Source organism: Misgurnus anguillicaudatus, chromosome 19, assembly GCF_027580225.2.
Source record: "Misgurnus anguillicaudatus chromosome 19, ASM2758022v2, whole genome shotgun sequence".
Lineage (NCBI taxonomy): Eukaryota > Metazoa > Chordata > Actinopteri > Cypriniformes > Cobitidae > Misgurnus > Misgurnus anguillicaudatus.
The window spans coordinates 31,618,176-31,690,264 of record NC_073355.2 but is presented as its reverse complement, the minus strand read 5'-3'; the positions used below and the strand labels follow the sequence as shown (position 1 = coordinate 31,690,264).

Here is a 72,089-nt window from a genome sequence, read left to right as displayed (position 1 = left end):
TATATAATACAGAAAATATTATAATATCAAATATAATCATGTAAATTTTATATATCAACATTATCATACACATTATAATTATAGCCTAGTATTTAATTTTAGTGTACGTGATTATTGCGTATGAGTGGTTTTAGGTTTTCTTGAATTTTTGCGTACATTTATAAAACATTTTGATATAAAAGTTTTTGTTGAATCACGATTTGTTCGTGAAAACATTTGTACGCACATCTTATGCACAAATTTGTGCGTACGCATGCTAGTGAATGAGACTATTATTTTCCACATACTGTACATTACTGTTGCTCCTCAATGCCCAGCCTTCTGAAACGCATAGATTTTTACAAAGCTCATCATTTTGAAATGAGCTCTGATTGGCCAGCTATCCAGTGCATTGTGTTTGGCCAAATACCTCAAGCATGTAACGAAAATGTTACGCCCGTTACCATATTTGGAATATTAGCTCCCAACGTCTCCACGACATGGCGATGGGGGCAACAATACTACAATGAGAAAAAAAACACCTTTTACACAGACGAAGGAAAACATGAAATCGCATCATATGAAGAATCCTCTAGCAAACAGAGCCAGTATACACAAACATGCATAAGAGATTTTTCTTTTTCTGTAATAATTGAATAATGTCCTGATCCTGTTATCATCAGCAAACAGCAGGAAGGGATGGTAAATTATCACAGTCTTTATGGACGGGCTGTAGGTTAATGATTAGTTAGCACAATTCAGTATGAGGATTACAGTTTAGGTGGAAGGCTGTCCAGAGGTGAATAGATGCTTATCCTGCGGATTAGCAGCTTCGCAGACATCTTATTCCACAGTTCCCACCAGCAAATAAATAAACACAAGTTATAACCAAATGATTTTGGCCAGCTTAGTGAAACTGTATAAGCAATAATCTTTTGCTGAAGGGAGAGAACAGTTTTCCTTAAATTAAAATAAGGTTAGTTCAATGTTTTTAGTATGATTTTAATAATGATTACACACTGTACAAATATACACTCAGTCTTATAACTTCTGTGAAACCAAATTGTGTACTTTTAGTTAGCAAAGCAAACATCTGTGTAAGCTGTGTTTCAAAAAGTAGTGAGCTGCCTACATAGGCAACGTTCTAATGCTGCGTTTACACCAACCGCGTTTGAGGCGTCAAAATCGCGTCTACTCCGCCTAGTTTGCCACTTGAACAGTTTGAATGCATTCGCGCGTCTAGAGCGAAGTAGAGGCGAAATCCGCTTCTTGTGGGAGGGGCAAGTGCTATGCGGTTGTCTGTTTGCAAGATGACTGATGTTGATTGTGCATTTATAGAGAGAGTTGCCGGTTTGTATTTGTTCACCTTACTATAGGGGGAAAATAAACGGTGTGGGTCGATAAATATCACATGACTCAAAAGTGAAATGTGTATTACAACTTACCAGGTTGCCCAATGTCCTCATTGACACTCTTCCAAGCGAGGTCCTTTTTATTTCTGTCTCTATAGAAATAAGAACTTGTGTCCTATAGCTCCGGGTGACTGCTCACGGACAATATCAAGCATTCATTCATGTTGAATGAGTGAGTCTGGGCGGGACTACCACTACAGCAGCAAGCAGACTCCTGATTGGTTAATGCGGCGCGAAAATCCGGCAAAGTTAAAATTGTTCAACTCAGGCGTCAGCCACAAATTTGCGTCAAACGCAAAATGCACAAAAAGTACCATCGCGCGTACCGCGCCAGATGCTCAATTCGCACCATTCGCGCTAACTAGATGCGCGAATGAGGTGGAATCACGTCTACAGTGCCGCGAGACCTCCAGACACGCATCAACGTGTCTTCATATTGACTTAACATTGAAATCACTCGCACTTGACGCCTTTACCGCAGCTGGTGTAAACGCAGCATAAGGCATCATGCGTGTTTTATTAAACATACTAGTCAACATATTTCTGCCTTATAAGATGCCTTCATTCCACTAAATCACCTACACCTATATTCCTCACAGATAATGCAATTTCTAAATGCATTGCAATAAACTCAGAAATAAAATCCATTCCTTATGCTAGAGAAATTGGAGAAATGTCAATAATAAATAAAAGTAAATACAGAAAGATCAGCCTGATCTCACAAGAATTTTTACATATTTTGCTAAATAGTTTGAATTCGTACTCAGTAGTTATGCAAAAAAAACACCCCTAACCTCACATGGCTCAAGTAGCCAACTTGTAAAAAACGTACGAATTACCATGAGATAGCGTTGGAAAGATAAAGCCTGTTCTAATGGGAATTCATCTGTATTTTACAAGTTGGCTAATTTGTATAAATTCATATGAAGCGAATAAATAAAAGATTATTATACAAAACACAATAATGAAACCCCAACCCTTAACTTTGCCCCTAACCCCAACATCACAGGGGCGAAAGCAAATGGTACAAAAACGTATGAATGTGGTCTTGCGAATTAATACGAATGAGCCACCTCGTAAAATATGTACAAATTTCCCTGAGATTGCGTTGAAAGATATCATTAACAGCGTATTAAAAATTGACTATTTACCCAGTGTTTTTGTGTTATGTATGTCAATGCTTATTGGACTATGATAAAGCTTAGCAACATTTTAATGCCAGACTCCACTGAAATCATTATGATTAGTGTCACCAGTGTGTATTGTAACATAACACAGGCATTGCCTAAAGTATGAAGGCTCGGTTTTAGAAAGCAGCTGCTTATGTAGGCAGTAGATAACAAGCAGCTCATTAGATGTTGGGTCACTGTTGCAACATGACCGTTGAGATTAGACCGATTTTTACTGCAGTTCCAGGCCCACTTGTAACTGTATATACATCTTGGTGCATCACCTCTTGGCTGCCCTGTCAAACCTTGTTAACATATTAACAGTTCATTCAACGCTTAATGTTGTTCATGAACGTGTGGTTTTGGTCCACAGTTGCATTCAGCACCTTGAAGGGCAGGTCTGATGTTATGTCCAGCTGGGGGTCTTTAGTTTCACAGGATTTTGATGTAAGAGCAGCCCAGAGGGTGAATGGTATGGAAGCGCTAAGCTCCAGTAACAAGTTAGCAAAACAGCAGCTGAAAATAGATGAGATCTGTAACTCTCACAGACAGATGTGAGGACAGCCAGCCAACATCTCACTAGAGACGGAGGGAGAAAGAGAGAGAGCGACTGTAACATTAGATACATGAGATTATAAAGAGTGGGATGTAAGGACATAATCAAAGCAATGCAGTCAGAAAAAGTACAAAGATTACATGTTGGAAAAGCACACTGTGATTTAGATAGCATTTGGGTTTGCTACCTTCTTGCACTTTCCCACACCTTGCCCTTTATTACTAGCTGTCAGACCCCCTTCCAGACTGGCGCTGATTGATGACGACCTGTGGGAATTAACATGACACGCTCTAAGAGAAGTTTTGAATCTGCCCCTGACTTTGAGGCTTTTGACTCTTGGACAGGTCCCACATGCATTGCTTCTACAGTTTGTATAAGCTTTATGAAATGTAATGCATTTGATTAGCATTTTTATTTTATAAGCATGTCAAATGCCATTTTTGGCATTCACACAAACCTGAGAAAACTAATGTAATGAATAATGAAAGGAATAATGAAATGTTGCAAACAAATGTCTCTGTAGGTAATTTATGCATCCCCGCTGGTCGTTGTACTGTAGTACTGGTGCAGTAAATCTACACTTCATCCACAAACGCAATCATACAGTCCGGCATTGTTGCGTTTAGTTGTACACACGCACGCCTAAAGACCGAACATAAAACATACATGAGCATTACGTCACAGTTATTGCAGATTTGTGTTTTTTGCACTTTGAAACCCTTTTTATAAAATGTGCATTTTTAGGACCCCAAAGCGGCATTGTCATGGAAACAAACGGCTAAAATGCGCAAATATTTACTATTTTTGGTTAAAGAAAGTGTATTCTTAGATGCCACTGTTGCGAATAGTGATACACAAGCTGGGTTTCCATCCAAACATAAAGCGAATCTTTTTAAAATTTCCAAATAAAGAAAAACAAACAATTACGAATTAGGTGTGTTTCCGTTAAGTTGTTTGAGCGAATGACGGTGGTATTGGTAGCCTACTAACCAACAGTAAATAAAACAAGGGATGTTATGAAAGAACCGGAAAGACACCATAAGCAAAAACAGACAATCAGTAACTTGAGTTTAATGTTCACTATGTCAGAATTTATGTGGCAAATGGGTGATTCTCGCGAAATAAGACTTATGAGGTGTCATGAAACATTTTGATAAAAAAAGTAAATGCAAAGTAAGAGTATCAAAAATTTCAAATGACATCATACAAACCAATTTTTTTTTCACATTTAAGGGAAAAATTGTCATTACCGCTACGTGTCCATGACTGGATTTGGGTTCTTTGACATGGAAAAATGTATAATTAAAAAAAATCTAAAAAATAAAACGCTTCAGTGCATGTTATACTATAAACATTTACAGTAAAGAAACGTGTGGTATTTGGTGATCATTGGTAAATGTAGAGACAATAATAAGGAATATAAATGTGTCCAAGAAAAATTTTCTCATCCTCCGCAACAATTTTCATCATTGTTTAAGCCCTCAAGGAACTAACATTTTCAAAAATAATTGTTGTAAGGGAAATAATTGACTGTGACACTCAAGATGGCTACCAGGTAAGCAGTTCTTATTTTTTCTCTCCAGATAAAAGTTGAAATTTTATTTATCACAGTACCTTGACAACTTTTTACTTCTCATTACCGAAACATACGTTTGTAAATGCATATATTTAATGTAATATCATGTTGCGGTAATGATAATTTTGAATAATGATAATCTAAAAAATGTAAATAATTCTATAGGAAATATTTTTAAATCCCTTAAAAATAATGGTTATAGTATGTTTCAGACCTTAATCTTAATCTTACATGTGCAAAAAAAATGTGGCTGGATTTCATGAGAATCACCCAAATGCATTTCCATCTCTGATTATTTGCATTTACTTTTTTTGCATAAGTCAAAAAAAAAGTTTGGCAATTTTTTATTCTAAATTTGCATTTCCATCACTTGGTTATGATGCGATACTTAAAAATAGAAAATGCATAAAAAAGGCTGATGGAAACATAGATACTGATAAGAACACACGGATACCTGCATGCCAAGGGCTGAGTTTCTCACTTGACTGAGAATAGATTAGAGAATAGTTTTCATTATGTTATGAATGATAATAATTTAATACAAATAATTTTATAAATAAATGCTTATTTCATACACTTTCCATTACTCACTTTTTAGCAATAGCTTTACAATGTTAATTAAAAACAGGTCTTTGCCAAGAGATTTTTTTTTAATTTGTAGTAGTTTGTATTTGATTTAAATAGCTTTCAATAATTGACAGACAAATTCTTTTGTTTTTGGCCAACTTCTGCATGGGCAAAAAAGCAAATGCCTGAAGGAATACTACACTTCATAAAAAAAGTTTGAGGAAACCATTTCAGGATTTTTCTCCATATAATAGACTGTATTGGACCTCAGCAGTTTACAGTTTCAATGCAGCTTCAAAGGAGTCTTAACGATCCCAACCAAGACTAGGGAAACAATCATCATTTTCACCAGAACAAAGTTATTTTAAACCACAACTTCTTGTCTTGCAATAGCCATGTGACATTATATATGTGAAACAATGTGATTACATAATATGTAAGGTCACGCTGGCGCATCACACGGCTAATGCAAGATGAGAACTTGTGGTTTATTTTTTTTTGACCAAAAATGACGATCGTTTTGCAAAAAAGAAAAACTCATGCCTCAGTTGGGATCATTTAGAGCCCTTTGAAACTGCATTTTTAAACTGCACTGAAACTGTAAACTGTTAAGATTCAATAAAGTCCACTATATGGAAACAAATCCTGGAATGTTTTTCTCAAAAAACTTCATTTCTTCTTGACTGAACAAAGAAAGACAAACATCTTAGATAACATGGGGGTGATTAAATTATTAGATTTTTTTATGAAAGTGGAATATTTCTTTAATATAAACAAAGCATTGTTTTGATAACATGTACCTGTACTGCACTGTATCCGTATGTGTCCTCTTTTGTCAATGGCCCTCATCACAAAGCATTCCCTTTGAACAGCTTTCTCATCAAACAGTCGTTGCTTTTTGATTTAATGGGCCGGTTATGGTTAAGATTGATTGAAGGAATGTTGTTCCAGTAACAACAAAGGATGTTGATTCAGGAACTTGTGTCCTACTTGTGTAAATCACATTAAACCCTTTCATTGACCCTTATCTTCGGTTCCCTCTGCCTGCCTCGACCCCTCCAGTCACATTTTTTTGGAAGTTAACTGATCCTTAATTAACCAATTATAGATTGTTTTACATAGTCGGTAAGAAAGATTACAAGTCACCTCTGTTCTCTTTTTAAACGGTCTACTTGTGTCAAAGATATTCTTTTCCCACCATATTCCATTTCCTACCACCTGTCTTTCTTGATATTTTTACACTCTCTCCCCCACACTCACATGCCTGCAACACATGTGGTGGGCAGATTGTCCGTGCTGTCTCTTGAACATCAAAGTACAGTAGACTCGGTACAGTTGAACTCGGTACAGTTAATGAGAGTGGAATGAGACCTCTAGACCTGCAGTGACATCAAATCAAAGATTCAAACATTTGAGGTTGTTGTAAACAGGATTTGTATGGTCTAGAATAAATGCTTAAATATATTTGAAATAATGAGTTCTTCTGGACAGACATTAATTCTAATCATGATGGTACTGTACACATTTCTGGAAATTTCTTTGTAAAAATGTTGCCCGTAGTTTATTAACATTGGCCACTTCCAAAAACGCCATTTAATGTAGAGTATCAAGGATCTGTGGTTGGTAATGTTACATGTAAGCCATGCAGAAAGGCCATTTCTTAAACAGTAGGTAGGCTACTGAAGGTCTTAGCCAGAAAAGGTTGGATCATGCTACCCAGTCTCCTGAGGTTGCGTATAAATAGCACGAAGTATAAAACTCGTGCAATACATACGCCAAATTCCACTTTGGCGTGCATATGATACGCAAGTCCTTCCCATTCACTTAAACGGGGCATCTTTTTTTGTCGTTTTATTTATTGGTTTCTCAATTTTTTCTGTTTTTTAAACCATTTTCGATTTGCTTAATGAGGTTATTTAATATACAGGTTTCTCAATGTTTTAGTCCATATTTAAGCCATGGTCGCTTGGAGTTGGGGTTAGATCATGTGGCCCAGACTTCATCCCAAAAAGAAAAGAGTAAAACGACTACATTTGAACAGCAGTTGATTGTTGTAGCTGAGGTTATGATCAAACCCACTGCACTCCAAAAGGACAGAGAATTTTCTTTATCCTCTTCAGTTACCTTACCATTAATGTTCATCAAAGTTACACCCATTAGAAACACTAATGGTCCTCAGTCAGATAATGTTTAGGTTGAATGCATTCAGTCATCAAAATGGTTTCATAAGTGGTTTTATATACCCTGACTATTATGTTTTGAACCGAATGAACCGTTTGACTTGTAAACTTCCCTGTTTATAGTTGTCTGTAAAATGTCTGTAGTACTTGAATTGTAGACTAGATAAACTTTAAAGGTCAAAAATGTTAATTTTATCAAACCTCTGTGACTTTCTTTTAAGATAACTTAGACAATTATTCTTTAAAGGGACACTACACTTTTTTTGAAAATATGCTAATTTCCCAGCTCCCCTAGAGTTAAGCATTTGATTTTTACCGTTTTGGAATCCATTCAGCCGATCTCTGGGTCTGGCGGTACCACTATTAGCATAGCTTAGCATAATCCATTGAATCTGATTAGACCATTAGCATCGCGCTCAATGGCTACAGGAAGCGCAATGATATAACGCAGTGCCCAAAAATAGTTCTCTGCTATTGAAAGTTACCAAGGGAATATTTTCAGGCACTGTGTAATATCATTGCGCCTCCTGCAGCCATGGTACGGTGGCAAAGTCCTTGATTATTAAGCCGGAATGAGAGTATTGTTCCTAGCCATATCTGCCTAGAAAATTGCAACTTTTAATTTTCTGTTGGTCTTAGTACACAATGTAACTACAGAAGAGTCAAGTTTTAAATAGGAAAAATATTGAAACTCTTTGGTTATTTTTGAGAGCGATGCTAATGGCTGATTAGACCATTCAATAGATTATGCTAAGCTATGCTAAAAGTGCTACCGCCAGAGATTAGCTGAATGGATTCCAAAATGGTAAAACTTAAATGTTTAACTCTAGGGAAGCTGAGAAAATGAGTATATTTTCAAAAAAGTGGAGTGTCCCTTTAAAGCTTTAACTACAGTAGTTAGAAATGTTTCTTTTGTTTCAAAATGGTATGTTTAGTATCATTCTTATAGTGTAAACAATATAAGAATTTTCATTTGGGATGAACATTTCTGTTAAAACTTAACCTAAATGGCATTTATGTTGCTTTTATAACACAACTTGTTAATGAGCAAACATCTTGCTGCTGTACAGTGTTTCTTTTTCCAAACAATAAAGCTTATTGTGGTTGGCATTCTGAGCTACAGTGTATGCAGAATTAAGCTGTAAACATGTGTGGCTTTAATTATCTACAGACCCTCACTGATGAGGACACAGGGGCAGGACTGTTAGTTAGAGGCGCACTGATGACATTAAGAAGGACTGTGGTCTGTGATGTTTCATTAAAGCTATAACGTGCTAATGGATTCTGATCCATACAAAGCACTCACACACAGAGGATCAGGATTCAGCAGGTAGATGTGTTTTCCTCATTGAAATCCATTCAAAATTAGCCATGTGTTTGAACCAAATAATTTTGTGTCCAAACAAACTGCAAAAATTACTTTTCAAAAGATTTTTCAACAGATGGCAAGGATCAAATGTGATTCAATACTTTTTAGTTGTAACATTGTAACATTGTATCATTGTTCTTATTCTCTGATCACACAGATTTTTATGTCAAAACATCAATGTTGATGGCAAAAATCTTCCATTTTTGGAAGAGCTGTGTTCCTCAACATTATAAGGTGTCTGTGATTTCAGGTCTTGACATTAAAGGGACATTCCGCTTTTTTAAATATTCTCATTTTCCAGCTTCCCTAGAGTTAAATATTTGATTTTTACCGTTTTGGAATCCATTCAGCCGATCTCCGGGTCTGGCGCTACCACTTTTAGCATAGCTTAGCATAATCCATTGAATCTGATTAGACCATTAGCATTGCGCTCCAAAATGACCAAAGAGTTTCAATATTATTCCTATTTAAAACTTGACTCTTCTGTAGTTACATCGTGTATTAAGACCGACAGAAAATTTAAAGTTGTGATTTTCTAGTCAGTTATGTCTAGGATCTATACACTCATTCTGGTGTAATAATCAAGGACTTTGCTGCTGTAATATGGCTGCAGGAGGTGCAATGATATTACGCAGTGCCCGAAAATAGTCCCCTGCTATTGAAAGTTACCAAGGGGGCTATTTTTGGGCAGTGCCTTATAGGAAAAATATTGAAGCTCTGGTAATTTTTTAGGCCAATGCCAAATGGTCTAATCAGATTCAATCTAATTTGGATTGTACTCAGCTATGCTAAAAGTTATAGCGCCAGACCCAGAGATCGGCTAAATGGATTCCAAAATTGTAAGAATCAAATGTTTAACTCTAGGGGAGCTTGAAAATTAGCATATTTTAAAAAAAAGTGGAATGTCCCTTTAAGCAATGGCATGTGATTGTCCTTCGGACAAGTAAATTTGTAATAAAAAAGTTACTGACCTGGGGATAAAAAAGATATTTCTGCCATGTCAGTTTGATTATACCCGATTGGTAAAGAGCAAAGGCTATATTATTATTTTTATTATTTTTTTGCTTTGACATTTCAGTTTTTCCCACAGATACAGTGTATTTGAAATTTTTGTAACTTTCCGCATCTGAAAAGTTAAAGGTACTTGTCCAGTCGGGCAAGTAAAATACTCTCTTACTTGTCATCCAAAACATTCACTTGTCCCGGACAAGCGGACAAGTCTTAATGTCGAGCCCTAGATTTATTAGAGCTGTGGTGCAGTGGTAGCTGATATGCATATATGGCACTTTTGCAAGAATGTCCATGTGCCATATTTTCCAATAATGCCCTGCCTCTCCTTTTGTGTTTTCTGTGAAAGTGGATATACACAATTAATTTAAAATACAAGCATCAAACTGTGAATCAGATTCTGATCTTGGCATTTAATGAATTATCTAATGCACTTCATTCAAAATACCCTATTGATATTCAGCTGTCCCTGTAGCACTTATGAAGTGCCACCAATTTGGTCTCAATATGTTGGCTCATGGAGTTTTAAAATTTGTTTAATGGCACTTGTAAATGTCGCTGCTCTTTTATGGGTCTGTGTCGCAGACAGTACGGGAGATGTTTTTGTCTTCTGTGAGAGCTCAAGGACCCAAGGGAGTGCCTTTTTAACTATTCATAAAACAATACACGCTGAGCCCTCGGCAATCAGAGAGCACTTAATAGACTTCAGTAGCACTTACAGGGTCACGGCTTCACTCTAAAGAGAGCAAATCACATGGCTCCTCTGTGTTTATTGTTCATGTTTCATTTTTTTAAATGTCATCTATAAATAATGCGGACATTTAAATGAAGGCGCATCATCATAAGGGCCCCATTATTTTAATTTCAGCTGTGGTTGTCTTGTCTTCCAAGCTTTCCTGCATGATATAATGTCTAAAACATTAAATTAATTAAAGTTTGTCCTTGTTTGAAAATATTCCACTTTGTATATTTACATAATGGTAATTAAATTAACTTAAAATTCATTGTAATTGAAAAGAGACTTAAAAAGAGATTTTTAAACTTAGGGGGTTTGATATTCAAAATCGTGTCACAGTCGCCTGTCTATTGTGTGTTTATATATTTTATATATAATTTTATATATATTATATACAACCCCAAATCAGAAAAAGTTGGGACACTGTAGAAATTGTGAGTATTAAAGGAATGTAAACATGTACAATTTCATAAACTTATATTTTATTCACAATAAAATATAGATAACATATCAAATGTTGAAAATGTCATTTTGGATTTCACGAGAGCTACACATTCCAAAAAAAGTTGGGACAGGTAGCAATAAGAGGCCGGAAAAGATAAATGTACATGCAGTATAAGGAACAGCTGGAGGAGGACCAATGTTAAGGAATAGGAATGTTGTCCCATTCTTGTCTAAAACAGGCTTCTAGTTGCTCAACTGTCTTCTTTCTTGTCGCATCTTCCTCTTTATGATGCGTCAAATGTTTTCTGTGGGTGACAGATCTGGACTGCAGGCTGGCCATTTCAGTACTCAGATCCTTCTTCTACGAAGTCTTGACGTTGTAATTGATGCAGTATGTGGTCTGGCATTATCATGTTGGAAAATGCAAGGTCTTCCCTGAAAGAGACGTCTGAATGGGAGCATATGTTGCTCTAAAACTTGGATAAACCTTTTAGCATTGATGGTGCCTTTCCAGATGTGTAAGCTGCCCATGCCACATGCACTCATGCAACCCCAAACCATCAGAGATGCAGGTTTCTGAAATGAGCGCTAATAACAACTTGGGATGTCCTTGTTCTCTTTAGTCCAGCATCCCAGTTTTCCAAAAAGAACTTCAAAATTTGATTCGTCTGACCACAGAACAGTTTTCCAGTTTGCCAAAGTCCATTTTAAATGAGCCTTGCCCAGGGAAAACGCCCGTGCTTCTGGATCATGTTTAGATATGGCTTCTTTTTTGACCTATAGAGTTTTAGCCGGCAACGGCAAATGGCACGGTGGATTGTGTTCACCGTCAATGTTTTCTGGAAGTATTCCAGAGCCCATGATGTGATTTCCATTACAGTAGCATTCCTGTATGTGATTCAGTGCCGTCTAAGGGCCCGAAGGTCACGGCAGTATGGTTTTCCAGCCTTGACCCTTACGCACAGAGATTGTTCCAGATTCTCTGAATCTTTGGATGATATTATGCACTGTAGATGATGATAACTTTAAACTCTTTGCAATTTTTCTCTGAGAAACTCAGAAAACTTTTTTCACTGCAGCATTGGGGGAATTGGTGATTCTCTGCCCATCTTGACTTCTGCGAGACACTGCCACTCTGACAGGCTTTTTTTATACCCAATCATGTTGCCAATTGACCTAATAAGTTGCAAATTTGTCCTTAAAATGTTCCTTATATGTAAATTAAAATGTTCTGGCCTCTTATTGCTACCTGTCCCAACTTTTTTGGAATGTGTAGCTCTCATGAAATCCAAAATGAGCCAATATTTGGCATGACATTTCAAAATATCTCACTTTTAACATTTGATATGTTATCTATATTCTATTAAAATACACATTTATGCAATTAGTAAATTATTCCATTCCTTTTTTACTCAAAATTTCTACAGTGTCCCAACTTTTTCTAATTTTGGGCTATATGTTTGCTTTGCTCTTAGTAGATTGCTTTGGTCATTATGGAATCAGCTGATCAGCTGTTGCACCTGCGTTATTTAATTTGTGCTTTTTTATAAATAACCTGCAAATATTACCACACCCATCTGTGCTTTTTTGGAATTGCACAAACCATTATTTTGTCATTAAAATAATGAGTGTATGGATTTACTAAAGGCACGCAGTCGATAAATAACGCTAAATAGGTGTGGTCTAGTTATTTTTGCGACTGACCTTTTTGCATATGCATTTCTAGGAGTTTCCCTTTCAGACGCAAAATTTATGGGAGGAGAGTTTTTTGATGATTTACGCAACGCGATTTACTAATGTTTGCTGGTGTGATATTATTGGTATTTGCGCCAGTATTAACACAGAAAAAGCTTGTCTTAAATCCTTTTGCGCTTTCAATAGCCGCAATTGTTGCTGATAAGAGGAGGCATTGCAGAGATCAGAAAGAGTGTGGTACAAGGCAGAGGATTTTTTTTACATGTAATGCCAGAGGAACATATTATTCAAAAAAAATTTGCGAAGCCATGTTTTTTTATTAGCTTGAGGAAATAAAAGAGGAGTCACTAGGAGAAGTCACACAATACCAAGTGTTTCATTTTTTGTCCTCCAGTTCTGCTTCGTTAGCTGGGATTTTAAACCCCACATTTTCAGCCACGATGTCTGTGGTGCTAAACTCAAGAGCATCAGGTGTGAGTAGATCACTCGCACCTCATCAGCTCTGCTTATTTGTGACCCTGCTCTTGGTAGATTGCGTTGGTCATTATGGAATCAGCTGTTGCGCCTGTGTTATTTAATTTGCACCTTTTAAGTAAATAACCCACAGATATTACCACTCCCATCTGCGTTTTTTGTAATTACACTCTCACGCTAATTTGCCCCATTTAGTAAAAAAAAAGTATTAGAGTAATGACTGATTTTTTGGGCATTTTACCATTATTCAGAAAGGACAGTGAAGAATGACTGGAAACTCTTTTTAAAGTGAAGATTGTTGCATGTATTCACAGGGGTTTGTAGCGAAAGACAGACACATTTGTTAAATACCAATGAAATGACTAGAAGTGACATTTCTGAAAAGTCAAGTAATGCATAACCTTTTCATTGCCATTAAAAGTGAAATTACTAAACCTAACAACAGATTAACCAGGTAGATTGAATTAAGTGGCTCTATAATATGCTAATATATCTATATCCAAATTAATGTCTTGATATCTCTATATTTGTGTCTATAGAGAGTTTAAATGGATTCAAAATCTAGCTGATGATGTCATAATAGTAAATTGCTCATAATTCTCAGAATGCCTAAATGTAGAAAGTAAATAATGGTCTGTCTGCTTCTTTTTCAGCTTGGTTTTTTATTATTACCATTCCTCTGGCTTTCCTCTTTATTTTTCAGATTAAATGCAAATCTAGTTTCAGGTTTGTGTTGTGCACTGCTGTACAAAGACAGATTAAGCAAAGATCATGAAATGAATATAAATGCGTCATGTCTTGTACTGCATGTCTGCATATCTTGTTGCTTGTGTGTGTGTGTGTGTGTGTGTGTGCACGTGTTTGTTTGTGTGCACACATCGACGAATGGGGATGTGATTTCTACATCTGTTGTTCTTTCTCCAGCCACACTATTCATCAAAATGAAGTGAATGGGATTTTTAAACCCTTTAAAAACAAACAAACAAATAAAGCTGAAGAAAAGATGATTTACACTCTTCCATTTTCATTCGCTTCACTTCAATGGGCCTCTCTCTCAAACAGCTGCAGTCAATGATAGGCACAACCAAAAGTATAATGAGATGAATAATAACTTTACAGGAATTTCCATATCTCATATGAATATTGGTTATGTCAGCAGAGACAATGCATAGATTAACTCGAGCTGAATAGAAAGGCACATCATAAACAGCAAATTGCATGTGGTCCATCAATGGGGAGAATCTGATGTTAGTCTCTCTCTCTCTGTCTTTCTCTCTCTCTTTAGAAATGGGGGCAGGCTGGTGACTCATTCGAGCGAATGGTGTTTTGGTATATGTGGCATGTAGCCAAATTAGAAAACTGCAGAAACATCACAGACTCGAACACTGTAGTCAAACACTGCTGCCCAGCACATATAACAGGTTAAAAGGGGTAACTTTAACTTTACAATGTAAAATGTTATTGCATCCGAGAAGAAAATATCAAACCAAGTGCATTTATTTTGAAAATGTAAGATGTTGCTATATCTACATATCTACAGTACAGTATGTTGATCAGACCGTATACAGTACTGTGTGTGTGTATATATACAGTATTTGTGTCTGCTTTCAGGAAGAGAGTCGGGTTGTGCTCATTCATGAACAGATGGTGGAATCATGTTATGGCAGTCAGTGTTTAATTGTGTGCCAGTGAAATGCTCTGACTGAGACAATGATAGAGTAATAGTCTGCTGTGTATACGTGTGGGTGTGCAGAATTGCATGTGTGTGTATGTGACACTGCTGTCTTGAGTGTGTTGATGGGAGAGGAACAGTGGTGCACCTCCTACTGTATTGAGTTGTGGTGTGCTTCCATCTGCCTATCTTTATTCTTCATCTCCTCCCTCTCTCTCTCTCTCTCTCCTAATTTTGTCTCTTATTCCACTCGTTCTTCAGTTGGTGGTCCTGTCCCATTTCTCCTGAGGGGCAGCAGGTGGTATATGGTGTGGGGTCTGTGATTGAATGTATTGATTTGTAGACTTGCGTTAATGGTTGCGGTAAGTAGGATTTCTTCCGTCTGCTCCAAAGAATTTCCAGAATATTCCCACTTCGGTTAAGATAAGAAGCTAACGTGTAATAATTGCACTTAATTTTATTTAATGTTAATTAATCATTTAATATTCCGAGAGCATTATACTCCAAAAATATTTTATCGTCCATAATAATCTATGCATTCATCAGTTTATTATTAATTTAATTTGTAAGTGGATATAAATTATTCTTCCTCTTAGAGTTATTACTTGACCTCAGTGGTGTGTGATTTCACAGCTACATAAAATTGCAAAGCAAATTAATTTATGGAGTCATTATGACGTCACAGAGATGAGATTACAGAGCACTATGACCTCAGAAATGATTTGTTTAATGTGTCCCTAAGATATGACATCTAAGAATAAAGCTGTGACTTCACAGAGCAATGATGTCATAGGGCACAGCTTTGACCTCGTAATTAGTACTTCTTACAGTTATTATCAAATGCCTCCTTTAAGTGTTTCATCCTTACAGTCCAATTAAGTTTAAGGTTAAAAGATTTTAAAAAAACTTGAGGTACATGGCTTTAAACTGCTTTAAACACTGAAAGTGGTACAGGGGAGGTTGTGGTGTGTAGTAACACATCTGTTAAGGAAATATTCTTCAAAGTTGAGACACATACTGTATATATCTAGCTATAAATACATCTACATAAATACATAAATACAAATACATCTTTGAAATCTACACCTAAAACGTTGATATTATTATCAAAGGGTGTATCAAACTATCCACTCTTAATCATTGTGTTATATATGAAAGTATAGATGCCCCATTTTGTGAAGTTTTATAATAGATTATCTAAAAACATACCAAATCAAATGATTATTACCCAGGCAGAGGCGTCATGCCCATTCAAACTGAGGGGGCACGTGCCCCCTTGGTTTTTTTGAACCAAATGGATTTCGCATGCAACCTCCAAATCAAAGAAGAATCCATTAATCTGTTATTTGGCTTTTAATCTGTTTAATATGCACAATATTATCAATTTTGTGCTGCATCCTTGTCACTTTTCGGAGATAGTGTTTTGATCGTGTTACATTACTTTATTCTGGAGCAGGCGCTGCAGACAGTGCAGTTGCGGACGTCATTAGCGTCTGAGCGCGCTCACAAGCTCTTTGCTGTTGCTGGCTTGCTGCTGCATTTTGTGAAATCTGAGTAATTAAAATGTGTAAGAAACACTCACAACACTTCCAAACCCCAGTACGATAATGTGCAGTTAACCTCCACTGTGTAGAAAATGTATGGTTTAAAATGTGACCGTCTCAATGTTTTATTAGTAGTTTTCTAGATTCATCTTGGTACAACGGCAAAGTTCGCCAGAGGTCACGGGGGCGCTGAATCACACATGTTCACATATGAGGTAAAATTTGATGCAATAATGCATTCCTCTTATAATTTTATCTCCTTTTTTATTTTTTGAACATTAAAATCAATCACATGGCTATAGCTTATTTCATTTTCATTGTTTATATACTTTATGGATTTAAAATTACATTAATTTTATAGGATAATGCAGTTGTTGTGCAAAATGCATAAACAAGTCATTTATTAAAACTTAAATAAATAAAACATGCCGTTTCATATGATACCAATATGTCATTATTCCGATTTAAGAGTATTTGATTTGAAAGTTAGTCAACACTTTTATTGTGGAGGTTTTTGCATGAAAGCAGGGGTGTTTAGAATGTTAGAAATGTAAGTGCATGGAAAAGACTGAAAGGTCTATAATATTTCGTTTGATGTCTGTGTATGCACAGATTTCTGTGAGCTGTGCACACTGTGCCCCCTTAAAAACAATTGGTGCATGACGCCCCTGACCCAGGTGTGAAATTTTACTTTACCACCCCAAAATTGCTTTTGTCCTTCAAATCTCTTTGTATTTACACAATATGTCACACTTCTGTTATACTTCATTCCTCATTCTGTCGCTTTAGTACAGGCGCCAGTCTTCACTAATATGCAGTATTATGATTTATATTATGACTTGCTCACGTTGTTTGGAGTGAAAACGGATGTCTGACACATCTGTGTAAAATCACATTTTTGTTCACATCTTCCTGTTTCTCTTTCAATCATTAATAATGGCGATAGTTTGTCTGCTTCGGGACATCTTGTCCACGGACAGAAATTTAACATTCTACGCTCTTTGTGACTATGCTTGTCGAAATGAATGTAATTTAATATCAGCAATGTCACTTTTTATACGTTTTTTTCCCCTGCAGTTTTAGCTAAATCATTATCTGGTCTCTATTAAGTTTATGGGGGTAAAGGAAAAGGGAAGGGGGTGATTTATTCGACTACGGTATACTGTGGTAGCTGCTTTGACTGGCTAATCTAATTGAAAGTGAATGCTGTGAATTTGGAGCTTATCTCTTCCACCCTGCTGCACATCAATGTCTACAATCTTTCTGACAACCATCGGTGTGTAAACCCTTTGATGGATGTGTAAAATAGTCACTCTTGCGCAAGCTTGTTCCACTAAACTGTTTTCACATGAAGTGGTTATGTGAGCGAATACAGTTTATTAGATGTTGCTTTGTGCATTTAAGTGTGTGCTTCTGCTACCAGTCAAAGGTTTAGACACACTTGTTTCCCATGATGTTGTGTATTTAGAGTCACCCTGTCGTGAAAATCAAGTTTTTATTTTAGTTTATATGTGTTTTTAAGAAAATACTATTGCTAAGTATTTTCTCCATAACATTTTTGGCTTATTTCGGCGATTTGAAATCACCTTAAATGCAACCAATCACATCATCAAAGTTTAATGAGTGGATCAGTAGTTCAAGACATAGATATTATGAATGCCACATAGAAAACGATTGCAGTACAGCAGCTTCAGCTTTTAAAATAACGCTAAAATGTGTAGTTTGCATATGCATTATGTGAAACCGGACTTAGCATTTATGGGCCCTATCATACATCCGGAGCAATGCAACGCAATGTAAATATGAAATCGGCATGGTGCCGCGCAACTGGCTTTTAAAGGAGATAAGAGCTGAGACTCTCATTGGATTATTGCATGTTACACCCAAAACACACCCATTCATCATTACGAGAATAGGAACAACCCTTGTAGACTGTGCACTTGGCGCACAAACCATTTTTCCCATATGTAAATTAGCAAAAGTGCATTCATACATGCCCATTTAGACTGTGCACTTCAGATAATTTCGCTTAGATCATTAAAATAATGCCCTATGTGTCTAAAACCCATTTACATATATCTAGGTTCGAGGTGGTGCAAAAGAGTGTACACTAATTTGCATTTCATATCAATGGTCCAGGATGTGCGATTGAGTAGAGGCGGGGACTGATTTGCATATTCATAGCATTGCGTATACTAAATGAGGTGTAGAGTTAAATTCAAGCTGTTTTAAAGCATGAAGAAATTACTTTGACAGGTAAATCTTTCATATATGCTATTATGATGCTCAAAGATAAGTTTTAAGTGATAAAATAGTCGACTAGAGGGGGACTTTAAGGCTTAAATGCTTGAAATTAGTTATATAAAGGAGTATAAGTTGTGATATGACTTCTATGTAAAACTAATATTTAAAGAGCACCAATGGTCCGATTCACAATTTTACATTTCCTTTGGTGTGTGAGTATGTGTTAGTACATGTTAACGATATCCAAAAGTTACAAATCCCAAAGTACACGATGACTTGAGTTATCGTCTTCAACATAAATCTTTTTTCTTGGACTACAACAAACACACAGATTGTAGACTTCCTCGGATTGGTGATGTAGACATTATCATAATTCCTCCAGCTTCAGACTCACAGTAAGTTAACTTCTGTTTGCATTGTGTGTGAATCTTTCAAACATGATAAGGAGTGTCACATTTCTGGCTGATGTCAGAGGTATTCGGGCCAATCACAACGTAGAGATTAGCTTGCCACTCAGGGACACAGAGCTTTTAAAATCTGCGCATTTCAGGAAGACAGGGAAATCTGGAGCTACAAAAATGTACGGTATGTGGAAAATATTGTGTTTTTTTTTACTATAAACCACCCAAACACGTTGTATTATACCAAATACACAAAATAATGTTGTTTTGTAGCAATGAAATAGGTGCTCTTTAATTAATAAAACAAACATGTTTTTCGAAACTGCTGAGTTGGATACAAGGGAACAAGTGGTTTGCATGCTTCTTTAATACTGTTTGAAAAGCATCTCATGAATACCTCATGAAGTTGCTTGAGAGAATAAAAAGCAGTCAAAGGGTAGCCGCTTTGAAGAAACAAAAACATTTAGTTTTGATTTGCTTGATATTTCTTGGGCACTGCATAATTCACACATTTCCATTTGTTATTTCTGACTTTACTATTATTTAAAAAAAATGGAAAATAGTTCAAATATAGAACGAGTAAGTGTGGTCAGCATTTGATTGACAGTGTAAGTCAACGTTCTTGTGTGTGTGTGTTTAGCTTCCCACAGTTGACGAAACTGACGGAGTATTTTGAAATGCCTCGTAATAAAAGTGAGCTTTCATTGGGTAACAGCATGAATACCGCTGTACGGTTGCAGTGGGTCAGGGTCTGGTTCTAATGAAACATATGGATGTGCTTTGCGTTGTGGTTTGGCAATCACTTGGTCCAAACATATTTTGTGGTCTCTGTTTTTCTGCCCACTCTCAAGCTTTCTGTTATTTTTTTACTTAAAACAGTTCTTACTTAACATTTTTGTCAGAAGTTCATGAAAATGACTTGCCAGTCAATAGTTTAATGATAAAAAAATCTGGCATTGTTTTTTTCCCAAAGACGAATAAACATACTAAATGTGTGAAGTGTTATTTTTCATCCTTAAATTCACAGCCCAGCAATTTTCATATAGCTGTACACACTGAATTTCATGCACTGTTCTCATCATTACCGGGATGTAGATCTAAGGAAGGTTGTTCTGGTTCATGTATAATGGCAGAGTCTGGATTTGAGGCTAATATTAGTGGCAAAGCTTTTTAGGACCATATAGAGGTTGAACTACTACAGACGTTTGGTGCCCGTCTGCTTCCCAAGGTATTTACATGACAAATCAAAACATGGTGTGTAAAAATGTAATTTTAGATATTTTGTTCTTGAGAAAACGCATCCTCGGTCTATATGTGTCTTCTCATGACCACACTAAACCCATAAGCAATTAAAAGAGACAAGATGTGACCATATACTGTATAAAAACCAAGCTATTTATTGTTTTCTACATAAGATCATCCTACATAATGTAAAAAACATTCTGTAAAAATATAATCCTGATATATTTAATATTGACTGAGTAAGGCCGTGTCAAATATCAAATTTAATGTGAAATCAATGACTGAAAACATCAATGCTCCAGGGTTCCCACGGGTCCTTGAAATCCTTGAAAGTTTGTGAATCTAGGGGAAAAAATTCAAGGCCCTGGGAAGTTTTTGTAAATATACCTTAATAGATACAGGTCATTGAAAGTGCTTGAATCTATTTTATGCAAGAAGTTTTCTGGGAAAAAAAATCCATATTATTCCCTGTGTAGTGTAGGATAATATCATAAAAATTCTAGACTTATTAAGCACACATGCTAAACTGTTCGCTTTAAATGTTTATATCTTCTGTATGCGAATGTTGATTCCTACCAAAATGCTTTTTTGCATAGTTGTGTTTGACACATGAAAACGTCTCGGGTTACATATGTAACTGTTGTTCCCTGAGAAGGGAACGAGACGCTGCATCACCCTTGCCATACTTCCTGCGTCCTTGTAATGCCATCTTTGGCAATATTTCAGATAGCAATATACTTCCTGGCTCTCACGTCACCCTGTCTTTGTCATTAAGCCTCACCATTGGTTGAATTCGATATACACATTCAGACGCACTTACCCCTGGAGGCGTCCCCAAAGTGTCACCACAGTGACACAGCGCGAGTTCCCTCAAAAGGGAACTGTAAAAATATATCATAAAAGTTAACACGATGTAACCTTGCTCTTGAAATGTGTCCCCACATTTAGTCCTTGAATTTGAGGGTATTGGACCTGAAAAGTCCTTGAAAGGTCCTTGAGTTAACTAAGGTGTGGGAACCCTGATGCTCCTAATGTCATGATTAAATTGTGACTTTAGCCTAGATTTCACAGACAGGGTAACAAATGTCACAGATGCCATATTAACAAAAGTCAACTCAAGATAATTTCACTGTTTATAATAAGGTAAAACTTTTTTGTGACATGTGAATGATGACAACAGGCCATTTTGAAGCAGTCGTATTTGGTTTTTATTTAATAGAATTCTAAATGCTTTTATTTCTTGTTTACATACGTTTGTCATAACAACTCCAGGTAAAATGTACACAATGCATTGTACAGCATGAATCACATACACACAGGTCTAGTGAGAACATCGGAGGGTGATTTCCAAAAGCATCATGTGGCGGTTCTTCATATGATATAATCTCTGTCTTAACTAACAGTTAATGTACAATCCCTTGTCATCCATATCAACATATTTGTGAAACACAGAGCTATGAAATATTGCCACTTTTTATGATTATGCAAAACATTTTATAAATGACATGTGAATGCATGTAATGGTCTGATGAGCAGTAAAAGTGACATTTATAGGACACCTTTTGTGTTTTGGGGTACATTATTTTTTTCTAACAGGACTGGTGTAGCATATACAGTATGTGTCTGTTTATTTTAGGCAGTTCTTGAAAATGCAGGACAATAGATAAAATTCACCTGGATGTATTTTACCTGGATAACGACATACTGTCATACTGTAATCGACATGTATCGCATAACAAAACAATAAAAACGAAGGGAGAAAACTATCACATACAATAAACACAGAACATAGCTCAGAGATACCTGATATAGTCCACAGGCACTTTCTGGTGATGGACACTATTGAGTGCTATCTATTTTAAGTGCTACGAAAGTAAGCGGTCTCTATAAAATACTGCTTTCAAAGAATAAATTTATTTGAACTTATACAAACGACTGTTTATAAAAAATAAAGAATTACTAAAGGCGGGTGGAGAGTTTTAGTATTTAGTATTGCAAATGGTACTTTCACTTTCCTGGTGGAGATGCATAACCATTTCAGTGGATATTTTGATGCGGGGCAGAGGCTTTTATTTATGGACGCTTTGGCACATTCCAGGGAATTGAATCAAGAATCAATCCACTTGTTTACTTTCCTTCGTTGAATTGTTTTAGATGCTCACTGATCGGCTGATTGATGCTTAGACGCCCTTTGGATGCCAAGCACAAATCGTCTGGGTTATATTAGAAACAGGTGATAAATGTCTTGTATTTTCAATCCATCTCTCAGAAAAACAATCCATTTAGCATTCTAGGAAAATATAGCCATATTTTGAATATAATACATATCAGTACGCAGGTGCCTGAGAAGCATCAATCACTCAGATTTTCGACGATATTGTCGTCACTTGATGTTTGCTAACCTATCTGCTCTGCATTAAGATGCAAGCGTGGGATAGACACAACCCGATTGCCGAGATACAGAGAAAGAGATTTGATCTCGTCAGGTTCTCTCAAGTAGGCTAATCTCAGAGAAAACATCAGTGAAGTGCCCCATGAGGAAAACGCTGAACCTATAAAGCGCATTAAACGCTAGCATGCCAGCACCTTTAGAAGCCAACGATTTTCTGCACAGTGTGATTTAATAGAAAGCACTACGTCGGGGAAATGCACGCTACTCAAGCGTTACAAAACGCGATCTCGACAACGTTCCGGCCAAAAAAGATGCACTGATCTATACATTAGCACAATGTAAATCAGTCCGTGACTGCCACAAAAGTAATGGACCTGATGGAGTTTTGGGACATGCTGGTCAACTTACTACTGTATCTTAAAGGTTATTTTTATCAAATGATTCCTTGTCAACCACCTAGAATCCATCTGCCATTTCCAGAACTCGGCTACAGTATCAGTTTAGGATGGCTATGGATGTCTTATTCAATTCAAATATTTGATGAAATCAAATCAAACAGTGATTTCCTGTAGATATATCATTGATAGCAATATTACTGCATTACTGAGTGCAGTAAAGCACGGTCAGTCCCAGAACGGAGAGGAGCTCCACGGAAGGGATGCCGAGCAGAACAGATCCCCGAGAGAGTGGGAAAAAGAGACTGAAACCTTCAGGGGTAATTACCAGCTGCCTGACAGGAATGTCTCACTAATGCCTCTCATGTTTATTCCAGAGCCTGGCAGTAAGCACATTAGGAATGCAACGAAAGACAGTCCATTAGGTGTTCTGTGTGTGTGGATTTGTTGTGGATTCCCTCTCCGTTGGGTCCCTAATGTCTATTTACGTACTAGCGTAATATCCCAGTGGATGGAAGGAAAACAGGAAGAAGTATTTTTAGTACTTCTGGCTTTGGGTCCAGTGTTTACATGTTTAGACCTCCCGTGACTTATTTTAAAAGGTAATTGCTTTGATTGCTACAATGCAAAGTGTTTTTTAGTCGTCTGTGTTGTGTAAGTTCACCTTTTAATGGAAGTATTTAATACGTGTCTATTTTTCTGCTGGATTGGCGACAGGTCTGCCCTGTAATTCATCTAGTCCAGGCCAAGGACAGTGGGGTGAAACGGCTCTCTTTCACATTCTTGTAACATGAATATAACTGCTTCCAGCACAGGACTGCTGAGACGGGTGATTCAAACCACATTACAGCATCTGATGCACATGTCTGTTTCTCAGCATTTATGGAATGAATCATTTAGCCAAGAGTGAACTGACTAGAGACAGAAACAGCCTGAGAAGGGGGGGACGTGGTGACAAAAGAGAGAGAATGACTCATTACAAACTACAGTGGGAGTCAATGAATGAATGAATGAATGATAAGAGTGAAAAGGTTTATAAGATGTAGTCGAGGAATCCTAATCTGGATTGGCCCTGTATTTATTTCTGATTGGCTAATGAGTCCCAGCAACATTTCCTATCCAGTCAGGTCTTATAAATCAGCATAACTACTGAATCATAGAATATATGATAGCCTTTGTAGTTAAAGATACACATTTGCAGCGTTTCGTAGTAATAAGTGGATCTTTAATTTGAAGAAAAACATTAAAATATGTTATCAAAATATGTTTTTTGTTTAGTATTTTTGTTTAGTAGATCAAAATTATTGGCTCATTGATTTTGAGTATATAGTAATACTTATGTAATAGGAATACTATAAGAATTGTTAAATGGAATGTGAATTTGGAAATTCTTTATAATGGCCATCTCTATTCAGGACACACTGTAACCCATCCAAAAACGGCCTTGAATACCAAACGTTGGTTACCTCTGCATATACTGGATGGTCTGAAAATGCTCAGTATTTCAATTTTGGTCTCCTTTGTAATGATCCCAATGTTAGTCAGCGTTCTTAGTTCGGTTCTTCTCTCTGTTTGCATTTTTATTTTTAAAGAGCCTACACTCACGAAAAGAAACCTACACTAGCGTGAGCAAAGGCATGAAACATGACACGCTATGTGCGTGTGTTTTTATAAAGAAGTGGCTGTCGCAGAGAGTTTGAAAGGGAGAAAAGGAACCAGAGCTATGTATAGATCTGAGTCATTACTTTAGTAAAGGTCAGCAAAATGTCACAGGCGCGAGATGTTGCCCATAAACGCTGACCTGAGATCAGCTGCTTTCAAACAGCAGTTACGCGCTAACTGCATAACCCACCCACTCCCTCAGTTTTAATACACACCTGGAAGGAAAAAGTTCTGATTAAATAAAAGGCCTTGATGTTACAGACATAATCTATTAATACTTCAAAGATAAGGCAAAAACTAAATCCTTATTAAATCAAGCAAAAGGCCCCGGGTGGAGGAATCGTGGTGCAGTTGCTAAATAACGTGATATCCATGAAACTCGTGACGGCCGTCTCTACATCCTCTCGGAAAGCCAAAGAGATCCAGAGTTCGTGTCACTGGGTCACGGTGAAACATTTGCGAAACCCCGTAGACTTTAAACATTCAAGTTCGTGGTTGCTGAGGTTTGAACTGGGCTTCGGTATACATTACACTGCAAACTCGCTTTGGGGTTGCTATGTTTATGAAGTAGTAGCTACTTTAGGCCAGACTGTTGAAGACATCTCCATTGGTGCAGATGACCCGGCCTGTCAAAGAATTGTCTGTGCTGGGTTCAAAAAAGTCTTGGCCTCCCTGGCCGAACACCCTTTATGGCTTCGCTCCTCCTTTCTCCTCCTGCTGTCGTTTCCTTCACTCCAACCTCTCGTCCCACCTCCATCATTGGTCACGTAACTTTCTGTTCCTCACCAGTTAGGCCTGAGGTGGAGGAGTGTCAGGTTGAACCCCTCCGTCCACTCGCACCACTAGAGAAAGAGAGAGAAAAAGAAAATATTAGTAGCGCCATACCCATGACTGTACTTTTACTTGTTGTTTTATGTATTTGGGTTCAGGGTAGGGGTCGTGTTAGATGCTCCAAAATATTTTTTATAAAACCAAAAAAGCAGAAAATTGAATGTGTAATCTGACGCATAAGGCAAACAACCACATACGGTGCATTCAAGCTTTATGTTTATCAGTATTGCTCTACCATCTGAGCTACAGGAACACATGCTATCAATTTAATGAATTGATAACTGTTTAATAGAAATTTTAATTATTAAGTCTTTGAATGGCAACATGAAGCAGGCATTATAGAAGCAAGGCCTATGTATATCCTGTACATATTAATTCTTAGCCGTGATGTGCATTAAACTGACAATTTAAAGAGAAATATTACTCTCTCTGTGTGCTTACTGACTCTGTCTCTCTCTCTCTTCTCATCTGGATTGAAATGAAAGGGCCAAGTCCAAATGGTCCTCTAAATACATACAGCTTTCGTTTTTAGGCAGTTTGAGGCAAACAGGCTCCCACTGGAGCTCTGAGCTCCCTGATCCCCTCTGCCTGCCCTAACCATTTAACTGCAATCACTACTACATTCAGCCGGAGACACAAATGCCTCATTTTCCCACTAACCCTTCAATCTGTTGTCAATTGTGAGGTGCCATGGAAACAGTTCCGGAATGCTGCAAGTAGGCTTTGAGTTCTGAGGTGCCGTTTTGTGTCTGGACCAATTCAGAGCTATGCCATTTGTGGAAAAAAACAACTTTTCTGTCTTGTCAATGACATCATTGCCTATAAAGAAGATTCACTAAGCATCCTTTGGGAAAACAGAGTGTACTGCGTAATTAGCACAATTTAGTCCAAAATTGCACGTATTTGCTCGTAGAGGTCAGAGGTGCCAAGAGCAGTCAATTGAAAAGCTGGGACTTAAATCAAACGCTGTAGACTGAATTTGTCCTAATGTTAAATGCACAAAGTACTCTGAAAATTCTGGGTTGTTTTAACCCATTGTTGGGTAGAATATAGACAAACAGTCATTTATATGTACCTATGTTGGGTTGTTTTAATCCAAAAACCTGGGTTGTTTCAACTCATAGGGCCAGATTTTGGCGTTAAATAAATTTTGGCGACTGTCTGGATTTACTAAAGATGCTCAGTGGATAATTAGTGCTGAAAAGGTGTCGTCTAGTTATTTTCCCTACTGACCTTATTGCATTTCTAGGAGTTTCCCTTTCAGACGCAAAAGTTCTGGGAGTATTTAAATGATGCTTGCAATGTGATTTACTAATATTTGCGTGTGTGATATAGCACATGTAATGTTGTTAATAAAAAGTAAAGGGGATATCATGTTGGCATGTTTTTAATGTGGTGTATTTTACATTTTTAAATAAATAAATAATATTAGCCCATTTATAAAGTAAAATGAGCCCAATGTTTAAATAAAAATGGAACCATCCTTTGGGTTAAAAAACAACCCATTTGCTGGATTAAAATTAATAACCCACTTTGATGGGTCAAGTTAGCCCAGCACGTGTTCTGTCCTATATTTACCCCGCTGTTGGGCTAAAAACAACCCAATTTGGGTTTCTTTATATTGGTTAACTATGATCCAGCGCTGGGTCAAAAAGGGACAAACCTAACCCGTTCACTCTAAAAAAATGCTGGGTTGTTTTTACCCAGGGTTGGGTCACTTTTGAAAAGAAACACACTGTTGGGTTAAAAATGACCCAAATGCTGGGTCATTTTAATGCATGGCTGATTAACATTAACATTTTTAGAGCTATGCTGGGTTGTTTCAACACAAACTTCTGGGTTGTTTTAACCCATTGTTGGATCAAATATTAAAACTTTCTGGGTCAATTTAACCCAGCAGCTGGGCTTGTCCCTTGTTGACCACTCATGGATTAAAAATAACCCAGCATTTTTTAGAGTGTTGATTATCACTGCAGTACTATCATTTTAAATAACACCGCTCTAGTGATTAGGTATTAAGGTTTGAATCGCTGTACATTTCTTCCACACATATCACTATCGGTAAGGCAGCTGTTTCTGCTGCTTTTACATGAAAATACTGCTCACATCTGTTGGTAAAAAAAGTCTCTGTCCCAGAATCCAAACAATGTTGTAATTAATTTTACATTTTTTATAAAGGCTATACAATTAATAAATTACAGTGTTTTTAAATCAAATTGTGTTTACGTTAATAAATACGCGTGTGTCTTAAAAAAATTATTTAATTCATATTTAATTTATATTTTATGACACATATCCGGTACATGCTTGTGGGGTAATGACCGTAGGTATAGTATAGCGTCAAATTCAAGTTTGCAGTCGACGCAACAACAGCATTAAACATTGAAGACATAATTAACAGATATGCGAGGTCCAAACGCAGAATTTTGCTTTATTAGGTAAGGCAATGGCTATTTATTATTTTTGGCTGCCATGCCAAATCACACTATGCCTGCTTTATTTTAAAATTAACATTAGTTTCTGCACGTATAGCTGTTTTTTATAAATGTATGGGGAGCGTTTATGCTTAAAGGTTGTTGCTACATGGCAGGAGGCACTTTTGAGGTTTTGGAAAAAAAATATTTAAATTTGGTTTCGCATTTTAAGATTCTGTAGGGACAGACCACGTTACGTTCTTAAATGTGAGAGCACGGCCTGAATGTAAACCTGCAACGCATGCCCCGACTCCAGGCTTTTCTGATAGGTCCACTGTACTAAAACTGACACTCATTAGCTTGACACTGTGTTTAAAGTGCGACGCTGCAAAAGACGAGCACCAATCATGTCCATCTAGCTCATGTTTAAAAGGAAAAATGATCAAATGAACACATTCTGTGTAAATCGCTCCTTAGCCTTACCCTGAAGTTGATTCACCCTTATAGATTCCTATTAGAAGTGTCATTGTAAACATAATTTTCCTTTCTTTGATATCAGGGTCCCCAACCTTTTATACACCACGGAGCGGTTTCAGCTTAAAAAAAAATAGTGGACTGGGAGGTGCTGAGGTACTGTTTGAACAAAGTGCTGAAAATCATCCTTTGCAAAATGTCCCATTTAATCTTAATAATTAATGGCAAACGAACTTGCTGTTCTTGAAGGCAGCTGGAACCTTAGGTCGGGCTCGAACCCCAAGTTTAAATAACAGAACAGAAGAAGAAAAAATGAACAGTGAAGGAGATGAAAAGGAGGAGGGATGCCAGAAAAATTGCGGCTGTGAACGGAGGCACGGAGACTCCAGTTTACCATATGATTTTAATGATGATTGACACAGAACTAAATGTTTAGGCTCCTTCTTAACGTGCACCGGTTAAAATATGGTTACTGCAGAAAAGAGTTTATATTTATCATGATGCCACAATCGCTGTAAAATTCTGTTGTTTAACACCCGAATAAGCTATTTCGTAGCTATAAGAATTATTTTCAGGACGTTATTGCGGTGTTTGGGGACCTCTGCTTTATATTAACCTAGGGAGTTAAACTTATTGTCTGTGGTAATCGAGAGCATGTAGCAGATGTTGTCGGTAGCTTTACACATTCTTTAACACAGCAAAAAAAAAAAAAGATTTTGTCTCATGAGAAGGGATTATCAGCAGGTCTGGTCTCTCAGGTTCTGCTTATAAGTTTATGGTGAAACATGTGGCACTGTATGTGATTCCTTTTGAGAAATAGTGCACACTGTACATGGAAACGCTACGCTCTTGTGTCCCCCGAGAAGCGTCCTACATTTAAGTATGCTTAGTGGGGTATGTGGTATTTTGAAATCACATTCTCTTGGTCTGCAGAGGATAGTTCTGATCATGCGACTGTGTATTACTGTAGCACACAGCAGAGAGAACCAGATGGAGAAGAGAGCATGTGCGTGTAAGAAAGTGTGCGTAGGCAATAGCAAACATCATTTTAACATTATCTGCTGATACGCTTATATGGGGTCCAACAATAATCTGCACACAATAAGTCACCTAAACAATAGACAATGGACTGTCTCTGACTCGTTAATTGTTTTGTAATGCGAAAGAAACACCCACATACAGAAAGAGCTTTAACTGTACCAATGTGAATAGGAAGATGGAAATGTATCTTAAAGGGATAGTTCACCCAAAATTGTACATTTTGTTAATCAAATAACTGCTTGTTGACAAAAACAGGGTTAATTTCCTTTAAAATGTCTTTATTTGTGTTTCATACATAAAATCAGTGCCGGTCTTTCCTATACGCAAACTACGCAATTTGCATAGGGCCCCGCACCACTAGAGGGCCCCCTTGATTTCAGAATTATTTAAAACCATTATATCAAAGAAAAATTATTATTATGTTTAATGAAAACAAGATGCTATAATTTAAATAATTTGCAAACTTTCGAATTTATGCGGGTTTTTAAAAATACTTGATGATTTCTTAAATCAGTGATATAGTCGGACAACATGCAGGCAGTTTCTCAATCCGAAGGCTGCAGCCTTTAGAGGTCACATCTGTAGGCTGCATATGCGTCATAAAAACGTATTTCAGAATATTAACAATTATAATGTTGACTATTATTCTTAGTTAATGGTTAATTGTTATATTATGTTTATGACTTGCAAATGAAATGCTCATTTAACTTAAATAAATCAGGCTTGATGACGTATGCAGCGCGCATATGCGACATCCGGAGGCTGCAGCCTTCAAATTTAGAAACGGCTGCGTGAATGACGCAGAAGGGTGATTTGGTAACGATGCGCATATTATATGCCCACCATTGATTTAAAACAAAGCTATCCGTCTGGGGCAGAATAAAGGGGAAAAAACGTGAAGCAAGGGAACAAGATAAAGGATTTGCGCGAGCAGATTACATACAAAGTCAATGCAAAGACGCATCCATACGCGTCCTAACATGGGGCGATGCAAATGACGCGAATTGGGTGACGCAATTGCCGCGAAAACACGCGCTTTTCCCTTTGAACTTCAAGAACGCGCTCTCGCGCAGGATAATTTGACATCATGAGAGAGAGAGAGAGAGGGAGGGAGAGAGAGAGAGAGAGAGGTAAGAATGGTGCCCACGTCGAGAAAACTTATTAGAAGACTTGAAATTTGTAAAGGATTAAAGTATATGTCACTTGTTTAATTACAAACTGGATAACACTGGATATAACTCATTGTATAGTTTAATAAAATAATGTATTTTGATTACACAAATCAAACCTAAATATATGATTGTTTTAGCTGCTGACCAGCATAGAGAATCTGGTTAATTTATAAGACATGTTGCTGATACAGTACTGTGTGTTGTACCTTATCTTGTTAATTGAGTCTTTTTGGGCATCTTATGCCTAGAATTATTTAAGGAGATTGATTCTTTTAACTTCCTTTAAAGTTTGATCAATTGTGCATAATGACATGTGCAACAAATGGATATAGAGTGTCAAACTCATAGATTTGCAATATTTAAAATCAGACACTATTTTTAAAATATTTGGGGTCAACCTCTGTGACAGCTTTAAAGGGACACTTCACCCAGTTGTCTTAAGCTTTGTATAGTTAGAACCCCAGTCATGTTTTTGAATGGTCATGCATCATATCCTCAGTTGCCGCTGAGACAGGAGAAATACAGATTTCAGTGTTGCACTTCCTTCTTTCAATGATGCAAAAAATCATCATTTTGCATCATTGTAAGCAGGAAGTGCAATGTCTTTGTTGAGGGAGTGAGACTACCCACACTCATTTTCTCTGTAAAATAGGCACCAAACTCTAAATGTATGTTACATTTCGACTACAAATATGACGCACTTTCAATAAAGATTAATGTTTCTACGGGTGAAATGCTCTAAAGCTGAAACTTATCAAATCCTATCAGAGGTCCAGAATGTCATTGACACACACCAGTGGCTTTGCTGTCATCAGTATTGAACATGTTACCCCTCGAAGTACCCCTCCCCACAGAGCCCCCCCCCACATAACAAATCCCAATTTAACCCCTGTGTATTAACAGTATGTATTAATATTTAATTTATTTTGATTCATTACATTCATTTAGATCAGGTTAATTTTTTAGTGCTTCTCACAACAAGCAAGTTTATCAGTCAGGGTTTCAAAGTAATGTGCATATGGGAATAATATACAGCTATAAGATAATACACTATGTGGTTAGTTACCTAGATAGCACAGGTACGTCTGTAAGATGTCTGGTAAAGATCTGGAGATCTGGAATACATCTGGTGTGCAGAGCCGGACAGTAACGGAGTACATTTACTTGAGTACAGTACTTAAGTACAATTTTGAGGGATCTGTACTTTACTCGAGTATTATTTTTGGGGAGTACTCATGACTTTACTCAAGTACATTTGAGAGGCAAATATTGTACTCTTTACTCCACTACATTTCTATCCATAACCGTGAGTACCCGTTACTTCTAAAAAAAGGGGGGAAAAAAATCTCAGAAACCCTCAATTTGTTGTTTCCCTTTTCTCAAATGTGATTGGATTGTGCAGGCGCCACTGATTGGGACAGCCTATCAGCTATCCCAATCAGCCTTTCCGCCAAAGTTCCAATAGTCAGATTTAGATAAGAAAAGAAATCATGGACGAAACAATGAATGAAGACACAGCAGGTCCATCCTGGGAATGTGACAACCCGTGGCTCCACCTCGCCAGACTATTTTAATTTTCTAAACAAGTTAATGATAGTTTTCGCTTTAAGTGTTTGCTGTGTTTACCAAAACAGAGCTTCATCATCGCTTACAAAAATTTAAACCCTTGAGAGCGGCAGGGATCGCTGGTGATCCCGGATTATTGTTGTTCAAAATTCATTACTCTTCAAAACATCACACTCTTACTTGATCTGGACAAACTCAGCATCACAAGACAAGCTTCGACATTTGACCGCTGTTTGTTATTAAAATGGTTTGCAGTGACATTAATTTCTTAATTTATGCCAGGAGTGCAAAATAATTAATCTGAAATGTTCGTTATTTTGAATAGAAATCATTAAAATTTATTTTCGTCTTCTCCGGTTTATTTGTATTCAAATACATAAAATATACAGAATCCGCCAGGGCTATTAGTACAATGGTGCGCATATCTGAAGAAATAATGATTAATTATCACATGTTAGTAAAATTTTTAATCTTACAGAATAAGATTTCTATTCATTTTCCACTGAATTATGCGATCTGAAGAGCTCAAAGAGCGAACGGAGTGAGATGTGTGTCTCCTCTTCCTGATTTGTGTCAGATTTGACCTCAGAGCTCTATCATTTGCTGTACAGCAGTCAATCATCTCACATGGTTCAATGTGCACTGTGGCAGTAGTAATGCAAAATTTAAAAATGTACTCTTGTACTCTTGATACTCAAGTACATTTAAAAACAAGTACTTTTTACTTTTACTTGAGTAGACATCTGACTGCAGTACTTTTACTTGTACTTGAGTAAAATTTAGCAAGGGGTAACTGTACTCTTACTCAAGTAATGAACCTGTGTACTCTGTCCGCCTCTGCTGGTGTGTAAAAACATCTTAAAAGGAAAAGAGCTGCTTTACATACATTCTAAATCAAAAACGTCTTGCAGACATCTTCAATATGTCTATATGACATCTTTTAGGAGACGTCTCACAGACGTATTGCAGATGAGAAAACAATCTAAATAAGACATCTTGCAGATGTAAACGCAGACATCAAATAAACGTCTCCGAGATGTATGTGTGCTATCAGGGTCTGAATGCACTGACAGAGGGCCCCTCACAAAGCTTTGCTTAGGGCCCCCCAGCATCTAGGACCGGCACTGCATAAAATTCATGGTTTTAGAATAAATAAGGATGTGTAAATAATGAAAACATGTTTTTTTGTGAACTATTCCTTTAAGAGAAGAGCTCTTTAGCGTACAAGGCTTGAAACTAAAATGTGCTGACAGAAGAGGAAATGGGGGATTTAGATGGAAACAAATTTTGTAAAGTATATTTGTATAAGAAATAGAGCATGAAAATTTGGCATTGTTGTTTGCAGACATGCTTGAAAGCATGAAAAGAATCAATATTGAGTTTTAAACCTGTATATACACATAGTTTAACTCATTTTTATATGATTTTTACGTTTTTTTAACACAATTTCAGACTCCTGATAGATGTTAGACAGTATGGACAAATAAAGAGAGAGACACTGCAAGATGTGCAGCAAAATGTAGGCCAGTAAGACCACAAGTCCCTAAACCATAGACTATGTTAAATATTAAATACCCTTTCACATCCTTTAAATGTACTCATCCATTCATCCATCCATCCATCCATCCACCCCCTAGAACTGAATCTTGTGAAGGAGAGATACCAGAAAAGGACAAAGATAGAGAAAAGGATGAAAGAGTGATATTTCATAGCTAACTGTATACTGGATTCTGCATTGGGACATTTGCAAGGCACTACTGACACGGCAGATTTACCCAAACTAATAGAATTCTTTGTCATTCTAAATTGACAGCATCATACACCAGAGACCAGGTTAACTAAACACAAAAAGAAAGGAAGGAAGTGCTGATTTTACAGGCTTATATTTACTGGTCTCTTGGGTGCTTCAACAAGTTGTCCCATTAGTGGCCCAGCTATCTGTTCTTAAACAAAACAAACACACCATTTTTTTGAACACACCACCTGGGTCATCTGGAAGTATTAATGGCTTCCGGCGGTAGCAGCAGCAGCGAACGTTTGAGGCTGATGCTTATTAAAAGCTTGTTGGTACATCAGAAAAGCAGTCGCGGGTGCTTCTGTAGGTCTGGGCCTGCGATTCGTCCTACAACACCTGCTAATGAGCCATTCTGGCTGTCAGATTGTCCGACCAGCGCATGTTACGCATGCGGTCCAGTTACTGACTGTGTGATGCATACGGCACACAAAACTGGCTGTATGAACATTTTTATGGCTTCTGTACAGTAGATGGGGAAGTAGTTAGTAAATTAAATTGTTTATTTAGGCACCTGGTTGTTTTAATGAGCATTTGAAATAAACTAAACACACAATTTGTCAATGCTTGTCAATGGAAGTTTCTTACTGGGACCATATAGCCCAACAAAGTAAATTTTTGAAAATTCAATCTTATTTTTTTAAGTTTTGACTTGTGATAAGTTAACATCACTTAGAAAAACAAGTTGACATTTTTTAAACCCAGTGCACATTGTGAGATTTCAGCCACGATTTAGCTGTCTGAGACACATTTTGAAAGATTCCTGGAATCCTAGGCTAAAATCTGCCATCTTTGATCGCTAGTTTGACATGTTCACAGACAGCCGATTAATGACCGTTGCGATCAAAATTATCCTCCGACAAAATTCTGGCAGTGTCAGAAATATTGTGACATCTCCCTACGACAACCGGCAGAACCAATAGAAGCATAGAACCCGATGACGCAATTAGTGCAACAACAACAAACGCAGACAAATGAGCCAGTCGAAAAGAGCCAGGTGGACATACGCGCTGGAAATACAAATGCCAGGGACTCGTCTCCTTCAAATATTGATGATTTTCAATAAACTTAATTGAATTATTAAAATAAACGTTAGAAGTTGTTACTGTATGCTAGCCTTCGCTTCAGCGTATGTTCGCCCAGCCACCGCCCAGTGGCGAAGCACAGCGCGGAAAAAATGGACAGCTGCTGGCTGTTTTGAAAAACGCTGCGCTTCCATTAGGAAAAAAACATACGCCGGCCACGAGCGTAAAAACTTTGTTGTGCACGTCCCCAGTTTATGTACATATGCTTTGCCCACCCTGTTTTATAGAGGCCCACCCACTTGAACATTTCTGGCTTCGCCACTGCCGCCGCCAATCGGTGACGTAAACTACGTTTGCATGCGTCTGATTTTTAAAAGTCTTTAAACTTGTACAGTCTGACATTGATGGAAACTGAGATCATACAGTGTTACATGGACTTAACTACAATCTTGATCACACAAGCAACAATCCTAAAGGACTATTTAAAATCGCACAGTGTATATCGGGCTTAACTTCATTTTTTTAAGTTGAAGTTACATAAAATATATGTTTGATATGATATAATAAAATCAGAGTTTTCTATAAAACAGACTGATCTTGTTGTGTACTTATTGACGACAATTGCTGTCAACAAGTATCGTTAAATCAACTTTTTTCAGACAAATCTGTTCTTATAACACATGAAAACAAAATGAACTGTGGTTAGTCAATTTACATGTTGACAGTTCTTTCTAAATCGGTGTTTCTTGGCCAGAATTGGTTCCTACTGGAACCAGACTGATGTCTTGTAATCAAATGTCTGGCTAAGTAGGACTACATAATGAGCCTTTCGTAAATGATTTGAAATTATCAATGAAAATTAAATTTTATGTTATTTACTTGGAGACACATGCTGTAATGGAGAACCGAAGCACAGAGCATTGATCGGTGTGTGTGGACACCGAGGAGAGACGTACAGCACTGATGTGTTTTGATCTGGCGCCTATGTGTTTACAATATCCATGTGTGAGAAAAAAGGAGAAGAGTCTGCCAGAAAGACCCGATGGAACAATAACACCTGTTCAGGCTGACATTGTTGAATTGTGTGTGTGTGTGTGTGTGTGTGTGTGTGTGTGTGTGCGTGCGCGCGTGTGTGTGTGTGTGTGTTATACTGAAAGCATCTGCTGCTATGGTCCTGTGGGACATCAAGCAGACACTGGAGAGCAAGTAAATGCTGATGAAAAAATACAGAGCATAGAAATGGACTTTAGAGAAAACGCATGTGGATGAATCATTGTATTACAGTAATATGTTCTTGTATCAATGGAGTAAAAAATGTAAGTGTAAAGGTATCAAGAATTTAATGAGAATTGCTATTTAGATTATAAAGAAAATGTCCAGACACATTGTGATGATGACAATTTGAAGCAGAAACCACTTGTATGCGTATAATAACGAAATTAGCAGCTTGTTCTCACAAAATACGTGAAATAAGCACTATTCGGACGGGATTAGTTTTCCAAACGACGTTTGAGTTTCAACGTGTCCCCCCAGTGATTTTATGTACCGATTCGGACGGGATTAAAATGAAAAGAGATGGGACTGTCTGTTTAATGCATTTGGAATTTGCAGAAGATAACATGCTCTGTATACGAGTGTTTGTAATGTTTAATATTTTGCTTTAAATGTAAAATTATTACAGAACGTGTAATTTATTCATTTAATTTTAACAAAACAAAATAAAATATACAAATCCACCTAAAGTAATGTTAGCCTACGTGTTTTATATAACTGTCTGCTTATAATAAACCCAAAGTATGAAGAATGATTAATAACAATTTATTATCTTTATTAAGTAACATTACCATTCCGGAGTTGAACAACTTTGAACGGAGTTTCATATAAAGTTAATGATATTACAGAGGCCAGTCAGTTTTTGATATTCAGCTCGTTTAATTATTTTATTTCGTCGAATGGGAAAAAAACATCCATATCGGAATTAATGGGACTCACGCGTTAGTAAGACCTTACGGCAGATCACGTTGCCCAAAACACGAAATAACCCGCGTTTTCAAAAGATATTGCAGGCAAACACAGACATTTGCATCCGGACGAGATTAAATTCCTCAGAGGAAAAAATAGTGTAAACCAATACTTAAAGTAACATCCTAACGCAAACAGTAAATCTAACCCCAAACCGAAGCGACAATTGTTTAAAAATAGGAAAAATAGTTGAGTAACCAATATGTGAAACTGACACGGAAAAGAAATGCGTGGCATGGGCACGTAAAATGGTGGAAATACGTGACAATGCCACAAAAAAACTTTTAAAAAATGATGCGCGACTATTTCACGAAAATTTGTGAGATCCGGTTGGAAATCTGAAAAATCATTTTATTCATCCAATGATTTGTTTCTTGCCTCAAACCATTGCACATTTTAACTTTGTTTCAGATGAGCGTTACCCAGCTTTATTTCTATCCAGACTAGACTATAACAGTGAGGTAACTTAATGCCCTTGGCCCAAAGAAACATTTACAATAAATGCAAATGAAATTGCTGCTATTTATTTATTCATTAAGAACGTGCTTTTATCCAAAGTGATTCACTTGGGCACATGCTCATTCTCCCCCTCCTCTCTCTCTCTCTCTCTCTCTCTCTCTCTCTCTTTTTTCTCTCTTTCTCTCTCACAGACACAACCATTTGATACTTGACCTCTTTATTATTGGATAAATTGTAAAGATTATATTTATTTGTATAGTCTATGCAGGTTGGATGTTCTGTGTTTATTTGCAGTATCTGTGAGGCTCATGGTTGGTTCATCTTTGCATTATGCAGCATATTCTGCCTACTTACAGGAAGAGATCATATGACCAGCATGTAAAGCAACCGACTATAATCTGTTTTGTTTAATGCAGCATTTAGAGATTGGAAGCTTTAGATGCTCAGTGAACTGACTGTGGATGCTGCTATGCTGCTGTGGACATACGTCGTGTCCTGTACGTAAATGCCATTAGTTTGGGAAAGTGTTTCATACAAGCAGTGTTTGATACATTTAGATCTTTTCAATCCTATACTGCATATATTCGAAGTAAAGATGTTTGACATCCTCTCCTGCACTCTACACCATGTAAGGTCAACAAGCCCACTTTGTTGTTGAGTTTTGGTAGCATGTCTCCTCTAATAGCATCAGTCCATGCAAGGGTAGTACAGGACTATAATGACTGTGTCGTGGCTTTTAAATATTATTGAAAAGCACACTTGCCTTTTAGTTTACGTTTAGGGTTTGTGAGGGTTTTTGCGAGCGTGCATGTAACTTGTCGACTTGAGAGTTCGTTTTAAGATCTGAGTGATAAGACAGGTCAGCACCTAACCTTACATGGTAATGCAAAGTGAATAAGATTGAGTCGTTAAAGAAAGATATGAGAGTTAATGGAAAAGGATGAGTGAGATAGATGCCAAAGATCTAGGTGAGATATGAAATGTTTATGAGTTGGTGTTGGGAGACCAATTGAAATTCTCAGCCATGTTGGCTTTTAATAAAAACGATGTACTATTAAAGAGATGGAAATATATGGCACCGCATTTCTTTTTAGTGATGATGAGCAATGTTGTGGGTAAAGGCCGGGATACACTACACGATTATTGGCTGTCCCAGACGAAAGATTGCTATTGAGAAATAATCATCTGGATTTCTGTGATCGTGGCTCTTTATCGGTGGTCCTATGTCGTACAGTGAGAGAGGTTCAAAGACGGCCGTTTTTCCGGTCTTGCATCCAAAGATAGCCTACAATAGTTTTCTGACAGTGTCAGAAATTCGGCATGATCACCGCACAGTCTGTTTGCAGCTACGACCTGCATACTGGTATTTGTTTTCCATGAGCACATGTTGGTGACGTTGGGCTAACGTGTGACGCAGCCACCGAAGCTTCTGTGTTATCATCGTACAGTCTACATGCCTGTTGTACCCAAGTTTAAACGATCCATGTCGCACAGTGTGATAAGTTAAAGAGTAACTAAACCCTAAACCAACTTTTTTTAGTTAATGATCTGTAAGAATGATGCTTTATTAGTGCTGATCATTGATTTTAGTAACTTTTTTTGACATTTGGATATAAAGTGTTTCAATACTGCAATATATGGTGTAAAAACGTCTGAGTGCTGCCCTCTTCAGGTTGAACGGTGGCTACTGCAGTTGAATTTTCCTATTGGATGTTGAGTCCAAAAAATGACTCGTGACGTAAGCAGATTCAAGCTCACCACGCCCTTGTTACGATCTCACCACACACTTGGTACGAGCTTAGTTCGTCCCCTCTATCTCCGTTGGGATCTGCCCACTTTTCTTGCATTTTTCAAATATTGCCAGTGGGCGGAGTCGGGCTCTGACCAGGGGTTTAGTTACGCTTTAATGATCTTGATGAATGACAGGGATTAGACTAGTCCTAGACTAAAATAAATGTAAGAGCTGTCCATATCTTAAAATACATCAGTGCCCTTTGTTTTGCCTCAAAATGCACACAAGTAATGTTTTTAGTAAGGCATGTTTGTTAAAACTAGTTATATTTCCTAATTAAATTAAGGCCTGGTCCTAGTTTAAGCTAATTTATGTCTGGGAAACCACCCCTACAAGTAACGTGCATTACATAATAATATTACTTTATAAATGTACACATTAATATTTTAGTTACTTTTTTTAAAAAGTAATGCAAGTTACTTTTCAGTTTAATCAATTCGATGAAAAAATAATGTAATGAATTAAACTGAACTGTGCGCCTGAATGGGAACAGTTTGAGTCAGAAACAAAGATTGCAGGCCAGAGCTTGACATTTTTGCGATGGAAATATGCAATTTCCGAATGCAGAACTTTTCAGTCATAAAAAACACCTGCAAGGCCTAAAAGAGATCAAGTCTCAGCCAAGTAAGGAAAAAGTAACGCAAAAGTAACTTTAAAGTATTACTTTCCATGAAAAGTAACTAAGTAACCCAATTAGTTACTTTTTTGGGAAGTAACTTAAAATTGTAATGCATTACTTTTAAAAAGTAACTTTCCCCGACACTGTTGATGAGGAATTCATGTAGTGTTTTTGCATATATGTACTGTTTAAGCGTACCGATCTGCTCCGCCGCATGGAGCTGTGTGTGTGCCTGCGCCTGTGTCTGCGTCTGTGCCTGCTGCTCCTGCAGACTCTGGCTGTCCACTGAGATCCCGCTGTCACTGTGCAGCTTCTCTCCCTCTGGAGATGGCGTCTGATTGGCCGTCGCTGCACGATTATTAGCCGCCTGTTTATTTTGCTTGCAGCTGTTCCACCTGTGAGGAGCATGCAGATGTATGCGCAGGCAGCGCAAATGAAAACAAAGAAAAGCATCATCAGTTTCACTAGGAGCTAAATGTTAAGATTTCACAGAAACGCATACTGATCGAACATGAATAATTTGAATATTTCATTATTATATTAGCATTTCATACGATCTATTATTATATTATACAATATATAAAATCATACTGTATGAATAATATGTCTGTTTCGTTACAGCTTTTTTGATATTGTAAGTCTTTGTGTATGCACCTCTCACAATCCTTAATCATTTAGATGTCTTATGTCTTTCTATATCTTTCTAGAGTTTAAACACTCTGTTTCTCGCTGACCTCTTAAAGATAATGTACGCCAGCAGGCCAACCACAACCGCGGCCAGGATTGAACAGTAGATGGGGATCAGGTTCTCGTTGAGCCCTCTGCCGATGAAGTGAGGGTTGCTGGTTTTGGGTGTTGTGGTGTCCCCTCCAGGGCTGGGGCCATATAAAACATCCAGATCAGTTAAATAGGGGTTCAACTCTATTGGAGATGGGGGGGTGGTAGTGGGAGCAGATGGATCTGTGAAAGAAAAAGAGAGGGACAGTCACATATATGTAAGCTTAAACAAGATGTTTTGTTTCTTTTAAATATTTCTTCAAGGTTCTCCAGGTTCATGAGTTTGTTTCTCAGATCAGTTTGGAGTACATAAATCAAAAATGCAAATAATGAACTGAACCTAATGAGTCACGAAGCTTCCATTGACCAATAGCTGTCTGAAGGGTGTTATATGATATATTGCCCTCCACATCCACAAAATGCACTATTTGTTTTTTTATCTGGCTTCCTCTCTTTATTGATTCAATGCATAATTTATACAGAGGCACCCCCCAAACCTGTATACACACACACACACACGCGCGCGCGCAAATACCCTTGTATAGTTTGGAACTCATAGTAACGTTATGATATTTTTTGTCCACTATCCCTGAATGTAAGCCCTACACAAGTATGTTGACATGACTATATTTATAGCAGAACCTAATTTTGAGGCTCACAAATATTGTTTTACTATAGCTGTTAGGACATATAGCCTTAACAAGTAAAGCTAAACCTGTACCCTCACACATGCACTCTCGAAAACATTTCACTTTTTCTCAAGAAAAGGTTCCAGAATGTAACAAAGCTTATTCAAATCTTTCATGGCTGTGAAACTGGTGGTGACAGGTTAGATCTGACTCAACAGGGGTCTTAGATTCACCGTGACTATAGAAAATTCAGCATATTCATCTGAAGTTTTCCTGAACGTGTGTGTGCGTGTGTTTGTGTGCGTGCGTGTGTGTGCAGTCGGTCATGTTTGAATAATCAAGTCATAATGAAAGTGATTTAGGCATGAGCTATTTAATAGTTAATTAAAGAACATTGTTTTCTGTATTGGTTTGCAGATTAGCTAGATCAAATGCACGCACACACACACACTATCATTTGTTTATCCGTCACGGTGGGCATATTCCTGTGTATCTGTTGTTTTTATATGGATATTGCTATCGATATAACTATATGGTGATATCTAACACGCATACAAACCTCTCTGCATTTGTTTTATTATTCATGCAGTAGCTTTACTATGTTGGTGTGAACATTCATCAAAATCTGTCCCACACACACACACACATTTACATAGATAAATAAGGACATAATAAATACTGCTGTTGCTTAGGCTATTTTTAAATGTTAGTGATTCACTTCCTAGAGGAAAATGGTATTGCTCAGTGTTTACTCTTTCATTGCTCAGGACAGATTTTATAGATCCATACACTGTCAAAAATAAAGGTACGAGGCTGTCACTGGGGCAGTACCCTTTAGAAAAGGTCCTAATGTGTACCATTTAGGTACAAATATGTACCTTTAAAGGTACATTTTGGCAGTTCAAAGTACTAATATGCCCTCTTTGGGTACAAATGTGTACCTTTTTGAAAGGGTACTGTCCCAGTGACAACTGTTGTACCTTTATTTCTGAGAGTGTACATGCTAAGAGTATGGATCTATAAAATTAACATATCGTATAGTTTAGGTAAAATAATCTGGGTTGGGGTCAATTTGATCAAAAATTTTTAAGTTCATATTGAAACCCTTCAATAATATTCTTAATTTGGATTTTGCAAATCTGAGCTCAGTTTGTGACATTTGTAAGATTTCTTAACCTGTTCTCAGGAGAGAACTGAAACACAGGATACTTAAAGGATTAGTCCATTTTCTTAAAAAAAATTCAGATTATTTACTCACCACCATGTCATTCAAAATGTTGATGTCTTTCTTTGTTCAGTCGAGAAGAAATTATGTTTTTTAAAGGAAAACATTCCAGGATTATTCTTATTTTAATGGACTTTAATGGACCCCAACACATAACAGTTTTATACAGTTTAAAATTACAGTTTCAACGGAGTTTCAAAGGACTCCAAACCATCCCAAACGAGGCACAAGGGTCCCACCCAGTGAAACGATTGTCATTTTTGGCAAGAAAAAAAATATATTATCTGATTATCTGATCTGCATCCATGTGTGCACTTTTAAACCAAAACTTCTCGTCTTTCTCCGGACCTGTGACGCCCAGTGCGACCTCACATAATACGTCATCACGTCAAAAGGTCATGGATTACGTATCGAAACTATGCCCCAGTGTTTACAAGTGTGGAGAAAGAGGACCGTTCCGACGTTGTTGTATGTGGAATGATACTAATTAATGTCTTTGTGTCAGTTTATTACAATTACGTGAGGTCGCGCTGGCTTGTCACACAGCCGGAAGACGATGAGAAGTTGTGTTTAAAAGTGCATACTTTTTATTGTTCATGCCAAAAATGACAATCGTTTCGCTAGATAAGACCGTTATGCCTCGTTTGGGATCGTTTAGAGTCCTTTGAAACTGCAATTTTAAACTGCATTAAAACTGTTAAGTGTTGGGGTCCATTAAAGTCCATTAATGAGAAAAATCCTGGAATGTTTTCCTCAAAAAACATAATTTCTCCTCGACTAAACAAAGAAATACATCAACATTTTGGATGACATGGTGGTGAGTAAATTATCTTTTTTTTTTTTTTTAAGAAAATGGACTAATCCTTTAAGGAAAGTTTCATTTTAATCTCATTGATGTCTAGGAGGAATGATTGACATATTAAAGATATATCACCTGTAATTCATTGTAGTGAAAAAAATATTGTGTAAAAGAAATGAACCTTTGGTTCTTGGAGGAACCAAAAATGGATTATTCTATGGCATTTAAAGCTTTTAGTTTAGGTTCTTCCTGAAGTTTTTTTTTTTACATAAACAGTGTGTATTTATAAATCAATTTCCAAATTAGGACAACCCTAAATGTTTCCAAAAGAGGTTATATTTAGCTAACTTCTGGGGAGACCTTTCGAACATGTGGGCATCTAAAGACACTGTGTCTGTTTTTTCTTTCTTTATCAGTCTCTTTCACTTGCTGTCTTTCCCTCAGTTTTCTTCAAGGAAACGTTTACACTTTTTAACATTTTCTTGCACACTCATTTTTTCCCTCTCTCTCTCTTTGCCAAAAAGAAAGCATATAGATACAGATATATGGATTTGTTTTCCTTGACTGAACCTTAAAACCTGACTAAAAAACGTATTATTGGGCTGAGGCAGTAAAACTCAGCCAAGCTAGAGGTTAACCATTTCCAATTCTTCTCCATTTTCCCAACTCTTTTCTTTCTTAACTGGGCGTTTTCAAGACGAGTTGCCAAGTGTAAAGTGCTTGTTAACCCTCAGCTGGGCGCCTTCTTTAATGAGCGGTCTTTATTCTCATCCTCTCATGGTTCTGTTTCTTTGCCGGGGAATTTAATGCTTATCTGGCAACCTATTGAAGGTTTATTATAATGGTCCTCTTTATCGAGTAGACACACTCTTGAAAGACTGAATCTGTCACACACATACCATCCGTTATTCTCTCCGTGTGTGTGTGTGCGCGCACGCGCGTGTGTGCGTATTTGAACGGATGGGTGGTTAAATGAACAGAAGCTTTGCTGTTAAGTGCTCTGATTAGCTGCAGTAATTACACTAGCAGGAGGCATTAGCACACACGCAAATATGCACTCACGCAGACACTTATTAAACAAGAGCGTGCGTTGCTTTTCTGAGCATTTGTTTAAGTGTGCATATGCATGTATGTTTCTTCACGTTTACATTGTGAGTGATGCAACAAAACTCAAACATTTCTGTTATAATCAACAGAGCGGTCCATAGTGTAAGCAAATGATTCGACAAAGCGTGTGGTTTATTTTTCCATCGATCAGAAAGCTTTAAACTAAATTGACCTAACAAGAAAATGTGAGGTGGTGATTTCGTATTCATACAATGTGAATCGTGCAAGCATGAAGGTCCACCCATAACCCCTCCCAAAACCCAGTAACAAAGCAAGATTAGAAAAACAAATTTGCATAAATTTCCATAAGATTGTGTCACTTCGCTTACATACTCTGATCTGCTTCCGTGTGAGTGTATTAGTGAATGTGATCTTTCAGCTTCTGTAGAGGTCACAGATTGAAGCCCGAGCGTAAGACACTCCAGCGCTTTTATCGATCCAGCGGAGGAAAGGGCTCAGCACAATTCTCACTCACTGTCACACAAATACAGAGACACATGCCACTTAAGTCCGCATGTGGCCGCAGGAAGTGATTCACCATGCATCACGGACCACCGGCGTAGAGGCGGATTGGTCATTCTGTCAGATGACTACTGTATGTGTGCCTGTGGTCATTTTCATGAAAGAGCTTGTTTTTAATATGCATCCCTCATCAAAGGGCACATGGATGGCTGACCCACAGACAGATGGACATGAAAGGGTCAGAGAAACACAGACGGAGAGAGAGATGGATAGAATAAAGCTGTAAAGGTCACGTATAAGGTCAATTTATGGATGGTGGTGTGTGGTCGAGGGTGGCCGTCTATACAAGGACTGATGTGTGTATGTGAGATGTGGCGGGAGAAAGCTGCTCTGTGCTAACTCACAATATATACATAAAAAATAATCATAGCCGGTCTCCAAAGCTATGTTTAGAACTGATTTGAGAAGTAAGCATAAAATTGTAGCTATAAACTATTACTAATTTACAACTACATTAAACATATTTGGAAAAATTAGTCAGAAGTTGGTAGTTGGTTTACCATCCACTACCATATGTTGCTTGCAGAAATAAATATATTTTTTGGCTCAGAAGATTTCCCCTCTCTCTCTTTCCTGTCCTCTCTAAGCTCTCTTCTTCCCTCCTCCTCTCTCTTTTTTCTCTCCTCTCTTCTCTCTCTCTCTCATTTCATCTCCTCTCTTGTCTCTTTCACTTGTTCATTTCTACTTTTCTTTCTCTCCTCTCTTTTCAATCCTCTCTCTCCCCTTTACTGTCTTCTCTTTCCTTTCCTATCCTCTCTCTCTTCTCTTCTATGCTCTCTCCTCTCTCTCATCCCAGATAAGATCAAAGGCAGATAAGTGTTGAAACTGTTGGCAGTAAAGCTGAACATGTGTGCATGTGTGTGTGTATAACTCACAACACTTACAGGTGCTTTATGATTTACTGGTTCCATCTGCACATGTAAATTTCTCATCTTCTTTTTTCACACACTCATGGTATAGCATATCTAGTCAATAAATTACTGATCACTGTGCTAGTGTAATTACAAGATAGTAATATGTGTGATGTTACACAGAAAATATGACAATAGATGTATTATTTAAAGGAATAGTTCATCCAAAAATAAAAATATATATATTATTTACTCACCCTCATGTTGTTGTAAACCTGTATAAGGTTTTTTATTCTGTTAAAAAGAAGATATTTTGATAAATAATGGTAAGCAGACAGTTGATGGTTACCATTGACTTCCATAGTAGGACAAACAAATACTATGGAAGTCAATAAGTACCGTCAACTGTCTGCTAGCCATCATTTATCAAAATATCCTCTTTTGTGTTGAACAGAATAAAGAAACTTATACAGGTTTAGAATAACATGACGGTGAATTATCTTTGGGAGGCCAAATGAGGGGAAATACATTGAAACACTTGTGCATTAACATTACACTTGCGCTGACATATGAAACACTTGAGCTTATGCAATGAAGGCTGGGGTGTGAAAGCTGTGCAATGTATCAAGATACATGTGACAGACAGTACCAGTCGTGGCTTTTAGGCTCTTGGTTAGTGCGGCCGACTCTCGTGTCACACCCAAAAACCAATTTGAATCCTGCTAGAAACAGCTTCGAGTAGACTCAAGTGTGTTTACTAACATTGCTTTGCTTTCTTTGGATAGAACACACCTGCAAATAGGTAGTGCAACCGCATGTATTGGCGCCAGTGTTGGGTGTAACTAACACTGGGTGTTTTCCTTGAAAAAGTAAAGTAAGGGATTACTTTTATTTTTCCAGTAATTTAATTACACTTACTTCTGGTGTAATTGAACGAAATACTGTGTATGGACTGTAGATCAAGTATAGTGGATTTAACATCAAAATTGAAAGTTTAAGGTTAAATGCATGTTTTTTATGTATCCTTCTCACTTTAAATACTTTGGTGAGTCAAAAAGAATAAAGGTAACACTCTGGTGTAGTTTCCAATTCTCACTATTAACTGGTTTGTTATTAGCATTAATATTACTGATATTTTGGCTCTTTATTAGTATTTTATTTCTGCAAAACCTTCTTCTACATTCTTAATCCTACCCAATTCCTACCAATTCTTAAGCTTAACAACTACTTTCCTAAGTGATAATAATCAGTAATTAAAATTAAAAGTAGTTAATTGTTAGATAATAGTAAGAATTGGACCTTAAAAACTGTGACCAGAATAATTGATGTACTTCTTTATAATTTGCTTGATGATTCGTTATCTTTGTATCATTTACTAAATAGGATTCAGTAATACTAAGAAGTAATTAAACACTTTTTGAAAAGAGTCATTTGTACAGTAATCTAATAAGATGATTGAAGATGTAATTAGTTACTAGGAATTAATTACTTTTTTTGAGTAACTCACTGATTGGAGCGCACACAAGTGAGTGAGAGTGCGAGCAATTTTCAATGTCCCAGAAAACCGCACACTAATGCCGCACTAACCATGAGGCTTAAAGCCACTACTGGTAGTGTCTGTCACAAGTATCTTGATACACCGCACAGCTTTTATACCCCAGCTTGCCTCCGTTGAAAGTGTTTCATATGTGTAATGCGCAAGTGTAATGTAAATGTGGGAGTGGTTCAATGTATTTTGCCTTATTTGGCCTCCCATAACTATCCCTTTAATATATTACCAAGCCCTAAAACTACACTCTAAGGGGGCGTACACACCAAAACTTTTAAACACAGCTGAAAACGCCTGAAGGACGCTGAATGCCAGCTGTTTTTCAGCTGAGTGCCAGCTTTCCTCAGCTAAGCGGTGCTTTGATAGCTCTGATTGGATGTTGTGGTAATGTCCCGCCCCTCCTTTACTGTGATTTGATGGCCGTGTGAGAACTGACATTGATGGCTTTTCACCCAAAGTTGAATTTTTTTGGGAATATTTACCACCGAGCGCCAGTTTTCAGTGAGAAAGAAAACCGCTAGCTGCTGGCTTTTTTGAAAAACCTCAAGCTTTCATTGGAAACAATTAACTCGCCACCATTGAAGAGATATCTCGTCAATTATGAGAAAACGCTTCCCCGCCAATGACAAGATTTTCTGTCTTTCCGCAATACCGGTATTATCCAACAGGTGGCGCAACTTATACAACAAGTAGCACCTCACATGAAAGAGAACGAACTCCGTGTATGTTTTAAAGATCGCTGCATCTGATCTCTATCAAAAGTCCTTTGCAAAAATGGAATTATCTCAGCTTTTTGCTCAAAATTGGGTGTTTTTGAAGAAACCTACCCATGTTTGAGAGGTGATTACAACAGAACTAATGAAGGTAGGATGAATTTTTTTTTTTTTTTTTGAAAGCAGAGGGTCTGTTCTTTCATCTGGTATATTGTTTGTTTATATATTTAAAGAAGAACATTTTCTGGAAGGCATTAAACTTTTGTGAAAATCATGAAAAATGCTGGCAATGGCTGGCAACTTTTTTTAAAAACGCTGGCGGGGAAAGAGTTAAAAACATGCGCTGGCCGCGGGCGTAAAAGCTTTGGTGTGCACGCCCCCTAAGAAAGAAAAATATTTTTTGTGTTATGTTTTTATGTCATTTAACACATTTTGTGTCAAAAATGTGTCAAAATGTGTTGTTCCTATTATAACACAGAGATGTGTTTATTCTGGGATTGTGTTGTCCCTAAACTAACCCTGATTGTGTTGTTTTAACACATCCGTTCTAAGGGTGTACTTCTAGACACTACTCTCTCAATGTCAAACACGCACACATACATATAAGCTAGATAGCTGACTGACACCAAACTAACACATTCAATTCAGTCCTCCTCAGCAGAAGCCAAAATGACCCTCACACACACAAACGCACAGCCTTACCGCCCAAGTGTTAGCACACTAATCCAATGACACGCTACATTACATGCCCTCTTCAGTCATGGTAACAGAGCCTCCACTATATGTGTGTGTTTTAAGAGGTAGAGAAAAGGCCATTACTTCATTTGCTGGCTACCACAGGCAGTGTTTCTGTAATACGGTTTATCGCGTTTACATAAACGCATTGAGTATGTCTATGGCACAGAAAGAACTTTAAAGAGATAATGACAGACTTTTATTAAACAAACAATCATTAAGACAAACTGTTCAGACTTTAAATTCTGATTGGATGATCTGCGCTTGTAAAATTATGATAAACGCACACCTGTGGGCACTTAGGCTAATGAACTATAAAACTTGGAATAATGGCGACCTGTTAATTTTTATGAACTTGCAAAACGTTGGCATCACAGGTGTAAGTGTGGGACGGATTACTTGTTTAACCAGCCAATAACAGGCTGGACCGTTTTAAAACATACTGTAACTTTTTGCAATTTAGTTCTGTGCTACTATTGCCGCAGTCTTTGTTTGCATGTGTCACTGGGATTGACCTAGTTGACCGTTTTGACCTCTATAACTACAGGGCCTTACACAGAATAACTGCACGCTGACCTTGTAACTGCAAGGCCACAAGCAGACACATGTGGAAATGACCCAGAATGATCTTTAAACACACGGAGGAAAGAAAACATTATGCTTAATACTGAAGAATTAGCTGATGAGTGTGTGTGCGTGCGTGCGTGCGTGCGTGCGTGCGTGCGTGCGTGTGTGTGTGTGTGTGTGTGTGTGTGTGTGTGTGTGTGTGTGTGTGACAGAGAGAGAGAGAGAGAGAGAGAGATCATATATATGCTTTTATATATAATGTCAAAGGATATCTAGTTAAGATATAAGTGCAGTGCATGCAAATACATTGGGGGTTAAAGTGTCTATTGGGCATGTTTTCATTAATAATTTAAAAAACATTTGGGGTGTAATTCCTAATTTTGATTACTGGGGTAGTTACCTCACAGCCTTAAAATGAATAATTTCTATTGAATTGCCCCATATGTTTGTCATCCACCACCGGCATGTGTGCATTTATGTGTTTTTCTCACCATGACACCAGGCATCTTCTGTAGGTGTGCACGCTCTCATTAAAATCTCTATGCCCTCTTCGCACAAGGTGCAGGGCAAGCAGGGGTCCAGTGAGCTTTCCTGTTCGGAGTAAGTTTCATCCGTACACTCCTCACAGATCGTGTCGTGATCGTATTCGCAGCGCATCATCACGCCCTGACCCTTCGGACACACGGTGCAGGGTTGGCACTGGCCCGACAGGCTGTCCATGAAGTAGTTGTAGTTGCACACGCACACTGCGTCGTTGGAGTCGGTGCATGGGGTCTGCATGCGCATGAGACCTGTGCATTCGTTACACACCTGGCACTTCTCCGTATGACTGTAGACTTCAGAAAATGTCTCACCTGGAGCAAGACAAAATTAGAATGGCACGGTTAATCATTTTGTATTTGTTATTCTTATGTTATGCATAAACGTGTCTTTATTTACACACCCTTGTGCTGTTCCCATAGACTGTAAAAAATATGGACGTAGTGTCTGTGACGTCACCCATTGGTTTGTGAAGATCGTTTTTGAAGCTTAAAGTAGGCGTTGCCTGCCATCGCCATATTAATGGGTAAAGAGGTGGGACATTTGTGAAGCTGAGGGGGCTGGTTGCTCAAACCACGCCCACCTAGCTCCATTCTAGTGACAGCAGTGGCAGTTCAACCGTCACTCAAGTGGCCACTACCTTAATTATGCAGAACTTTTAGGCTTAATATAATTTAAACGGATGAGTTACATAAAAATTCACCCCCCTCACAGTTGTCATGAAGGACAAAATTAGCTATACAGACCAAAAACACTTTGTGTTCCAGGCTGTAAACATATTATTAACTTCTGTAAAGTTGGCCATTTTAAAATGGAGGTCTATGGGAATTGACTCCCTTTTGGAGCCAGCCTCAAGCGGCCAGTCGATGAATTGCAGTTTAAGGCACTTCCGTATTGGCTTCATTAGAGAGATCGGAAGGTTGCCCCTCGGCTGTTCCACACCTGTATGGCAACATACAGTATATTTTCTATACAATGGAAGTGAATGGTCTCTATCCACTGTCATTGTAAAGAAGCTTGGACTTAACTGTTGTGTTTCACTATGGATGAGAAGATAAAATCTTTCTGTATTCGGAACAACAGAATCAGTAAAAGATAACATAAAATATATGAATAAATATATAAGATAAGTACATTTTAGGATGAACTATCCCTTGGGGCATTAGAATAAAACATTAAAAGAGCTGTCAACCTATAAAATAGACAAAAAATATGTAAAAAAAAAAATGTAATCAAGAAAAGAAATTGTGTGCCAGGCATCTGTTAAAACATTAATTTTATTGTGTTACAGAGATCTGCGTGCACTGTTTGACTCATTGGCATTGATTTCTGTGTGCAGAAAGTATTGTTGGCATTACTGTTCTAAATCTGAATCTATTCAAATGACTCCTGGGACAAAACAGATACTTTAGAAAGTACTTTAAATTTCTAAATTACTGCAGTCTACAGGTAAGATCATTAGAGTCAATGTTTGGTTGGTTAGTATGGCCATATTACCTCTGCTGGTAGACTCTGTTATTGCATCTGGTTCTGGTTTTAGAAAGCAATCTTTTACATTGACGACAATTCAAGCAAACAAAATCCTTTTTTTCCCCCAAGTAATATATGAATTTCTCATACTTTTGTATAATTTAATAGATGTTTTGGTCAGTGCCTGATGCTCTGTTAGGGTTTACAAGTTAAAAAAATATTTTCCTATATAAGAGTTTGAGCTTCCATATAAAAACAATGCATTAATTTTACATGCTTCCACTGAATACAGATGGAAAATTATTGGGAATCTGTAAATTATTGAGTAGGTTTGTGTGTAGCGATGCTTTCTGTCACGGTTAATCCGTGTCATGTCTTGTCTCTGTTCCGATTGTTATCACCTGGACATTCATTGATTAATTACCTGCCTCATCACACCTGTTTGTCATTTAGTCTGTGTGTATATATACCTCTGTCTTCTGTTTGCTCACTGCTGGATCATTGTCATTACTACCCTGTCTGTTCCCTGTGTCACATTTTGGATGTTCCTGTGTTTGCTACCTGTTCGTCATTTTACTCCTCGTGTTTTTGGTTTCCTATTTTATCATTAAATGTTATTTATTTTGTGAATTCTGCGTATGCGTCCTACTTCTCTACCGTGTCATGACAGAATGATCCAGCCAAACTGGACGCAGCAGGTTCACGGAGGGCGGCTCCCCCAGGAGTTTCGTCGAGGGGGAGTAGTGACATCGGGGTTCATTCCCCATCAGCCCCGATGTCTCTTGGGGACCACCGTGAGCGATCGCTCGCTCCTGCGGGAGGAGGATTGGCCCAGGCGGTCCCCCAACGGTTGAGTCGTCGTCGACGGTCCCTCGGAGGACCACCATCCTGCTCTCAGGGGGATCCGGAACGGACCACGCCCGATCATTTCCCCGGGGTGGCTACCGAGGGTCTCCGTTTCCGCGAGGGGATGGTAGATGATTTCCGGTGGCATCTGATCGTCGACGATTCCCAGGAGGGGGGTAATTCGTCTGCCTCGGTTCTCGGAGCGATCGCTCCGGTTCTCCTGGCGCAGTCCGGCCAACCGTCCTGTTGGTCTCATCCCGGCGGCTGCCGGCTTCGCCAGGGTCCCCAAGCCCTCCACCCCTCCCTTGGACTCTCGCTACCAGACTTTGTTTTTGTTGTTTTATGTGAGTGTCTGGTAGCCACTCGTAGAGGGGAGGGTAATGTCACGGTTAATCCGTGTCATGTCTTGTCTCTGTTCCGATTGTTATCACCTGGACATTCATTGATTAATTACCTGCCTCATCACACCTGTTTGTCATTTAGTCTGTGTGTATATATACCTCTGTCTTCTGTTTGCTCACTGCTGGATCATTGTCATTACTACCCTGTCTGTTCCCTGTGTCACATTTTGGATGTTCCTGTGTTTGCTACCTGTTCGTCATTTTACTCCTCGTGTTTTTGGTTTCCTATTTTATCATTAAATGTTATTTATTTTGTGAATTCTGCGTATGCGTCCTACTTCTCTACCGTGTCATGACACTTCCGGTGAACTTGGGATTGGAACAAATAATGTGTGTGAGACGGGCGTTTTAGATAACACAGAGTTTGAAGGGTTTGGGATGTAATCCTAGCTGAGGGGGGATTTAAATAACCTTCCCTAGATTTTGTGTCAGTTTGATAATGGAAGGAGGAAGCAAGAATGACAATAATAAATTGTTGCTTTTTTGTACAAGAAAGAAAGAGGAACCATTTTATTTTTGATGGTTTTCTGTTTTAAATGCGTGGTCAGGACATCTGTTGATTATACGCTGTATATGAGGTCTAACAGATGTCTTTAATAACTTACTTGTTTCTGCCAGAGAAATATATAAATACATTGATATTTAAATTAGATTTTCGCTTAAAACCCCTTTTTACCAAAGACAACATCCCAGTGTTTCAGAAATGTCCAGATATGTCCAGATATGAAGATACCAAAGTCTGCACACAAACATAATTTGTAATGAACTTAAAGTTATGCTATCCACATTCATTTTAAAGTCTCTTTTTAGGGGAAAGTGAATGGGAACCATGAGCAACTGGGGTAAATGGTTGTGAAGGGTGACCATAGCTGTCCCTTATCCCTATTCACTTTCATTTTATGTAAAACTGAAATTGTATGCTTGGACATGTGTTTCATGAAAGACAGAAAGTCATATGAGTTTTGGACATGAGGGTGAGCAAATTAAAGGTTGAAGTAACCTTTTAAGTAATTCAATCGTCCTTTGGGTTGTCTTGTCAAAATAGAGTGTGAAACATTCAGAGTCGCTTTCGTAAATAAAATTTGAAACCTGTTCAGACTAATTTATGTCCTGCAGTTAATGGATCATTACCATAAAAAGATCTGTCAAATAAATCTGGGCTGTTGTATTGAACTGTTCCACCTTTATTTTTGTAGTAGAGCCAAGTTTCAAAAGAAAGCATTGTGAACAGGATTTGAAAGGGATGTCAAGTTAAGCAACAATATAACTGTTTCAGTTCCACACAAACACTTTAAGACAGGTCTATACGTAAGAGCCTTTATTGATATACAGCATAAACCCGTATTATCTAACAGCGAATAATTGCAAGAATGGTTTCTTTTAAAGAGCACTCGAAAATAAGCTCAACACATCAGCATATTTATTAAAACACCAAATCAACGTCAAAATCAGCTAACCTTATCTCTGTTTTTTAGACTGATCCAGTAAATCTGATATGAAGCACAAGCATCAAGCCCATAAAGAAAATACAAATAAATAAAAAGTGGTGCGTGACTCCCTTAAGGAGAAGGATTCAAATAACCCTACTTTCAACTTTCTTTGTCTGTGTTCTTCTAATGTTTTTATTCTCATGGCGCTAAATAAACAAACGGCCAATCTTTATTTGTTTGCTTGTTTTGATATAAACAAAAACACTGAACTCGAATGAATGCAGAATAGTGTTTTTTGATCCAGTATTGGTAATATTTTTACTGCTTTCTGTGCACTTACCCAGAGGAACATTGAGAAGCTCAATTGTAAAAGCTGCTAAACGCCACCTCTGTCAAAAATTAGATAATGAAGTTAACTGAATGTTCTTGGCACGTATTATACATTCATCAAATACTTTTGCATCAAATCTCCTTAATCCTGGCCTCAAGCCATTTAGAAATACCAGTTTGTTGGCAGAATCCATTAAGAGCCTGATAAAAAGTGCTAATTTACCATAAAACATATCACATGCACTTAGAGGCTTTTGCATCTGAGCTTTTCAATTCGAAAGGCAAAGTTAAAGTTAATTGTACAACATCTGAAATCTCTAATGAAATCCCATAAACTCACTAATGAAAGGACTGACATGCCTATCAATTGCTTGTTCCTACCAGGAGAATTTCCTAGATGAAACAGCTGAGGTATTAAAGAGATCTGATTTGTGATTTCTACAGGTATGGGAAGAGAACGAGCTAAAATGCCCATGTGCACAATGCAAGTAAGTGCATTTAAATATGTGACCCAGTCTGTGAAAACGCAAATAAAGTATTTTTTTATTTACTGTTTTACATAAAATCATCCTATATGATGTAAAGAACTGAGTATCTTAACACTTTCAGAGAATACGCTTCCCTGCCAATGACGATTATTTCCGGTTTTCCGTAATACCGCTATTATCCACCAGGTGGATAACTCCGCAACTTATAAAACCCAAAAGTATCGCCCTAGGGCAAATGTCTAGGGCAGGGGTGGCGAACGTCGGTCCTGGAGAGGCGCAGTCCTGCAGAGTTTAGCTCCAGCTCTAATCAAACACACCTGAACAGGTAATCAAGGTCTAAAGAGTTACTAGAAACCTTTAGACAGGTGAGGTTTAATCAGGGTTGGAGCTAAAAACTGCAGGGCTGCGGCTCTCCAGGACCGACGTTCGCCACCCCTGGTCTAGGGGTATGTCCGTGTAATGCTGCATTTACACCAACCGCGTTTCGGGCGTCAAAATCGCGTCTAACGCGCCTAGTTTGCCGTTTTAATGCATTCACACGTCTAAAGCGAAGTAGACGCGCGTCAGAGGCAAAATTCGCTTCTTGTGGGAGGGGCAAGTGCTATGCGGTTGTCTGTTTGCAAGATGACTGATGTTGACTGCGCATTTATCGAGAGAGTTACCAATTTGTATTTGGTATAGGGGGAAAATAAACGGCACGGGTCGATAAACGTCACGTGACTTAAAAGTGAAATGTGTATTACAACTTACCAGGTTGCTCAATGTCCTCACTAACACTCTTCCAAGCGAGGTCCTTTTTATTCCTGTCTCCAGAAATAAGAACTTGTGTTGTATAGCTCTGCTCACGGGCAATATCAAGCCTTCATGCTGAATGAATGACTCCGGGCGGGGCTGCCGCCACAGCAGCAAGCAGGCTCTTGATTGGTTGACGCAGCGCGAAAGTCCGCCAAAGTTAAATTTTTTTAACTCAGGCGTCAGTTGCAAATTCGCGTCAAACGCAAAATGCACCATTCGCGCATACCGTGCCATACGCTCAATTAGCGCGTCTAGTTGTCTACCACACCAAATGCCTCATCCACGCCGCGAGACCTCCAGACGCACGCCAACGGGTCTTCACATTGACTTAACATTGAAATCACTCGCGCTTGACACCTCTACCGCAGCTGGTGTAAACGCAGCGTTAGTTGTGAAGATCCCCCTGCATCTGATCTCTATCAAAAGTCCTTCAAAAAAAGGAAATTATCTCAGCTTTTTGCTCAAAATTTGGTATTTTTGAAGAAACCTACCCATATTTGAGAGGTGATAAAAAGAGAACTAATGAAGGTAGGATGAAACATTTATTTATTTTTTGAAAGAAGAGTGGTTGTTCTTTCATTTAATATATTGTATGTTTATATACATTTTCTGAAAGGCATTAAACTTTGGTGAAAATCATGAAAAATGCTGGCGCTGGCTGGCAACTTTTTTTTAAAAATGCTGGCGGGGAAAGAGTTAAGGTCATGACAAAAATTAAAATCAATGTTAAAATCACTAATAAGATTATGAGACTTTAGCATGGCTTTCACAGACACAGGGTCACAGATTGTTTAACCAGCAAATCAGGTAATTCATAAGTTGTCTTAAGGGCGAGGTGTTTCTCTACCTGTCTTATTGTGATCGGAAGCTGTTCTTGACATCTAATGAACAGTGAATAACACTTAACATTCTGTTCCTGTCATGTTTGCTCTTGTTGTGCAGGTGATGCTTAAGCTAATGACTTGGTTACCATAATCAAGGCATTAGCGACACACAAAACAACTGCTTGAACGGGTTGTGCTGATTTCTGCTGCAGCTGTCTCTTGACAAGTCAGCAAATATGCCACTGGTTTTTATTATCTGCTGGAATGTACCCTTCGATTCTCCCATAGTAAATAATCTTTTGTTGGTGCTGTGTTTTATACTTTCACACAAAGACACAACAAATGATGTTATTTTTAAGAGCGTGCTAGTCTCTGGTCTAAATGAGGTGTTGTGGATTATGGGTAAACATATGGGTCATGTGATGAAAGCCATGGTAAGCCATAAAAGTGTCAGCTCTGTCAAATAGTCCTTTCAACCCATCTGTTTGCGCTCTCTCTCTCTCTCTCTCTCTCTCTCTCTCTCTCTCTCTCTCTCTCTCTCTCTTTCTCGCTTTCTCTCTCTCTCTCTCTCTCTCTCTCTCTCTCTCTCTCTCTTTCATTAATTAGTAATGGATGAATATGACCTCGTTCTGCTGCGGATATTTTAAACATCAGTCCATTTATCGGCCATCTACTACTAGGCAATATAGACAAAAATTATCTCAGTTTGTTGGTATGTAATGTATTACCTATTAGATCAAAAGTCTTAAGCAAGAAGTAAAATACAGTAAAATAATATTCCTGTTTTATTTTATGAGGGACTCTTCACTGTCAGATCTGCTTTTGAACGCTGTAAGACACTTTGCATAAAAGCATCTGCTAAATAAATAAATGTAAATGTATCTTCATGTAATTTCGTTACATGTCAGTCAGCGTTTAGTTTACTTTATCCTTCTCGTTTGAGTTTACCTTTTAACATGTCCTCTTTGTAGTGAGCCAAAACTGTTGTGACAACGATACGCAGTACATGCATTCGCCCGTGAAGAGATTGAACGATCAGTCGCATTCACCTGAACTCGTCTCTCTACTGATTATAAACAGACACATATAGCGCAACATTAACTAAAACAACAGGAAAGAGCCCAGCCCACGCAAAAGTACTAATTAGTTTATGTTTACACTACGTACTAAATAGTTTGTTTTAGTTTGATCACAGACTATTGTTTTTGTCAGGAGAGTAAACGAAAAACCTCAAGCCGCCTCAAAGTTGATGTTGTTCAAACCCGTACGACTTCCATGAAACTCAAAATGTGAAGTAAACAATTTAAAGGGGCCATGTCATGAAAATCTGACTTTTTCCATGTTTTAGTGCTATAATTGGATTCCCAGTGCTTCTATCAACCTAGAAAATGTGAAAAAGATCAACCCAGTAACTTAGCTTTGGTAAACCATTCTCTGCAAGCATGTGAAAAAATAGGTCACTCCTTATGATGTCATAAGGAGATCTTATTATAATAATACAGCCCCTTAATCTGCACTATCCACAGTCATTTAGTGCAGAGAGAAAGAGAGAGAGAGAAAATAATTCACATTACAATTGAGTTTCAATTGCAACAAACCACCATCATTGTGATCAGTGCTTGAATTTCATCAGCTCATTTGCATTTTAAAGGACACACCCAAAACGGCACATTTTTGCTCACACCTAAAAAGTGTAAATTTTAACATGTTATAATAAATTATCTGTATGGTATTTTGGGCTAAAACTTCACATGTTTACTCTGGTGACACCAAAGATTTATTTTACATCTTAAAAAAGTCTTGTGACGTGGCCCCTTTAACTGTGGATAATTTGATTCTTCCCACATAGACAGGAATTATAAAATAATTTAAGATGAGCTTAATTCATTCCTTTAAAATAGTATTCCAGCGACCATCCGAAAGTCAACCTGGTGACCTCCAGCGATAAAACTTCTGACAGTGTAAACAAGGCTTTACCACGTGCAGCTAGCATCTCCCTAAAGTTGTTATGCCTTCAAAATAACCCAGAAACCAGCCAGGTGCATAAAATCTTTCTTTCTGAGCTCGTTTTCTGCTTGGCTGTCACTTCTCGGGAACTGTACGGATGAATGTTTCCACACTATGGATGTTTGCCAGTATTTCGCTGGCACATTCTGTAAAGCAACTTAATACCAAATGAACAAAGAACTTACATCCATTGCGCAATGCATTCTATTAATCTTTAATCACAACCATATCAGCATTTCTGCATGGTTTTCACAAGTTGATCGGTATTAAAGAAACAGTCATACTAATAAAGTAACAAATCAAAGCTGCATGGAACAGTAGAACGGCCAGTAAGAGCGGCAGAAGACCAATAAAACCAGCAACGGCTCCAGTTCTGCTTAAATGTTCAGTAGCATTAACCAATCTCTTCATCTCTCTCTCTCTCTCTCTTACTCTCTCACACTCTTTAAAGGCTGTATTAGCCTCTGTCTGGATGGGTCAGATCATCTGATATCGCCTGTGCTTAAATGCATCATTATCTAATGCTGGTATATCCCAAATGCCCATCAGTCATTAGTCTGCTCTGTCTAAAACAGCACTCTGACTGATTCCAGATCAGCACTACTCCTGCAGTCCATATATACAGTACGGTGCAAAAGTCTTAGGCCACCACCACCAGACTTGTTTTTTTAGAAGTTTTAATGTCCATCCATTTTTATTTTTCTATCTATTTTATTAAGATACAAACAGAAAATACAGGAAATATGTACTTTTTTATTCATCGTCTGTGTTTATTGTGACCTCTCTTGGCACTAAACACATCTTGGGTCTTTTTGAGCAGAATTTTTTTTAAATTAGAAATTATGATTTAATTTTATTTAGATTTAAGAGATCCTGCATTTTTCTGCTATTGCTAAAGTGGAAGGGGAATTTACCCTAAAAACTTGACAGATCAGTTTACATTTTTATACAGTTTTTAATACTACATACACATTTCTTGTATTTTCTGGATGTATTCTATTAAAGAGACTGAGAAACAATTATATATGCTCACTACAACATTGCAAAACCAACAAATCTAATTCTGGCATGGTGACCTAAGACTTTTGCACAGTACTGTGTAATTGTATAATTCACTTATATTTCAACCCCCAAATTCTTTTTTGCATTTTAGTAAATAAGCCGACCCTTTTATCCAAACGACTCACAAATGTGTTATCCCAAAATATCATCACCATGATTTCCTTTATATGTCAGTTGTGATAAATGCTAAACAGTCAGATTTATTTTACTATATTTAAATTGACTCTATGGCATTTTTGTTTTTACAGTCCGGTTCCACATACTGATACCGGAACTAAACCTAATCTTGGGGGGGGGGGTGTTCAATGGTATTTCATGCATTCTGACTTATTAACACTGTTTGAGTTTTTCACTTATGCTAAACATAGGCAAAGTATCAGAAAAGCAGTTGGGCGTGTTACAGAGTATTTCTGTGCCGAATGCACTTCGCCAGGGCTTGTACAAGTTACGGAAAGTTTTTTTTTTATTACAGGAAGTGCTTATGTTTCAGGGGTAAGCTATACGGCCCTACAAAGGCTAAGTGCCATAACTATGCAAACACTGAAACTGAGAAAAATGCGTTTTGAACTTCAGCCAGTCTAACATGTTACTGCAAATTTGGCACACGTTTCTCTGAAATGGGACAAAATTTAACCAGGAGACATTGTCACAAGACAGATCTCGCAAAGCCCATTTCAAACCTTAACTCAATTTTGACCAAATGCGTAGTTTGTAGCTTTGTAGGGCAGTATACGTATCTCTTTTTTAATGGGCACTTCCCCGGAAAACCACGCCCACACGTCTATCAGCGGGACAGCGAGAGCCGAGTCGCAGACCAAGTACAGGCATCACTTCACGTGACATGTTTGTTTTATATAAAACTCAACAATGGCACGAAAGAAAAAGTGTGTTTTTGGATATAAGGAGAAGAAAGCCAGCTTTATGGAAACAATGGATATAGTTTGTTTATCCGGGGTGGCAGTAGAGTTTTGTGTCTGTGTTTGTTTAACGCTGGATTTCATTGAAAAGTCCCAACCGGGTCATAAGTTGCATGCGGTAAGTAACTTCTGTGTTATGTTGGAAACAGGCGCGCAAGTGCATATTATATAAACGACACGAACATGTAGTGAATTATAAGTTATCCAGTCAGTGTTGTATAGAGTGTTGACTCGGACTCGCTCCTCCCGCAGCTCGTAACTCCTCCTTTCCGATTTTTTGGACGTTATCGGAAAGAATCGCTAAAGCTGATCTGTATTCTTTATAAATCTGATCAAACTAAAGACTTTTCGGAGATATGAAGGATGTAATACTACTCTATAGGTACTTCAGATTAACATCAGATACGCAGAAACAGCGTGTGTTATGGACGCTTTAAGTACATGGATTTACCATGTTGCTGTAAATACATTGTATGTCTATGTACTGTAAAAAAAAGTGAAACCAATGACTCTATACTGTAATATGATTTTGATTGAGTTTCTTAAGAGATGTATATGAACCTGTGACCTTGGCATTGCTAGGATCAGGATGTTCTAAATCAAGCTAAAAATACTATTCAGTCTTTTTAAATAAATCACACGTGATAGATAGTGGGCTTATTTGTTTTGAAATGGAGGCTGTGACAGTGGCCGAGATTGTGAGAGGTCTGTGTCATTCAGCTTTGTAACACACACACACACACACACACACACACACACACACACACACACACACTGTCGTGTGTTTGTGTGTATATGGGTGTGTGTGTGAGGGGATAGATAAAGAAAAAACGAACATCTAAATATTTCAGCGGTGCTGATGTATGCTTGTGTCTAGACTGTGTAAAGGATGAGGGGACGAGCAAGGCTGTAAGAGCTTTACCACAAATAAAATGGCACAAGGATCACAAAATGGGACAAGCTCATTTTTTGTTGATTCTGTTGTTGACAACGAATGCAGGTACTGTTCTAATATTATATGCACTGCCAGTGATATTTATATCCCATGCGGTTGGAAAAAAACAAAAAAGCACCGTTTAGGTTATTGATGTAAAGTGTCCTGTCCTGAAATATAAGACGTTCTCTATTTCAGGCATGTTGTCCTAAGTGCTCCTCAAAGCTCATGAAGGACATGAAGGTTTTTCTTACTAAGAGAATAAATAGGATAGAGTCACTATATTGCAAAATAAGCAGTGAGAATTCTTACACAATGAATAAAAAAACTCACTTAATTCCTTCATTTGTATTCTTTTTTCTTATTTTAATAGTTGTGCTACAAAGGTCCAGTCAATAGAAGATCTTTATCAGTATGATACTGGTCTCTGGTAGCACAGATAGCACCTAATGTCATCCAGGTAGGGTCATACTGTGGTAAATACTTTTAAAAGTATTATACCCCTAAAGGGCACAGTGTGTCTCTATTGATTTGGTTTGATCCATCCTTTTCATTTCTCTCTCTCTCTCTTTCTTTCTTTTTCTGTCTAACAATAACTATGAATCTGATATCTGAGAACATTTGGCCCTAATTAAAGCATCAAGCACACATACAAACAGCAGCTTCTACACCGTATCCGGCTAATTGTGTAATTACTCTCAGCTGTCATACAGATGAGTGTGCATATATTATTTTGTGTGCATGCGTGTGTGCACAATTTTGTCCATACTGTGAATGTATGTGTGGGTGTTCCTATGGCTATGAATATGAGAGGTTGTACTTACTGTCCAGGCATTGACTGCACTCGGTCTGTTTGGCTCCACACTCTTTGATCACTCCCTCTCCTGGTGGACACTGAATACAGCACTCGCCACTGAAAGTGTACTGCTTCGAATCACACTCCTCATCCACAGCTCGCTCTAGTTTTGAGCCAAACACCAGCCCCAGCTATAGACAGAGAGAAATGACAGGAATGTATTACTTAATCACATATATAGAAGGTCAGATGTGTTTCTCTTCTGCATAACCCCATTGTTTACCGATATTCTGATCATTCTGTAAATTAGTAAGATAGTAAGGAATTGTTATTATTCATATAGTTTAGAGTGATATATAGACTCTATTTAAAGGGGACATTTCACACGTATTTTTAAAAATTTAAAATTAATCTTTGGTGTCCCCAAGTTTTAGCTCAAAATATCAAATATATATAATTTATAATAGCATGTTAAAATTGCCGCTTTGTAGGTGTGAGCAAATATTTTCTGTTTTTGGGTGTGTCCTTTAAAATGCAAATGAGCTGATCTCTGCACTAAATGGCAGTGTTGTGGTTGGATAGTGCAGATTAAGGGGCGGTATTATCCCCTTCTGACATCACAGGTGGAGCCACATTTTAATGACCTATTTTTTTACATGCTTGCAGCTAATGATTTACCAAAACTTAGTTACTGGGTTGATCTTTTACACATTTTCTAGGTTGATAGAAGCACTGGGGTCCCAATTATAGCACTTAAACATAGAAAAAGTCAGATTTTCATGGTATGTCCCCTTTAAACTTTGCTTTGTACTGTAGCTATTTTCTCAGCCTTAGGTGCATAGACGGAGTTTGGGGCAAGCCAGAGTCTGAGCTTTTAATTAAATAACAATATAAAAAATTGTATTTTATTTGTCTAAATTCATTTAAAAGGCACCTATTTCGTTGCTATAAACAAAGTTATTTTGTGTATTTGGTATATTACAATGTGTCCGCGGGGTTTTGTTTCAAAAACACATTATTTTCTACATACCGAACATTTTTGTAGCTCCAGATTTCCCTCTCTTCCTGAAACGCACTGATTCATGTATAAAGCTCATTGATTTGAAAAGCTCTGTGTCCCTGATTGGCCAGCTAATCTGTATGTTGTGATTTGCCTGAATACCACTGACGTCAGCTGGAAATGTGATGCTCCTTACCATGTTTGAAAGATTCGCTCACAAGGCAATGCTAACAGGCTAAGTCCGAAGCAGAAGGAATTATGATAATGTCGGTCTTGTCTACATCAACAATCCCAGGAAGTAAACGGTTGCCTACAAACAAGTGTGTTTGTTTTAGTCCAAGAAAAAACTTTTACGTTGGAGATGATAACTCGCGTCGTCTTTTACTTTGGGGTTTGTACCTTTTGCATTATGTTAACTATATGTACTAATACACACTTACACACCAAAGGAAATGTAAAATTGTGAATTGGATAATTGGTGCTCTTTAAAGGAGCATTTCACCCATAGAAACATTAATCTTTATTGAAAGTGTGGCATATTTCTAGTCGAAATGGAACATACATTTAGAATTTGGTGCCTTTTTGGGTTACACTTTTTTTTGATAGTCCACTTTTGACATTCTACTAACTATAAATAACTTTGCAACTACATCTCAACTAACTTTCAATAATTTGCAACTATACGTCAACTAACTGTTATTAGAGTATTAGTAGACTGTAAGGGTTGACATGCACCTGCAAAGATACTTATGATCAGTTGAATGTCTGTTGAGATATCATCACAATAAAGTGTTAGTAGATATTAAGCAGACAGTCTACTAATTATCTAAAGATTGGTAGTTGATAAGTAGTTGCAAAGTTACTGGTAATTAGTAAAATGTCTAAAGTGGACTATCGAAATAAAATGTTACCCCTTTTTGACCGAGAAAAGGGTGTTTGTAGTCTCACCCCCTCAACAAAGATATTGGACTTCCGGCTTTCAATGAGGCAAAATTATGATTTTTACATAATTAAAAGAAGAATGTGCAACACTGCAAAATCTGTATTTCTCCTTTCTCAGCAGAAACTGAGGAAATGATCCACGACCATTGAAAAACATGACTGGTGTTCTATACAAAGCTTAATGCAAATGGGTGAAGTGTCCCTTTAAACCAAACTTAAAAACTATAAAGACACACTCTATTGTTAATCTCAAATTATTGCACTACCTTTGTTTCTCAGTAGGTGAAACTCCGCCTATGCTTATGTCTGTATTTTTGTTATTTTGTTTTATTTTGTATTTTACTTTTAACTAGTTGCTATAATCAATTTAGATTTCAGACATTTTGCTTTCTTTTTTGGCATTCTCCAAAACATTTAACACCACCTTTAAACTGTTAAGCGTCGCTGTCCCGAATACAGGACACCTAAGTTTGCATTAATATTGTTGATGTCAATTTAAATCTATCACTACAAACTATATATCGTTGGAAAGGTCTAAGCCTCCAGAATAGACATTTCAACAGTGTTTTTTAAAATAAATTATGTATGGAGAGTAAATGATTCATTTATGAAGAGAGTGAGCCTCAAAACATTTATTTTCTGCTAAATGTCACTGTCCCACCAGCAGGACGACTACATTCACTTCAATGTTTGCATATGAATTCTTATCTAATCATGACAAACTGTATATTGTTTGAAAGCTCCAAGAGTGTAGATTTAACTCAATAGGGTGGGGTGATGCTTAAAAGGTTAAAGGGGACATTTCATTTTTTTTTTTATCTTCAGAGTATGTATGTGAAGTTTTATCTTAAAATACCCAACTGATAATTTATTATAGCATGTTAAAATGTCCACTTTGTAGACGTGAGCAAAAATGTGCCATTTTGGGTGTGTCCTTTAAAATGCAAATGAGCCGATCTTTGCACCAAATGGCAGTGCCGTGGTTGGATAGTACAGATTAAGGGGCGGTATTATCCCCTTCTGACATCACAAGGAGAGACAAATTTCAATGACCTATTTTTTACATGTTTGCAGAAAATAGTTTACCAAAACTAAGTTACTGGTATGATCTTATTACATTTTCTAGGTTAATAAAAGCACTGGGGACCCCAATATAGCAATTAAACATGGAAAAAGTCAGATTTCCATGATATGTCACATTTAAAACATTTAAGATTAAAATGGGAACTAAATTACATTGATTTTAAAATAGAAACCAAATGGGATATAATTTGTGTAATATTTGCATACCTAATTGCCCTTGCTTCAGTTTTGCATATCTAATTGCACTGGGCATTCATTCAAATTGGTATGCATTTTAATTGTCATTTCAGGAGGTGCCCATCTAAATTTAGACTAAATAATACTTAATCTACCAGTCCTGCATAAATATGGAAAATTGGAATAGATTATTTGCATAATGCATGTCACATCTTAATGTCTCGCAGTCCTTGAACTGCTTCTGCATGTTTGATGCACGTGGACTACAGTCTGGTAACAGCTGCATCAGAACATATTGGGCTGATTGCATTTCACTGGTGTGTCCAAAAGCAGGGGTGTGTTAAGCAAGATGAGCTGGGAGGCTGGAGTTATACATATGTCTATTGTATGTCCAGCTGTTTCACGCATACTGTCACGGGTACGATTACACATACTTCACACGTTGAGGTCTCGGAAACCGGGATCTTACAGACCCTTTTACCCAAGACACCCATAAGCCCTACCCTGATCTCTCACACTGCCTCTTCCACTTCCCATATGGGCTGCCTCATCCACGGGTCCTGTTCCGTTTGTTAAGTATTTACAATAACTCGGAGGATTATAAACATCCTTACACACAGGCACTGTAACACAGGTGTTTATGGAAATTTCTGGGCTTGGAGGCAAGTGCGTGCGTTTAAGGGGACTTAGGGGCTCATTATTGAGGATGCAGCGTTCACTTTGTGCTAATTTACTACTGCTGTTCATCTTTCTCTCTCTCAATTGGTTCAGTCAAGTCATGTGGTCACATTCAGTGCTGATATGCTATTGAAAGGTTTATGTGTCATAAGAGGCACCTCACATTTTTTCCCTCACGTATAGGGATTTAAACAAATTGCTTTCATAGAGCTTTAAGCCTTTATCCAGCCAACTGTGAAACGAATCACGACATTATACTCTTTGATTTGCAGCACATGCAGTATATGTGGAAATACTATAAACCAATCCCGTAATGCATCGCAAACTGCAAAAGATGGATCAATATAAAACAATTGGCTCATAGTGATGAATTATTACATAGTTCTTTACAGGAAAATCTTTTCACTGAAGTTTAAAAAAAATCACACATTAGTTTTGCAAAAGTGTATAGTGCACCACTTAACAATCTCTGGGCCCATAGTGGCTTTGTTTCGAAAGATTTATGTTATCACTAAAAAAGCTGTTCCTCTATGGAGGCAATATGTAGGATTTTTTTCGCTTCTGTAACCCTGCTCTGCTCTACTAGAACTGAGTAGGCCTTGTAAAACAATTTCAGTCTGATATTGCTGTGAAAAGAAGCACAGGTTCATTCATTAACCTGTGGATTCCAGAGTCATTCAAAAGACACATTCACAAACAAGCATGTACACACACACACATTCACACACAGGGTAATTAAACTCCCTGCACATTTCTCTCCTTGCATTCATTAATGAATTAGCATACATTCTCTCTCTCTTTCTCTCACACATACGCACACACATCCTTAAGTAGAAGCCATATAACAATTATGCACAATTCAGACAACACCATCTAGACCCACAATCAAAGTAAAGATAGGAAACCTCTCATCCATCATCTACCTTCCTGGCCTATACTCAAACACACACACCACCTTCACTCTCTTCGCCCTTCGCGGCCTCCTCATCTTACCCTCCTCCTCTTAGCCACATCCTTACTCGTTCTCATTCAGAAACAGATGCACTGGTACAGCGGCCAGCTCACCCCCTTCATTTACTCTCTCTCTTTCTCTCTCTTTCTCTCTTCGCTTCTTCCTTCTTTTTTCTCTCTCAATTTACATCCGCTTGAGTAAGCGTGCCGCTGAGTTAACTTGGCAGGCTGTAATGGACTCTCTACTATAAGCATGCCCAAAGCTTAACACATCTCAGGATGTGTGTGAGTACTGTGTGTGCGTGTGTGTGTGTGTGTGAGGTCTGGACCTTATCATTACTGTGCTGTTGAGTGATTTGCACCTGTCTGTAAACGCACTATTATGCACCCTATCAGGTTTACTGTCAAATTAACAACCACACACAGTTGCGTATGAGCATAATACCAGGAAATATCAAGTCTAGACAAGTTATGGCCTTATTTGCCATCATCTGGGTTGTTTCTGTCAGCGTCAGATCTCTTGTAACGTGCAACGGGACGCAGATTGCGAACAGTTGCGCGTCTCCAAACGCAGATTCTTCACTGACTCTCTGCACCTGGATGAAACTCAATTGCCGGCACCGTTTGCCATTTTCCAAATCAGATTATTGAAAAGAGGTCACGCTGTAATTGTGTTTAGTCGAGAGCGTGTGCGTGTGTAAATTGATTTGCTTCGTGTTACAAGACTGGAGGTGATGCGGGTCACAAAGGGCTTGAGGTAGGGGACCCGAGGGTCGCATCAGTCGTCAGTCAGTCGCATCCCTTATGTGCCATGTCGAGTTATAGCATTTTTACTATGGCAATGTGGTAATTGGCTTTAACTACAACTAACTACAACTGACAAGTTAAATAGTCAGAAATACATTAACATTTTAAGCACTTTCATTTTTAAGAGTAATATTGTTGTTAATGATTTACTGTTTTTTATTAACATGCCGCTAAAGTGTAACACCGCGTACGTTCTTGTTAAATATTTTTGATGAGGCACAATTGCACAAATACACAACAGCAAAACAAAACAAAATTAGAGCATAGCTGTCATCTATTCTTAACGCACTTAATATAACATACAAAAATAGGCTAAACGAAGTAAAATAAATAATATGTGAGACATAAAGCCAGTCAAAATGAACGAATCTACACTGATGTAGCAAAGGCAACTCGCTTAACTTGGAAATTAAAGTTGGTTACAGTTAGTATTTCAAGTACTGATTGATTGATTAATTGCTTGAAGTAATATGTAGACTATGAATGAAAATTATTTTTAAAGCGTAAAATGTAAATAAAACCGAGTGTGACACCTGTTCTCCAGAAACCGTGCAGCTGAGATTAGTCATCACAACCACAAAACTGAAAACAAGTTCAGTTGTGTCCGCAGGCGCACTTCAGATGCGCATAAGGAGAAACGGAGCACCACGAAGGCTAAACCGGTTCGCCAGATGTCTCACCTGTATACTGACAGAAACCCCGCGAGAACAGTGACTGATGTAGACTGAGGTATGCAACACTTACCGCTCCACAAATCAAGATCCACACCAAGGTCTCCATGTCTGATAATTTCCTTCCTTCTCAAACTGTATATCTGTAAGTGTGAGTCATGAAGTGCACATCAGCCCTCCGACAGTTCATATTAGGTCCATGCAGGTGCTGCTGTCGTGCATGACTGCTGTCGGGACTTCAGGACTATACGGAAGCGCGTCCCTTTGCTCGCGGATGCGCGCCTATGCTCTCCTGTATTCCGCACTCAGCGCTGTCCAGCAGTGCACTGCGGAGGAGAGAGTCGTGCACGCAGAGATGAGGGGGGCACGAGTGCTTGCCACCCCCCCCCCCTCTTCTCCTCCCCAAAACGCACTCTCTCTTCCTTTTCTGTATCTCTCTTCGTGTACGAGAGGCACGCATATGCACACGATTGTATCGCATCTTTTTAAGACTTTTAAGAGTGTGTTTTTTATTTGCTGTCGTTGCAAAAATATATATTTGCATTACAACGCTCATATTTACATTAGCCTTGTAACGCTTTTCACTGTCACATTTTCTCTCGATAAACACAATGTCTTTATTACTTATTTAATTATTTATAACTGTTTGATATAGGAATTGTAGCATTTAGTTTTTTGCAGAGTGCTTGGTTTATTTATTTATTTTAATTATTTTATTAGTACCACAAGAACAAGAGGTAGGTTATGTCTTAGTAAAAAAACATTAGTTTTTAGAAAACAATACTTCAATTTTAACGTCTTTAAAGCATTACATGTTTTTAGAGCTTTCCTTTAAATTTGTTTTTAAAATCAACGGAGCTGATGGCTGGACTGGGCATGACGTCACGGGACGGGTGTAATCAAACATACGCCACAGGAGGGCGACTGCAACCAGTGACTCACCTACAGTATGTGAGATATGGGGCGTAATAATGCCATAGTCGGTTGAGTGCCAGCCAGGGATGAGATATTTTTACGATTTTTTCCTTTTCACCTCCATTCTTCTAATATTTTCCCCACCTGGTCATTGTGAAAAAAACCTGTTGAAAATTCCATGTGTGCGTTTATAAACCTTTTATAAAAGTTTAGGGTAATTTACTCATTCTTCATTTTTTTTCTACATTTTAGGATAAAAGTGAATTCACCAGAACTGTGTCACCGAAATGTAAATATGTGAATTATGCTGTGACTAACATCCAAAAGATGTGTTGCATCCAAAACTATTACATTCTAGCTAAAGCATCTTCAGTGTAATAACTTTTTACCTAGAATTTACAAAAATGCATTTTGAATTGTATCAAACTTTTTAAAGTTTCATTCTGAGATGGTTTTCAAACAAGGGAATTACATATACACACATTCTGGTTTTCATGTTTTGTGGGGACATTCCATATAGATGTAATGCATTTTATACCGTACAAACTGCATATTCTATTCCCTTCCCCAAACCCTAACCCCAAAAATCACAGAAAACTTTATTGTACCTTACAGGGCTCAACGCAAATAATTTTTTATATTGGCCCGGTTGGATCAGTGGTTTAGGTTTTCACTTGCCCTGCCAAAATATTCACTGGCCCCAATAAAAAATGATGTCAGTGTCACATATTTAAAAATAATAATTCAAAAGTCAAATATAATTGTATACATATGTTCCAACGAAAAAAAGGCTCCCAACTTTTCTGCTTTACCTGTAAACTGACAGCAAATTGTGCAAAATATTGCATCGTTTCTTTCGTCGTGTTTTACCCAAGTAAATGTCTGCTTCAAGATGTTAAATAATATACATTGATGAAAATATATTTTAGTGACTAAGGGTGAAACACTGGCCCGATCGGGCAAGAGACAATACTTTCTACTGGCCCGAATGTCTCTCACGCTTGCCCCGGGCCACCGGACAGTCCTTTATCTTGAGCCCTGCCTTAGATTTTCAATAAACATCATTCTGTTTGATTTATAAGCTGGTTTCCTCATGAGAACCTCAAAATGTCCCCACGAGGTCACAAAATTACTGGTATTTCTATCTTTGTGGGAACAATTGGTCCCCACAACGTGATAGGTCACACAAACACCCACATATTTCCAGAATTCATGTATTTCCAGACATAAAAAATCTGGGAATTTTATATTTTTTGTCAAAGTCATGGAATATCTGGGATTGTTGTTTGTTGCTTTAATTTCTTTATTCCATTTATCAAAATGTAATCCGCTTGTGATGTAAGTAATAGCATTTCCAAGTCCAAGCCTCCGCTGACTACAGTTTAAACAGCTGTTTATTAGCACTAATTTATTCATTTCATGCATTTAGGATACATTTTTATAAGCATACGGTGTACACTACATTATCCAGGCTCACGGCATCCTGGACATTGGTCATGAAATTCAAGCATACACATCAAAATATTTTAAATATCATTAGAAACGTTTTAGTAATGACCCTAAATGTTTGAACAGTTGGCGCACTGTAATAAAACAACTTTGTTTTGCAAGTTAATTCAGCCTACTATTTTAAGTTTTGACTTGTGATAAGTTTAGAAACAAGTTTAAATTGTTTAACGTCATTTGTTAAGTTAAAGTAACCTAAAAAAATATATGTTGATTCAATATAATTTTTTACAGTCCGTGTTGTGTGTGTTGGGTGACATTAAGACATTTTCATTTCTTTGAATGTTTTTCTTTTCAATAACATTCACTTTGCTGTTTTGGTCCATGTATATTTAATAATCTCATGATTAATGATGTTCGTCTGTTAAGTTCTACACCTCTTACAGAAAGTGCTGTGGGTGATGAGCGATGATCTTTAGTGCTGATATAGGCGTTAAAGGTAAACTAGATCTGTAACATCAGCTCGCTAATCCATTAAAGCCGAGCAGGACGTTTCTTAAAGTGGTCTGTCAATAGTAAGCCATAGACTGCTGACTGGCATCAACTGACATCTTAAGATCAGATGACACTGGGATAGTGCTTGTAGAAACGAAGATGTGTTTGACAGTTGACAAAGTGTTACAAAGATACCAACGATTCCAAATATCTCTCTATCAGTTATTGACACCTGCAGCGTTACTTTGAAATTGTACCTTGCCAAAAAAGCGGGAAGGGATAGGGTTAATACTTTTAAATTTAGAGTTTACAGATCTTTTGATTTATAAGTAATCATCTGTGCTTCTGTAGTTCAATTTGAAGCATTGCATTAGCAACTCTAAAGGTCATGGGTTTAATTCCACAGAGGTGCTGATATGAATGTATAGTAATTTTGGATACATGTAAACTAAAGTATGATGCTGTAAGTCATGTATATTCTGTATATTCAGCGCATGGGTTCATGTTGCAAATCGGAAACTGTGTGTCATTGATTGCTTCATATATCAATAAGCCCACATCCTTTATTTTTGCAGGCGATCAACAATGCCCCTCTACACACACACACACACACACACACACACACACATACAGAGAGAGAGAGAGAGAGAGAGAGTTGAATGAACTCGCTCTGTGAAATGAAGGCA

The 72,089-nt window shown here is 37.7% G+C and overlaps 1 protein-coding gene across 1 annotated transcript; it reads right to left on the bottom strand.

Moving 5' to 3' along the window:
- Positions 1 to 23,125: 23,125 nt before the first annotated feature.
- ngfra (nerve growth factor receptor a (TNFR superfamily, member 16)) lies at positions 23,126 to 68,916 on the bottom strand. Its single transcript, XM_055194422.2, has 6 exons — positions 68,621 to 68,916; positions 62,267 to 62,429; positions 49,890 to 50,252; positions 40,659 to 40,884; positions 40,123 to 40,319; positions 23,126 to 25,559 (listed from the first exon to the last, which is right to left on the bottom strand). Exons 1-6 carry the CDS (start codon positions 68,654 to 68,656, stop codon positions 25,507 to 25,509), a joined length of 1,038 nt encoding a protein of 345 aa, XP_055050397.2. The 5' UTR covers positions 68,657 to 68,916; the 3' UTR covers positions 23,126 to 25,506.
- Positions 68,917 to 72,089: the final 3,173 nt, after the last annotated feature.

Excerpts from the sequence above, each read along its gene's own strand:
- ngfra (XM_055194422.2), bottom strand. The coding sequence starts at position 68,656 with ATGGAGACCTTGGTGTGGATCTTGATTTGTGGAGCG. Across the intron at positions 62,430-68,620 it reads GGATCTTGATTTGTGGAGCG|CTGGGGCTGGTGTTTGGCTC; the intron begins GTAAGTGTTGCA and ends CTCTGTCTATAG. Across the intron at positions 40,320-40,658 it reads GCGTACATTATCTTTAAGAG|GTGGAACAGCTGCAAGCAAA; the intron begins GTCAGCGAGAAA and ends TGCTCCTCACAG.